Source organism: Aedes albopictus, chromosome 2 (genome assembly GCF_035046485.1).
Source record: "Aedes albopictus strain Foshan chromosome 2, AalbF5, whole genome shotgun sequence".
Classification (NCBI taxonomy): Eukaryota; Metazoa; Arthropoda; class Insecta; order Diptera; family Culicidae; genus Aedes; species Aedes albopictus.
The window spans coordinates 230,266,280-230,321,581 of NC_085137.1; the positions used below are offsets into that span (position 1 = coordinate 230,266,280).

Genomic DNA, 55,302 nt, shown 5'->3' on the forward strand with positions numbered 1-55,302 from the left:
CCAAATTTTGTTTCGTTGAAGGAAAAACAATCGTCGATTTGATCGCTCTAACCAACACGTAATGTAACCCGAATTATATTTCTTTAAAAATGAGATACTGTATCGTCTTATATGGTGGCGTATCAGAGAATAGAATTTATTTCATTATAATATCAACACGACATATAGCCGAGGCGGTAAACGCACGGGTATTCAGCATGACCATGCTGAGGGTGACGGGTTCGATTCCCGGTCGGTCCAGGATCTTTTCGTAAAGAAAATTTCCTTGACTTCCTTGGGCATATAGTATCTTCGTGCCTGCCACACGATATACACATGCAAAATGGTCATTGGCAGAGGAAGCTCTCAGTTAAAAACTGTGGAAGTGCTCATTGAACACTAAGCTGAGAAGCAGGCTTTAACCCAGTGAGGACGTTACGCCAAGAAGAAGAAGAAGATCAACACAACATTAATTACATCTGTGTACTGTAAATCTATTTATTAAAAACAAACATACATTCCACTGTTCTATATTAGTGCAGATCATTAATAGTATAACCTCAGTTTGTTATCGCTTACACCTTCAAACGCTACTGAAGTGAAATATACAATCAAATCAATGGCATCCTAGTTCAATGTTCCCATTCGCTCATAATTTCGCCGCTAGAATACATCAACAGAACCTCGTCAATAGAAATGTGATGAATGTTAATCTCCCTGGTAGAAACAAAAAAACTCATCAGACATCACTGGCAGAAAGAATAATTTATTTAGCTCGTGACAACATAATTTAATCACACTCATACAAATATATTTACAAAGCAACACCATTATGTCAGTAACAATCAGTATGCCCTGTAGAAAATATTAGCTCATACGCAATAGTTTATGGTTCTGTATTATCACCATTAGGACGAACGGAACTTTTCGTTTCATGTAACAATTGTTGACCATATTCATACCAGAGTAATAGCCAAATTGCATTTACAATAGAGAACAAAAAAAATCAACTTTAAGATTAGGTTCACGTACTACGCTATCGTCCAAGGCTTCCACAAACACTTACAAACAAGAATACAGCCACATACGAACATCGTCGTATGCGGACTAGTGTATCAGTTGACCTTGGTCGGGGGCAAGGCAATCGAATGAATTTAAAGCCCCCGGAAAGCAGAATATTACACAGAGATCTTAGTCCAAGGTTTAGTTTAGTCAGTCACCGTTCTAGCGTTAAGGGACAACCATCAGCGGTATTATTACTTACAAAAGCATGTAGGAAAGTTGAGGAGCAAACAATAATGGTTCACCTCGGCAGAATAAGTCGGACTTCACGAAGACAACTGCGATCACTTATGAAAGCACAGGCAAACCAAACAGTCACAAATTTTTGCAGGAAAGATTGTTTATTTATGTTCATTTCAGATACAACATCAATTCTGTTTTATTTTTACTCTTTTTGTAGAACTTTTTTTTAATTAAACTCTTTTTTGCAGAAAAATACAAATGTTTCTCAATTACCGTAGATTATGTTTTTATCACATTTAGTTCCTTAAGTTTTGGTAAGTATGTTTTTTTTTACATTTTACTCATAAAAAAACTTCTGCTGCTAACATCCAGATATCCTGACTTCTCGAGCCTTTTGGACATTGCTATTCAATCCAAATTGCACAAACTGCATTAAACCGGCACAATCCACTTATTTTGTGTTATTTTGTTCAGTTTTTATCAATATACACTCCAACCAAAATCCGAAAATGACCAAAAATCGTACGGGAAAGAAAGACTCCTAGATAAAAACTAACGAGAATGAATTTTGTGGCTTGATGAAATGAAACAGCGGTTTAGATGGTATTCAGTGGTGAGTGACGACATTTAAATTGCCTATACTTACATAAAAGTTCGAAACAGTTGTTTTACATTCTGGCAACCCTGTTCTTTAGTGTTGGTGTGCAAGCAGCTCTCGCAAAATCGTCTCTGCGATCCATTTTCATTTCATTTATTTAGTTCAACGTTCTTTTTTCTTTATCTTCGAGGTACGCCCGTTAGGGATGACTTTGAGAAGGAGGGCCATACTTAAAATGTGAGTTCGTCGGTAACGGAGCGACCTCGCTTTGGCTGATTTGGCCATAGGGAACGGGGGCCCATGGTCTAATATCGTGGTGTGGAAACAACGTTTCCACAATCTTCTACAGCATCCGGGGGGAACGTTCTGGGGATCCCGACACGCCCTTTGTTTTGGCCATGATTACTCTGCGTTATGGCCACGGTCCCAAGGGTCCCACGCCCGCTTCCGCGCCTAACCCTTTGTTCAGTGCCAGTTCTGCCGCCCATTCTATCCTCATCGGTGTGAGTTCTTTGCATCCTCCTCATAGCTCTTAGGCAGAATTCACGGAGCTCAGAGACTTCTGGACACCACCAGTAAACTGGTTTGCGTTCATTCCTGGGTAGGGATCGCGTTGGCATGGCGGCGTAACGTGCACGGCTTAGGGTTCCGACTAGATCGTCGCTGGATAGACCGTCGGTGTCAGCCTCCATAAGCAATCGCAACACAAATCCCAGCTTATCAAAGCGCGAGGTCAGCCATCCCCGATGACAGTCGATGACCTTCGACTGTGACCATCTTCCTCCGTGTCCCAGCCTGTATCGAAAGGCTAGATGGTCACTGTGCGACGTGTGTGTATCCATCGTCGACTTGGGTTTGGACCCGGGCTCCTAAGGTCACATCAATGGTGGACTCTGTATCGTTTCTGCTGTAGGTTTTTTGTCGCCATAGCTTCGAGTCTAGCCATAGCTTGTGAAGCCTTCGTGCGACGGGAAAATTATTTCCAGGACCGGAAAGCGACCAGTTATACAGATCGCCGCTAGCTTGGCCTTATCCGCTACCCAGTTCCCGTTATCGGAACTCGGAATACGCTTTCCTATTAGTCTGAGAGTAGGGCGATGTCTGTACTTGGCTCCGAGCCGGACTGCCGCAGCAACTGATGTGCAGCTTCACAGTGGTTTCGGTTTAGCTGTATAATCTGCTTTGTCGTCGGTTGATTCGATCATCTCGTGTGCCTGAACATCAGAATAGACGGATCCATGTCGCCCAGTACCTCTTGAGCTAGTGCCTTGTACCTTTCTTAGCACCTCCTCCCTTAGCGCTAGCATTATCTCTCTAGACCTGGTGCGCCGGATGCTTTCAACATCCGCGCCCAGCGGTGAGAGATGATATTCGCCTCGCATGGCCCTCAGCACCTGGGCGTACGTATTCTTCTCAGTTTTGAATACCAGCTCGTTACTCCGCTCGCACTTGCGGACTGCTTTCACCGTGGGTTTCGCGTTTCTCAATGCTTTTTTTCCCAACCGTTACCCAAGGATTCTCTTTCACTTGGTTTCCGTTTCTCTGCTCGCGTCAGCTGCACTCTTTGACCAGGAGATCGTACTCCTTCCTAAGTAACACACTTGTCACAGAAGAGTCACGGCGGTGCAGGTTTTTGTTACGCAGAAGTCACTGTGACTTACTTCTAGCAAAAAGGTTTTTTTTGTTAGAAGTAAGTCACGGCAGCGCAGGTTCTTGTTAGAAGTAAATCTCTAACAAAAACCTGCGCTGCCGTGACTCTTCCGTGACAAGTGTGTTACTTGGATTCTTGGCCAGAGCCAGCGATTTGCAGAGCTTCGGCAAACCTTGTTTCAGGTCCTTGCTGATGGTAATCCGCCCGCTCGTAGAGCCGATCAGTTGCTTGCTCGCTGGTGTATACACCAGCCCCTCATATTGGCGATCTCGCCAATCTTACTCGCCCCATTTTCGTTCACTTACATGCATACATTTATTTGTTCAACATCATTAAGACAAGACATAATCAACAATAGTACGCCACAATACTCGGTTTGTGGCTGACGCTCTCCATCCTCGGTCGCGCTCCAAGCTCGCCAAGTCACGCTCCACCTGGTCCGCCCATCGTGCTCCCTCCGCTCCATGCCTTCTTGAGCCAACCGGATCAGTTGCAAACACCAGCTTTGCATGATTGTTGTCCGGCATTCTTGCAACATGCCCTGCCCACCGAATCCTTCCGGCTTTGGCCACCTTCTGGATGCTGGGTTCGCCGTAAAGTGCAGCGAGCTCAGCTCGTGGTTCATCCTTCTCCGCCACACGCCGCTCTCCTGCACACCGCCGAAGATCGTCCTTAGCACGCGTCGCTCGAAAACTCCGAGTGCTTGCAGGTCCTCCTCGAGCATGGTCCATGTCTCGTGTCCGTAGAAGACCACCGGTCTTATTAGCGTTTTGTACATGGTGCATTTGGTGCGTGGGTGAATCTTTTTCGACCGCAGTTTCTTCTGGAGCCCGTGGTAGGCCCGACTTCCGCTGATGATGCGCTTCCGAATTTCACGGCTCACGTTGTTGTCAGCCGTCAGTAAGGATCGGAGGTAGACGAATTCCTCCACCACCTCGAAAGTATCCCCATCTATCGCAACACTACTACCGCGACGGATCCGGTCGTGTTCGGTTCCGCCTACCAGCATGTACTTTGTTTTTGAGGCATTCACCACCAGTCCGACCTGTGCTGCTTCGCGTTTCAGGCGGGTGTACAGCTCTGCCACCGTTCCAAATGTTCTGGCAATGATGTCCATGTCGTCCGCAAAGCACACAAATTGACCGGATTTTGTGAAAATCGTTCCCCGGCTGTTGAGCCCGGCTCGTCGCAGCACACCTTCCACATCGATATTGAAGAGTAGGCACCTTGTCGCAGTCCCCGGCGAGATTCGAATGAACTGGATAGTTCACCCGAAACCCTTACGCAGTTTTGCACACCGACTGTCCATAGTTGCTTTAATCAGTCTAGTCAGCTTCCCAGGAAAGTCGTTTTCGTCCATGATTCTCCATAGCTCTGCGCGGTCGATACTGTCGTATGCCGCTTTGAAGTCGATGAACAGGTGATGCGTTGGGATCTGGTATTCACGGCATTTCTGGAGCATTTGCCGTACGGTAAAGATCTGGTCCGTTGTCGACCGGCCGTCGATGAAGCCGGCTTAATAACTTCCCACGAACTCATTCGTTTTAGGTGACAGACGACGTAAGATGATCTGGGATAGCACTTTGTAGGCAGCATTCGAAATAGTGATCGCCCTGAAGTTCTCACATTCCAAATGGTCGCCTTCCTTGTGAATGGGGCAGATTACCTCTTCCTTCCACTTCTCCGGTAGCTGTTCGGTTTCCCAGATCCTGACAATCAGCCGATGCAGACAGGAAGGCAGCTTTTCTGGGCCCATCTTGATGAGTTCAGCTGCACTGCCATCCTTAACAGCTGCTTTGTTGGTTTTGAGCTGGTGAATGGCATCCTTAACTTCCCTCAGCGTGGGAGTTGGTTCATTTCCGTCCTCCGCTGCACTGGCGTTGTCGTTTCGTCCGTTGCCGTGGGCTCCCGTGCCTACGTTCTCCGCCGTTCAGGTGCTGATCGAAGTGCTGCTTCCACCTTTCGATCACCTCTCGTCCGTCCGTCCGTCAAGAGGCCTCCGTCTTTATCCCTGCATATTTCGGCTCGCGGCTTGAAGCCTTTGCGGGATGTGTTGAGCTTCTGATAGAACTTCCGTGTTTCTTGGGAACGGGACAGCAGTTCCATTTCTTCACACTCCGCTTTTTCCAGGCGGCGCTTTTTCTCCCGAAAGAGGCGGATCTGCTGTTTCCGCTTCTGTTGGTAACGTTCCACGTTCTGTCGAGTCCCTTGCTGCAGCATTACCGCCCTCGCTGCGTTCTTTTTCTCCAAAACCATTCTGCACTCTTCGTCGAATCATTCGTTCCGTCGATTCCGTTCCACGTACCCGATAGTGCTCTCGGCTGCATCGTTGATGGCTGCCTTCACTGTACTCCGGCAGTCCTCAAGAGGGGCCTCATCGAGCTCGCCCTCGTCTGGCAACGCGGCCTCGAGATTCTGCGCGTATGCTGAGGCGACATCCGATCGTTTCAGTCGCTCTAGGTTGTACCGTGGCGGTCGCCGGTACCGTACATTGTTGATGACGGAGAGTTTTGGGCGCAGTTTGACCATCACCAGATAGTGGTCGGAGGCGATGTTGGCGCCACGATAGGTCCTGACGTCGATAATGTCGGGAAGTGCCATCCGTCAATCAGAACGTGGTCGATTTGAGATTCTGTCTGCTGTGGTGATCACCAGGTGTAACGATAAGGGAGGCTGTGTTGGAAAAAGGTGCTACGTATGGCCATATTTTTGGAGGCGGCGAAATCAATGAGTCATAGGCAAGGTATGAAAAACGGATCACGCTGAAAAACAAACGCTTTGTCCTAATTGGTGCATGTTGGTAACAAAGGCGCTCCGCAACAAACGCATGTCAGGCGATGAGAGCAATAAAACAAACATCACTTGCCGAGCGTGTGCCGATATTCCGGATTTTCTGCTGAAATTTTCCACCTACATCATCGAACTCATAAGCATTTGAACAAATTAAGACTCTTGCAAACCTCAGAGTCGAGTTTCAGTTGTAAAACAATGCGAAAATCACGATATGAATAAAAAGAGACAAACATTCCTACCGTTTTTGTTGTGAACAAACTCGGGAGCGATTTTGTCATTATCTGCTAACGAAAAAACAAAGCGTTGTTGCCGTGCCGTCTATGTTGCCTATTTTTCGCTTGCGGTGGCATATTCTGCGTACACTGGAGGCCGTTTTCGTTCGTCTGCTGGTGGGCGCAGAACTTACCAATCGTCGGTCTGAATTCCTCCTCCTGGCCTACCTGAGCGTTCAAATCACCTATGATAACACTAGTTTACAGCATTTTTGAACTCGGTAAGCTGATGATCATTTTTGGTGTAGAATCATGCCCTGAGTTCGAAAACGCGAAGGAAAAAAAAATACAGTAGAGCGGAAATTTTTTCGACTTTCCATACAAGGTTTATGATTTGAAATCGATTTTTGTTCTATTTTTAAGCAAAGTCGCTCACTTCACACACCTCATTCTCCGTAATCAATGTTCCGATTGAGCTGAATTTTTTAGTGTATCTCGCCTACATATTATATGTCAAGAAAACGTTGAGAAAGAATTTTTAAATTATTTTTTTTCTATTGAAAAAAATACATTTCTTCATATATTTTTGGAAATTTTGCTAAAATTTAAGGAGATCGTTCCCAAAACTCGTCAATATCTTAAACTTTTTTAATCTGACGCAAAACCTGCATTCAGATGATCGAATAGTATTATATTTAGCTTTTAATTTATGGAAAAAGATTTAAAATTGGTTGAACAAAACGCAAGATATTTGAATTTTATTAAATTATATATTTTAAAAAGTTGTAAAACTCGATATTGAGCTGAAACTCAAAAACTGTTCTACTTTAAATTTTTTGAAGCACGGTTTCGAAATCAGCGCTAAATTATGCTTCAAAAATTTTGGTCGTTGACAGAAGTTCACGACTTTCGTTTTATTTTGTAAACTAGTGTAATCTTGACGTCGTGGCTTGGGCAGCAATCGTACTCGCGTTCGAGCTGCGCGTAAAATGCGTCCTTGTCATCATCAGTACTTCCGGAGTGTGGGCTGTGCACGTTTATTATGCTGAAGTTGGAAAATCGGCCCTAGTAGATGGTATGATTACCTATAAACGTTCGCACCATGGATCCTGTCCAACACACCTCCTGCAGCGCTACGATGCCGAACCCGCGGTCCTTCAGTAGATCGACGAGTATGCGGGTGCTCCCAATGAAGTTGAGAGATCGGCAGTTCCACATACCGAGTTTCCAATCGCAAGTCCTTTTTGTTCGCTGGGGTCGTTGCCGTTGGTCTCGGTTCGTATTATTCTGTTGCTGATTTTCCGTTACAATGGTTTTTTACGGCTGGCTCGTAGGGCCTGACACCAACCCCCTACTTTCCGGAGGACCATAGTGCACAGTTGAGCTTAGAGTCCTTCCCTGGCACTCGGACGTAGATCAGCCGCCCCTAGCATGGGGATCAGACGCTGTTGTGAGCCGCTCCTCCTGGAGAACAGACGCTCAGGTTTGCCGAAGCAAACCCCCCCCTTCCCTGTCAGCCTACGACCAAAGTTCCCACCGGGGTTGGTTACCCGACCTTCCCTGAGGTTGCTCATAGTTTCCGGCCGGTACCGCGAGGAGGTAGGGATAGGAGTTGCTGGGCAGAGGCTAGTGGATCACAATGGGATCTGAATTGCGCAGCATACCCAGCCTTTACCGTTTCGTTCACTTGTTGGGTTTGGATTTTAGTACTTATTGCCGTTGGCTCCCCCTTAGAGCTGCAATCCCTCACTGCCAATAAAGTAGTCGCCAATGATTCTGGTTGTTATCTATGCAAACATGGAGGCCACCCGAGGGTTGGTACAGGTATAGACAGTTATTTGTCTAAACTGGATACAGGTCAGGAATGTACTTAAAGGCCACACCACGGCTATATGGGACGAAAGACAGCGTCGACATTGATCCATTCGTCGTTTCCAAGTCAGTGACACCCGAACTTACTGAGAGGATAGAACGCCGTCCCTACCAGCTCGCTTGAACATAGTTATCTAAAAGTGTTCCATCTCAGTTAGCAAGACCAGTATACCGTAATGAGAAACTTACTGGCGTCGTTCCTGATGCGCCCGCGACGCTCCTAGCTGTGCTGTGATACTTTGGAAGCGGTTCCATACAGAGTTCACTGCTGAGCCCCCGTCCGCAATGGCGTTGGTTCGCTTTAGGAAAAAAAAATCCTAGGCTCCCACGTGACCCGTATGAGATCGTTGTGCAGTACTATGCACGAACATACCTCGTAATTGGGCCGGTGATTTTCTCAGGGACACCCTTGCACCTAAGGGCTCCCCACATATTTTCGTGATTGAAACGGTCGAAAGCTTTTTCGTAATCAATGAACACTAGACAGAGAGACTCTTGGAATTCATTTATTTGCTCCAAGATGATACGGAGCGTGACAATATGGTCTACAAAGGATCGCCCGGCATGGAATCCTGCTTGCCTTCGTCAGAGAGTTGCGCTAATTTTCTCCTGTATCCGGTTGACAATCACTTTGCAGAGGACTCTGGAGCCGATCTACTGATAGCCAAAGAAACATGTCCAATTTCGAATGTCTTAATTTTTCAAACCAAGTCGATGTTCACCACTGAACTCCATCTAAAGCCAAGCTAGATAAAAACTTAAGCCGATGCCACCAACCGTAATCGAGTACCATGCGGGCTCTCGTCCTTTGCCTCGAGCGATGATACACAAACCACAAACCAGTGTGCCAGCTGGTGTAAAAGATTTCACCTCTCCCAATTGCCTTACAACGAAACGATACTCTCTCGCCAGCTAAGCAAACGCCCCCGCTAAATATTCCTCGTCGGTGGCAAAGGACCAGGGCTCGCCAACTGGAGTACACTCGAACCGCTACGCCAAATGTGGTTTTGTCCACTGTGAAACAACACATATTGAAACAGCAAATTAAAACTTGTAAATACTAACAATAAGCGCAAATGAAAATGAACAAAAAAGATATAAAAACAACAAGAAACTGACTGCTAGCAAGTAAGTGAGCAAACTAAGCGAAGAAACTAACTATGACTAAAAAAAAGAATACCAAACACTAACTGTAACTCATAAGTTTTTCAACCAATTGGAGCTAAACTATGACTTTCGAAAAATTCGAACGGGCACAAAGGCAAATCACCCGCACCCGGCGCGGCCCGTTCACACAAACTTCCGTTTTTTCTACTGTAGTCTATCGAAAAAAAAATCGGCTAGTTACGTTCAACAAAATTTTCAAATTTAAATCGTTTTTTGTAGCAAGGTGAAAAAACTATTTAGGATGTTTAACAAGTTCGACCACACATGTGATTACTAATGAAATAAAACAAACAATGCGAAATAAAGTGGAGTTCCTCCGAAGAGGAGGAAGGCCGAGTGGTGTGCAGACGACAAAAGAAAATGGAGCGAGCATGAGTGAAACTAGGTACGTGTTAACTTTAGGAGTTTTATGAAAGAGTTTGATAGATATGAAGAAACATGATGATAACTGACTAAAACACTGTTGATGCATGATGATGAGAGAGAAGATATATAACGTGAAGAACTGTTATTTTTTTAAATAAAGTTTTAAAAATACCAAACGGGATTATCACTGCTTTATCCGAACTTCCGGTTACATAGCCCGAGCATAGCCAATACAAATTTAAAGCCCCAAATGCAGCTGCACCACTCTTCACCACGTAGTATTCAATAGAAGTTAAATAGGGTTCTTCTGGGTAATGAATCCTCACCCATAAATAGAATATTTATGAAACGGCATTCCAGCCAAACTCACCCCTATACATCCTGTGGACAAGATTGTTCGGAGTTGTGTCCTCCCCACATGTGGCAAGCATGTTGTCACGCATTGTGCGGAAACGTGAGCACGCGAACAAAACGTGTTCCGCAGTTTCCTCTAAGGGGCTGTCCATAAACCACGTGGTCATTTTTTTGGGACTACTCAACCCCCCCCCCCCCCCCGCGTGGTCATTAGTCCATACAAATTTTTTTATTCGTCCATACAAAATGGTCATTGGCCAACCCCCCCCCCCCCCCCCCTCATGACCACGTGGTTTATGGACAGCCCCTAAACCTCTAATGACCAAAACGATGTAGTAACTGTCAGAAGCAAGCATGGTCTGAAAGGGCCTGAGTCAGGTGGAATGTTACTTCTCCATGGCGCTTGTGGGCGCGATCGAGTGGGCAGTAGTCAATTCCACTTCTTCGATCGATAGACCTCCAGCGTAATGTCGTCAGCAAAGCAGACGATCATCACTTCCACCGGGAACTCTAACCTCATGAACACCTCATCGTACATGACATTCCATAACACCGGAATCAGGATGGAACCTTGCAGGACTCCTGAAGTAATGTGAAAGCACTAGTCACTACTGCACAGTAGCAAATCACCTTCCTGTTATGCTGGAGCGCTATCTCGGCGGTTTTTGTAACCGACAGGATAGCATCTACGATCGACTCCCTCTTCCAGAAGCCTGGCTACCCGAGATACCATTTACACTCTCGGTTTGCCTCAACATTCTGTTCGTTCGAACACCTTCCCCGCCGTGTCGATCAAGCATATTGGTCTATATGCCGACGGGTCTCCGGGTGGTTTCCCCACCTCTGGCAATAGAACCAGGCTCTGCCGCTTCCAAACCTCTGGGAAAACTCCCTCATCCAGGCATTTCTGCATAGCAGACCTGAACATCTCGGGAGCCTCTGCAATAGCTACTTTTAAGGCCATGTTCAGAACTCCGTCCGGACCGTTGAGTGATCCCCAGGTGGCTTTATGTGTATCTTTGCGGGGTAAGAAAGTGTTTCGGACTACCATATCACTAGAGGCTGCAAAGTTTACGCATTATTATTCGATATGCCGTGCAGGCTGTTTCGCCCGATTACTGGTCTGTACATTTCCTCCCTTGCTACCTGCGCGTTCATGTCGCCGACAACGATTTTCTAATCCCGTGGCGAGCAAGCATCGTATGTGTGCTCTAACTGCGCGTAGAACGCTTCTTTCAGGACTCCCTTAGTGTAGACAGTGCACGTTGATGAAGCTGTAGTTGAAGAAATGGCATTTAAGGTGAATATTAGTATGGGACAAATCTCAAATCCTCGCTCCAGTCGACTTTTTTGATTCCATTTAGGTCCCATATGAACTGTGCAAAATTTCAGCGCAATCGGTGTAGCTATAATTTAGCGAAAGCGGTTCAAAGTTTTCATAGGATTTACTATGGGAAAAGTTACACTTTCAAATAAAAAATCCCAGAGGTCGCCCCTTGTCTCCTTAATTCAAACCGATCAACGCTTCTTGTAGAAATATCATTTATGAAACTTTCCTTCGAAGACCGTAAAACGATTGGATTCTTGTGGAAAAAGTTATTGATTTATTACCGATTAGTGATCCAACGAACGGCTTTTTGTTTTGTTTTATTAGCAGCACTGTAGCTGCTGCCTTGGCTGCTGCTGTTACTGGGGGTGGTGATGCCTCCCGCCACCCCATGCAACAACGGCAGCAGCAGTGCTGCTGATAAAACAAAACAAAAAGCCGTTCGTTGGGTCACTAATCGGTAATAAATCAATAACTTTTTCCACAAGCATCCAATCATTTTACGGTCTTCGAAGGAAAGTTTCATAAATGATTTTTCTACAAGAAGCGTTGATCGATTTGAATTAAGGAGACAAGGGGCGACCTCTGGAATTTTTTGTTTGAAAGTGTAACTTTCCCCATAGTAAATCCCATGAAAACTTTGAATCACTTGCGCTAAATTATAGTTCCACCGATTGCGCTGAAATTTTGTACAGTTCATATGGGACCTAAATGGGATCTAAAAAGTCGACTGGAGTGAGGATTTATGTTTTTCATACAGCCGTGTCCCATACTAGTGAATATATGACGAAGCCACACCTCAAATTTTCAAGAGCACAAATCTGAAGAACCGAATATCGATTTGAGCTGAAAAGTTGGTCAATTGGTTACCCACTGGTGGTGACCAATCGATCAACTTTCCAGCGCAACCCGACGTTCGGTTCTTCAGATTTGTGCTCTTGAAAGTTCGAGGTGTGGCTTTGTCATGTATTCACCTTAACGTTCAACTTGCACATCCTTGATGCGTTTATCGGCTGCCACCCGATAATACGTTACCTGCTGTCCAGTCCTGCAGCGCCACGATGCCGAAGTTGCGGAGATTAAAGCGTCTGGAGTATACCAAAGTGGCGAATCCTGGTCGTTTTGACAGGTCTCCTGCTCGATTGGAACTATGGGGATGACAGCAAATCAGCTGTTCCAATTTTGACGTTTTTCCTCTTTGTTATTCCAGGCTCGTTAGTGGAGATGTTAATCGTCGTAGATTATCCCGTCAAATCCTGCGAAACCAAATGACTTGCAATTCGACACTGATTCTTCATTAGGGCCTAACTGACATTTTCGATTTCTCTTCATCGATCCTCTCTTTGTGTTATTACGGAAAGTGTATTAAGTTTTCCCAAGATTTTTTGGTTGAAATTCGAAGACGACGACAACATCTTGCTCTAGAAACAAAAAGAATAATGATTTTGTTTGTTTTGATCAAGTTATTAGCGCAAGAGAGAGTCGACGAAGAGAATTCGATCAAGTCAATTAGGCCCTTAAGAAAAATCATTGTCGAATTCCATGTATCCAATCGTAGTCCTTTTTTTCGTCGCATATCTTCTTTGTTGCCTATTTTTCGCTTGCGGAGCCATATTCTGCGTATACTTCTCCTACGTTATTGGTAATAGGGGAACCTGGGGTAATATGCACCCCTGGGGCAAAACGCCTTATATAAATGAAGTTAGCAACTACGATGTGCGGTCACCAATGCTAATGCTTATGCTCATGCTCATTACAAGTGAGCAAGAACAGAATTATAAAATTCACTGTTGTTTTGGAGATGAACCAGCCTCGGGCTGAAAATCTCCCTAATAAAGCTAATAATAATAACTGTTGTTTTGAGCTTGCTTCTTAAAATTTGTGCATCTGAAGTTCTGTTGCACTGTTGAAGCGGGATTTCAAGACGCTTGTACTTAATATAAAATTTAATTATTTATCCTTTAACATCTTTTAGTACATCTAAATTGCACAGTTCCCTTTTTTCAGTATTTCAACTGACGCCGACAAGAGTTTTTCATCACAGTTTTGTGACTCTAGGGTGCATCCGAGAATTTAAAGAAACGGAAAGTCATATAGGGGCTGTCCATTTATTACGTAAGGCAATTTTTACGATTTTTCGACACCCCCACCATAGACTAATTTCAAGACCTCGATGTACCAAAGAAAACCATTAAATTTTCAGTGTCCAGTCCGGTACCCAATAAATATTCATTACCGTGTATTTTTTTCCGTGTAAATTGCCTTTTGTGTAAATTATATTTAGCGTGTTACACCGATCTGACAGCTCTGACAGTAAGGGACTATACATAAATTACGTAAAGTGGGTACCGAGGATTGTTCACAATCTGCGAACTTGACTGCGGAAAAAATCGGGACCATGACGCCGCTGCCCCCACCCCCTTGTAAGATTTTTTGTATGAAAGTCCAAATATTTTTGTATGGCGCGTAAGATTTCTCATATTTGTAAATCTCCAGGAACGCGGTTCAACAAAGATGGATATTTTTCTTCCTTCCGGATGGCGCTTCTCAATAAGTATCTTCTGAGATTCTTCTACGAATTTCTAGAGAAGTTTCTACTGGGATACCTACTTTTAGGAAATCCCAAGGACTACTCTCCAGAACTACTTTTAAGTTTCCCTAAAATTTCCTTCTGGATTCCTCTATTCTTCTCGAATACACCCAGATGTCTCTTTTTAAATTCTATCTGGGGATTCCTTCAAGAATTTCACCAGGAATCGGAATTAATTAACCCACCTTTGGCGTTAGGGTCATCTTTTACCCAAACCGTACACTACGCCAGAGAGTTGCTGCTTTCGAGATTCACGATTCGCCAAGATGATCCTTACGAAATTCCTACTTGAACTCCTACAATTATTCAGAATTTCCAAGCGCTGTTCCAGTGACATAATCATTGGTCTCTTTGATTCACAGTACGCGGCATTCTGATACAGTGTACTGCATAATGGTGACTTGTCCGAGCCCATCCGGTACGTCACTGTAGTTGGACAGAGATGTACTATCACCGCTGCTGTTATGTACTCATCGTAATCGACGAAAGGTAGGATCGATTGATCGCGAATCAAACCGTTGCACACAGGCGTAAATGGGCCAAATTCCTGGCCATAAGTCGAATTTTTTTTCAGGGTTTTCCAGAGTCTAATATTTCTTAAAGATAAATGAAGTAATGCTTCATCATGTGGCAATCAATAAAATACTTTGGGATGCACATTTTTTTAAGAATAAATGCCGAAATTTGACGATTTTCTCTACTGTTTTTTTTTTTTCATTTGCATCATAACTCATCGGAAGAACGTCAATTATCGAAATATTGACAATTTGAAAAAATAACTGAGTATGTAACACAGTTCTCCTGATAAGGGTGTATCATTTAAACAAAAAAACTTCACCTGGTTTCATTTATTTTGCTCTCTTACAGAAGAGTTTTTATAATCATGTTTTTTGTCAATTTTGAACCATTTTCAGCATTCAAAAAGTTTTCAGATTCTGCAGCATTCCGCGATCTGGATATAATTACAATAAAATATAAGGCATATCCTTTGTGAATCGTAAGAGAACGGGTACCAGAAAGTACCAGACGAAAAAATAAATCATTTTGAAATTTACACCTTTTTGACTAGTTTTTAGTTACAATTCATGTTTAATTTTGATATAACAACTTCGTTTCAACTACTTTTTCAATGAACGGCCCCATATTCTCGGTAGATAGATCATAGCAGAATACAAATCTGGTCTTCTATCTCTTAACAAAATGTGTCAAATGAAATTAATTTAGTAAATTTGGGCAGAAATCTCCATACACCGATAAACGCTTAAATGTATGCAATGCAGTAGTAATCTAATGTAGCTAGAACTGTTGTGTTCAAAATTTGTTATAAAAAATCAAAAACAACTCAAATAAAGAGCTCACTATTTGTAGCATGTAATCATATGTTGATGCACCGTTAAGAAAATATTTTCAGATAAATATTGTTTTTTATAGCTAAACTCATTGAGTTTTTCACTCAGTACTCCACGAACTTACTTTTATGTATAAAGTTGTGTTAAAATGCCATGTTTTAATAGAACAATTCAAACTGATATATTCCACACGGCTTCTATCATCATGTTCAAACTCCTAAAATTTCAATCCATGATTAATTTTTGAGTTTTGATGTGTTTTCCAGGGCACTATAAAAGTTAACCCAAAATGAAAATGTGATTCCCAAAATATCTAGAAAAAGGTACAACATTTAAACTGAGTTTAAGGAACCGTTCAAAAATAACGGCCCATATTCCCCAAAATTGTGAAGATAGAGCAATTGTTCAACAAGTTTCCCAATTATGACACTCCTTACAACTTTGCTGAAGACATAAACATGTTATCTACACTTATAAATTATGAAATTATGAATTTCTCTCACACTTCTAGGAGAATTTCTATGAAACGAGGTGGCCCTTGTTTCCAGACAATATTTTTCATGGAAATATAATTATTTTCCAGTTTTCTGTTGTCAAATAAAAATGTTCGACGCCTCAAGCGATTTTTGGGGGTAAAAATAAACGTTGTCCTTGGAGAGGTTATAAGAAATCATTTCTAGCCTTTAAGAGGATTAATATGGCTATTTATAATCCAAAATGCTTCCTCAATATCTAAATTCACAATTTTATCGCTAGTATATACATAATACACCATAAAAACGTGTTAAAACTTTTTGGCCATGAATTGGACCCTGTTACTCCAGTGTGCGTTGGTTGCTGTGGCAGTCCATTACAATGGAGCACCTAAATGATTTCGAGCTTGCTGCTGACGTTCTGATATGCAGATTAAGCTCAATGATCTTGCTGATAGCTCCTCTGGGGCAGGTTTTACCATCTACGACAACTAGGCCAAACCATTAGATTTAACCGTTTAACCGTTGTAAAAAGTATAACACTACATACTAAAAAAAAACGTGCTCGTCGTATACAGCGCGAGTGCGGGGCAGTTTTAGGATCAAACAGGCGCGTGTCCTGAAAGGTTAAATAGAGACAAGGTCAACCCTACCTTCCAGTTTTAAGGAAGCTGGGTAAGGAGTGGAGAATGTTGAAAGCTTGAAATGTCGGCCGATGGTGGCACCAAGATAGATAAAGATATGTAAACAGATCAAGAAAGCGAAGGCACCTTTTCTAAGAATGATTGACGTCAATAAATACAGGGGGTGGCCAAAATGTTTGGGATAGGCAACTTTTTTTTTCTCTCACATAAAAGTTCAGCATGCTGTAACTTTTCATAGAGTGCATAAAAAAATATCAAATTTTGACTGTTTATCAACCTATTATATGTGCATCCTTGGTACATATTTGAGCTCGATTGGTTAATCTTTTGCGAAGTTAGAACCGTTCTCGTAAAACACTATTTTTGAGACTACCAATTTTCGAACTATAATATCTCGGAAACCAGTAAACCAAATTGAATGAAATTATTAACGGTTATCAACCACATATTGATACTTGATACGACGTTATAAAATGTAGTATTTTCTTACGTCGAATAAAGTTATACCTGTTTGATATTTTTACCCATATAGAGGAAAATAGGTCAAATTTACAATACCACACAAAACTTACTGAATGTATTCTTCCTTTGTTCCAAATATGCTCTAATATATGTTATTAGAGATATCTTGGGAACAGAAGTAGAAAATCTCTGGATATCAAAATTAAAATTTAATGACAATGATGTAAAAAAAATTGTTTTTCAAAAAAGTTGCAAAAATGTCAATCCATGATCATTTTTTTACGTTTTAAAAGTATGGATGTTTTAATCATTTGAGAAGCTTTGATATATTGTTGATAAACGTTCAAAATTTCATTCAATTCGGTTCACTGATTTCCGAGATATGATAGTTCAAAAATTGGTTGTCTAAAAAAAGTGTTTTACGAGAACGGTTCTAACTTCGCGAAAGATGAACCAATCTAGCTCAAATTTGTACCAAAAATGCACATATAATATAGATTGACATACAGTCAAAATTTGAGAATTTTTGATGCACTCTATGAAAAGTTACAGCATGTTCAACTTTTTTATAAGAGAAAACAAAGTTGCCTATCCCAAACATTTTGGCCACCCTTTGTATGTAAATAGACCTAATAAATTTCAGAACTGTATAGTCAGATTAGTCGACGCCAAATAACAGAATTTTCAATCCAAACGTGCAATCTGTGCTGCTGTACGCCAGCGAAACATGGTGTGTATCAGTGAAGTACACTCAACGGCTGCAGGACTTCATCAATAGATGTTATTCGCGCACGGTGGCCTCAAAAATTGATCTCCAGCGCGGAGCCTCATCGTCGATGTCATCAAAAGCCAATAGCGACAGATATTCAGGAGCGAAAGTGGAGATTGATCGGTCGCACTCTACGCAAGGGCGGAAACGAAATCAGCTAGCAAGCGTTAGAGCGGAACCCAGGAGGACATCGCAGCACAGGCAGGCCCAGATGCTCGGAATCGTACTGAGATTCTGCAAAAACTCAATGAATTTGGGAGCGTAGGATTACTAATCGCACTGTGATCCTAGTAAAAAAGAGTTCATAATTTTCTTTCATCGAATAAAACTCATCGCCGTCCTGCTGTGGAGAATTAACTTGATTTTATTTCCATAGTGTCAATTATTATCCCATTTTGTTAAACATAGCTTTTCCATAATTCCTGTACGTTATTTTGTTTATACATGTCACCGTAATTGATTCGATTCCAGAATACAACTTGACCTATTGTTGTAGTTGGTAGCCTTAATATGTTCGCTACCTTACTTTTAAGCTTTCTAGAACTCATACATGGAATGTAGGTTTTTCTGTTTTTTTTTAATGTATATGCCTCTAATATATGTTCACACATTAACGTAATACTCAGTAATACTCTAAAAACTACTCCGGTAGAGCACTGTTCCTTGTTTTGCGGTGGCATCAGCATTGAATTGTATTGTATGTTGTTAGATTTATAAAATCAATACTTGTTTGTACTTAAGTGTTGTAATTTGTCAAAAATATAATAATTTGCAAAGTAGATGTAGTAGAAAATGAATCACGTGTTCAGCAACAAAATGAATGAGACTTAATATGTACAAGTTTTGAGCGTAATCATACATTAGCACTTCACGAATGGATACGATAGAGATTCTCGAGATTTTAGGGAACGTAACAATAATAAAATTTGAAGCTACCAAACACTTATCGCATTAATATTACTTATGATCCTTTGTTGGAGAACTGCAAGCTTCGATAAAGCTGATTGATTAGTTTACTTTCTTGAGTGCATAATCTTACCGATCGATTGATGATTTTCTTCCAACATTAGGTTGCTTTCAACATGTTCGAACATAGTCAAAGGGATCCTCTAATGGTTTGTTATAATATAGATACGATTGGAAACGAGCTACACTTTTTTCATAATAAATACATAACATTTCAAGAGTAACAATGAACAAGTGAATTATCAGTACGCTTGCAGTCGATATGATAGCTAATAGAGAAATAGTTACAGACTATCAAAAGCAACCCTTTGGTCGTTCTTCCACCACAAATTCCGCCGATTAGACGAAGCTCAACACAAGAACCGGTAAAATTTACCTGCGTAGCGTAAACGAATCAGTAATAGAAGACATGGTTGCTTTCAAATTGCTTACTACAAACAGCGTATTTGGGTTACATTGATATCGCGCCGTACCTCCGAGTTCTAAGAAACATCTGGCCAAGGGTGTAGAATTTCTGTATTTAAATACATGCTATTTTCGTGGGTGATAATAATACACATTCATATACATACTTTTATGATCTGTATTTTTGTTTTCTTTTCTCAATTTCGTGACCACACTTTAGTCAATAACATCGGCTGATTATTGTTGTTGTCGCTATTGTAGTAGTTATCATTATTATTGATGCTGTCTCCTCCTGTCGGAAGGTTGCGGCAAATGCTTCACAACCCATACGATACGGTAGATATCCTCGATTCTCGTTATACATTGCCTGTTGGGTCAGGATTTGAATAGTTATGGCATCTAATGGATTTCTTAATTATTCCACTAAAAACTAAATTAAGCTAAAAACACTTAACCAAAATATTTCAAAAATATTGCAGCTAAGAAAACTAGTGTAACTAAAATACTATTTAAACAAAACTAAAGCAAAAAGTGAAGTAATATGATCCATCTCAACGACATTTTCTTCATTTGTAGATCCTTGTAGCATCCTTGTAGCATCTACTAACTACCACCACTAGTAGACTTTGTCTTAACACCTGGTGATCACCTCAGAAGACGGAATCGCACATTCCCGACATTGATGACAATAGAAACATGGCACTAACACCAACTCTGACTACTACTCAGTGATGGTTGGTTGCAGTACTCCAAAAACTCTCCACCAGTAACAAACACCACGAAAAATGAAAGCTTGTGGTACACTGGTACCCAGCGTAAGCGTGGTGTCGCTGTAGATGGTCGAAGATGCGACTGCTCGAGGATTAACCCTTTCCTTCCCACGACTTTGAACGACTATATCTATGCCAAAAAAGCGTTTCCGAAAAAAGTGGTAGAACAAAAGTTATTGCAAATTGGCTAAATTTTTCGAAATCAATGAAAAAAATTTTGGTTGTGAATCAATAGGTTTTTCATTGTTTATCAATAGTTGAACTATTGAAACAAGTAGTTAGTAGTTGGGTTAACCTTATGAGGTTATAACCATATTCTAAAAATTATTGCATCATATTCATCTAATTCCGTTTGTCCGGAGTTCGTCGAAAATCGATGGTGCTCTAGAGCAACCATGGGAAGTAGAGGGTTAAAATATCTATAAACCCTCTGAAACGTGTCTCGCAACGCGTTGAACCCCTCTGGAACCTCCTTGTGAGCATCGTGAAACAACCGGAAACAACGTCCAAGTTTCCTTGAAACCACCCGAAACGCCCCGATATCCTTCTGAAAACCACTTGATATTATCTTGAAACGTTTGGAAACCCCTTTGAAATATTCCTGAAACCTCCTTAAAAGCATTCTAAAGCCCACAGAAACCACTTTCAAACCCCCTGAAACCTTAAAACTATTTATTCTAAAAGCACTTAGAGACGGTCGCATAATTTCATTATAAATGCACGCTCAATATCAGATCAGTCATGATATCCTAAACTGTTCTTGAGTTTAGATTCTTAGGTATATGGGTATAACGGTAATCTCTTTCATTATACAAAGTTACGATTTGCAATCTATCATGTCCAGTAAGTCTTCTGAAAGTTTAATAGATAGCATCAGATCAGTCGGGTTATCCAACGCCATCCAAACTGTTCTTGAGTTTAGATCCTAAAGTCTACGGGTGTAACGGTACCTTCTTTCATTAAAAGCTACGGTTTGTAATCTATCATGTCAGAGATGAACCAGCCACGGGCTGAAAGTCTCTTTAATAAAGATAATAATTATAAAAAAAAATCTATCATGTCCACTTAGTCTTCTGAAAGTTACAGTGGTTGTTTTTATCAACTAAGTTTCTTAACAGTAAGGAAGCCCATAATATGTATCCCAAAAATATATAACAACGCATATTGTACCTCTAACTGCTTTGGTAAGTACATTGGATTATGTAACACTACTTAACGTCATGGCAAAAGTTATTATCACAAGTGTAGACCTGAAGCTATGGTCTCCGGAGTTGATATGACTCATGATATGCCATGGGGATTATAGATTACACAGCGTAACAAAAATCAACTTTTGGTTTGTCTCAAGAGCAAACTTATGTGTCTCTGACAGATTTTGGGTCGCTGAATCCGAATCCGGGCTCAGATTTGCTCCAGCACGTCAAAATTTTGAGCTATACCCCAATTTATAGGGCAAAATATGCGATTTTGGGCTTTTTCGACTGCCAGCCATTAAGCATGGACATATTTTTTAAAGCAATTCAAGAAATTCGCGATTCCCAGCTATTATTTATGGCGAAAACACTAAAAATATTCTTGTGGATTTGAACATTACAAAACAATTTGGACGACCCTCAATGTCCCAAAGATTTTAGGTCCCAGCAGATTATGCAATATTATTATTTATGGCGAAAACACAAAAAGTTTTTCTTGTAGATTTGAAGGACTTCATTAACTTCATTAATAGTTTGGACGACCCTGAATGCCCCAAAGGTTTATAATAAGCTAGTAGACTTCAAGATGCTCCAGTAACTGCGGTTGATTATGAAACGTTACTCAGTATAACAGATATGGCTACTGTTACGAGTGTAGACCTGAAGTTCTTAACACCAAGGTAGTTTGGCTGACCTGGAATATCCCTATAGTGTCTATAAATAACATTCTAGATTTCAAATGCTTCACGTATCCCAGTAGGTTATACAATGCTATTATTTGTGGCGAAAATACATAAAATTATTCTTGTAGATTTGAAGGACTTCACTACAGGACAGTTTGGAACACCTAGAACATCCCAGAATATAAAACACCTTTTGATATTCTTGACGAAGGCTAAATGAATACATATAAACGTAGCCCATATCCAAGTTCAGCTTTTAGAACAACTGGTAAGCCAATTATTTAGTTTTCCCAAAATTCATGGTGTTCAGGATGTTCTAGGTTTTCAATGAAGTCCCAAATACAAATGTTGCCATTTTTCCCTAAAAGAGGACCCAATTTGCAACAACTTTGCCGAAGACAGTATTCGGTTTTATCGAATAGGTGAATTTATACAGCCGTTTCTATGTTGGGGTCATATATGACCCCTCCGGCTCCAAAGGGTTAAAGCATGTAACCAGTGCTGGAAAAGTACCCGGGCAGAAAAGAATTATAAAACGATTGCAAGTTTTACCATTCAAAAAGAATTACTGAATAGTAAAATTTGCCATTGGTTTGTTTGAAATAAGTGACAAAAAGGCAAACTGACATTGTTCTATGAAATAACTAAAGAATGTCAAATTTTGACATTACTATGGTAAACCAAGAATAAAAAAAATAAGGTTGAGAATTGCAAAATATACCATTATTGAGTTACTGAAAACAGAACAATATTAAAATTAGTTATTTGTCTGTCAACCAAAAAAAAATATATTAAAAGTTACCATTAGAATAACCAAATTTAAAATTTTGGCATTATGTTGTTCTTAATAAGTGCCAAAATTGCGATGGTTCATCAAACTCGTAAGAGGTCAAGAATATCTCACCAATTGCAAGATTTGTTATGATAGCAAAATAAGATAATCAGTAGTTATTCTTCCAAATTTGATAAATGACAAGCGAATGGCATATTTTGATGTATCATATTATGCTATTGGCATGTTGTTTCAAACTCTTCATGAAGAACTCATGAATAACAAAATAAGTTATGATAATAAAATTGTTATTCTTTTGTTTTTGGTTTGCCATTCACCTCTACCCGGGTTATTTCGACACATCTAAATTTAATCACCTACAGCTCATTTCAGAAGCTGTACCTCAGAATAGAATATATGAAAAACTTGTGCGGCTAGACCAATTCAATAAGAAGTGGTAAATTTCATCGACTACATAATGAATATTAATTGGCATTTTTTCGAAGATAGTCGATGACATTGACCTTAAGTCCTAAAATATTGAAATGAAAGCACACGTTTTTCATATACGGCATCCGCTCAATGACTGACTGCTGTTTAACTGGGCGCTTGTTAACTGGGCCAAGGTCCAGTTAAAAAGCATTTGGCCGTCAAACATAAACGATACACAACCTCACATTTGAAAGACGCGGAAACTGTCTTTAGCCAGAGGCTGTACAGACTGAACGAAACTTAACACTAGACCAGGAAGACGGAGAAGAAACTATTGTCACGAAAATTGTCATCGCCCGAAGGCGGGAATCAAACTCTCACCAGTCTCTTCCACCCCACAGCATAGTGCGATTAGAAGCTTGGTGACCCTAACCGCACGGCTAAGAGGCTCCATTTTGCAAATCGATAAACAAATCACAATATAACAATAGCGTCCGACTTCGGAAGGTCAGCCCAGTTATCGAGCGGAAGCTGCACCATATTTTCAGGTTAACCTTCTGAAGCTGTAGGTGATTGCATCTAGATGTGCCAAAATGACATTCAGTACTGCATGTGAAAAAAAAAACACAAAACTTAACAGAAACAAGAGCAACAGAGTTACTCTTCTCGAGAATCTTTCAAAACCTACTCCTGGTGCTTTAATATAAATGTGTCCACATATTGCAGGTAATATTTCTACATATTACTCCTATCGGAATACTCGTAACGAATTTTTATCGGTCTAATCATCTTAGATTAAGACAAGCACATTTGCCAAAATAACTTTTTAGGTCGTGAAAGTTTCCTTCAATTCTATTCTATGTAGGTATAACAAAACTCAAAAACAACTTTAAATAAAGACGCATTTTTAATAAATTTACAGACTTTTGCTACATATACAAATACAGAAAAAATAATAAATCATACATTTACGCCGAGTAAAAATACATATACATCCAATAAAGATACGGTATATTACAATAAAAAATATTCCAGTCATTTTAATTTGATCGACTCAAATCATAAACAATATAGCACTGCGCACGTATAACATAGATAGCAAGCATAAACAGAATAAATATGCACATCTACAATCTCCATGCACCACTCATCATCGGTGGGTCCAATCTCAGAAGAACACTGTCCTTCGTTAACTAGCCGCCGTGGCGGGCGTCCGCTTACCTGACGTCACGAATGGACCAACGTAGTTGCTGGGGAAGAGCCCGGTCGTGCCGTTCAGTTCGCCGCGCCACCACTCGGGCTCGTCTCGTCCCAGCACGCTAATGATGTCGTCCTTCTCGAACGACAGTTCATCGTCGTTCAGCGCTTTGTACGGGTACAGGGCTATTACTTTATCTGGATGGGACAGCAACGGGCGAAAGAAATAATTTGGGATGACAATAATGGTTGAATTTGAGTGGATTTGCTTTGTATGACAATTACCGAGAATCGTTTCCGTAAGTTCCACTTTGCTGGCAGACACCGGTGTGTTGCGGCCGCTGTTTCGTCCACCCTGTAGGATCTTTACGTAAGTCGCCGGGAACCAGCCGATTTGTCTTCGCCGTCCTTTGGCCTGAATTGAACATTTTGTTGTTATTATTAATCTTGTTAGTTGAATTGTATTGCAATGGTACTCTAACAGTTATAATTATAAAAGTTTTCACCCACATTTAAGCATTTAAATGAAAGTTCTTAAATCTACATCAATATGTGTAAAATGATTGAGTATTTTCTATGCACTTTCCATTGTTTAATAATAAAATAGCTAGAGTACAGTGCACACCATCAACAAGGGCGTAGCCAGTTTTTCGGTCAGGGGGGGCAAGCACCCTTAGGAAATTTGTACCTACTAGCTTTTATAACTAAACGCAGCACGATGAAATTGAGTATATTAACATTAATATACTCAAAACACGTTAATAAAAAGCTCGCCTGATCTACACAAATACACGTGATGCTGGTAGCGATGAACAATTTCTGGAAGATTAGGGATTTTTATTCACTCGTACATTATTTTGCTCTGATTTGCAGGATTCCTCCACAAATTCTTGAAATATTAAAAAAAAAAAAAGATCACGTAAACCTGAAAAAGTTCTTGGGTACATCCCTGAAGAGCTGTTTGTGGGATATCTGAAATTTCCGAAGGAACTTCTTAATTAATTTTAGAAGAGAACCCGAGATATCTCATGAGGAAATCCTAAAAGAAATCCTACGTAAATTTCTGGAGGATTCCTTGGGGATTCTTGATGAAATTCCAGAAGGGATTCCTGGAAGAATCCTTGAAGCAATTCCTGGGAAAATCTCTACCGAGAATCCTGGAGCAATGCCTGGAGAATTTTCTGAACAAATTCCGGGCATAATACCTGGAGGAATACTAGGACAAGATTCAGCCGGAATTCATGGATAAATTTCTTATATGAATTCTTGGAGCAATTCCAGGAAGAATTCCTGAAGAAATCTCCAAAAGAATTCTGGGAGGAATCGCTGGAGAAATTTCTGAAAAAAATCCCTCGAGAAATTCCAGGAGGATTTCGTGGAAGAACCCTTATAGGAATTTCTGGAGAAATCCCTGGCAGAATGCCTGAAGGAATCTCTGGGAATATCCCTGAAGATATTCGTGGGAGAATCCCTGGAGAAATCGCTGAAGTAAATCCTGGAGGAATCCCTGAAAAATTCCTGAAAGTATTCATGGAGAATTTCCTGGAAGAATCCCTAGAGGATTTCCTGGAGAAATTCCTGAAAGAATTGCTGATATAATTTCTGAAGTATGTCCAGAAGCAATTCCTGGGGTATTTCCTGGAGGAATTCCTGGCTAAAATCCTGGATGAATGCATGGAAGAATTCCTAGAGGTATTGATGTGGAAATTGCTTGAGGAATCTCTAGAGGAAATTTTGAAAGAATTACTGGATGAATTTCTAGAGAAATCTCCAGAGGAATTCTGAGAGACTATCTATATCTATTATTGTTCTATTTCTGAAAAAAAAAAATCCCTTGAGAAATCCTCGAATCAATTCCTGAAAAATCCCTCTGAATAAATTTGTGGAGAAATCTCTGGAGGAATACCTGGAAAATTCCTTAAGGTATTCCTGTAGAATTTCCTGGAACAATTTCCGAAGGTATTCCTGGAGGATTTCCTGGAAGAATCCTTGGAAGAACTTCTGAAGGAATCTTTGAAGGATTTCCTGGAGGAATCCCTGGGAAAGTTCTGGAGAAATTTCAGGAGGAATCCCTCATTCCTGATGGAATCTCAGAAGAAATTCCTGGAGAAATACTTGAACAAATCCCTAGAGGAATTGCTGACAACATTTCTGAAAGATGTCCAGGAGCAATTTCTGAAGAAATATTTGAAGAAATTCCTGAAAAAAATTTTTTGAAGAATTTTTTGATAAAATCCTGGAGGAATGCTTGGAGGAATTCCTAGAGGTATTCCTGTGGTAATTGCTGGCATTCCTGGTGGAATATCTAGAGGAAGTTTTGAAAGAATTACTAGATGAATTTCTAGAGGAATCTCCAGGGAAATTACCTAAAAAAAATCCTGAAGGTATTCCTGGAGAATTTCTTGAAATATTTTCCGAAGAAATCCCTCGAGGATTTCCTGGAAAAAAATCGTGAAGAAATTTCTAGAGGAAAACCTGAAGCAATTTACTAAGGAATTTCTGGAGAATCCCTGAAAAAATCCTGAAGAAAATCCTGGAGAAATTACTGACATAATTTCTGAAGGATGTCCAGGAGTAATTCCTGGATAAATTCTTAGAGAAATTCCTGGAGGAATTCCCGAAGAAATTCTTGGGGTGATTCCTCGAGAATTTCCCGGAGGAAATTCTGGAGAAATTCCTAAATAAAGTCTTGGAGGAATGGCTGGAGGAATTCTTGGAGGTTTTTTTTTTTGAATTGCTTGAGGAATCCTTAAAGGAATTCCTGGAGGAATTCTTACAACAATTACTGAATAAGTTTCATGAGAATCTCTAGAGGAACCCTGGGAGAAATTTCTGAAAAAATCCCCTGAGAAATTCCTGGAAGAATTTCTAGAGAAACTTCTGGAGGAATTCCTGGAGAAATCTTTGTAGGAATTTCTAAAGAAACCCCTGGGAAACCATTGGAGAAGTTCGTGGAGAAATCTCTGGAAAAATCCCTAAAGATGTTCCAGGAAGTGTTTTTAGTGGAATTCCTGGAGGAATCCTTGCAGCAATTCCTGGAGGAAGATCTTGAAGAATTCTTGGAGGAATTCCTGAAAAAATCCAAAAGGTATTCCTAGAGAAAAATCCTGAAAGAATTTCTGAAGGATTTCCTGAAGAAATTCCTGGATGAACTTCTGACATAATTTATGTGAGAATTCCTTGATTAATTCCTGGAGGAATGCCTGCATGGATTTCTGGAGGAATCCCAAAAAAATTTCTTAAGCAATCCTAGGAGTCGCTGAAGCAATTCCTGGAGGAATATTTGGTGGAATTTTTGGAAGAATCGCTGAAAAAAGTCCTAGAGAAATCTCTGCAAGAATCCAAGGAAGAATTCCTGGAAGATTACTCGGGAGAACGCCTAGGAGAATTCCTGATGGAATTCTTGGATGATTCTCTGAAGTAATTCCTGGAGAAATTGCTGACATAATTTCTGAAGGATGTCCAGGAGCAATTCCTGGAAGAATTTCTGAAGAAATTCTTGGGGTAATTACTCGAGAATTTTCCGGAGGAAATCCTGGAGAAATTCCTGAATAAAGTCTTGGAGGAATGCCTGGATAAATTCCAGGAGGTTTTCTTTTCGATATTGATGGAGGAATCCTTGAAGGAATTCCTGGAGGAATTCTTACAACAATTACTGAATAAATTTCTGGGGGAATCTGTAGAGGAATCCAGGGAGAAATTTTTGAAAAAAAAAACCCTGAGAAATTCCTGGAAGAATTTTTAAATAAATTTCTGGAGGAATTCCTCGAGAAATCCTCGAAGGAATTTCTGAAGAAATCCCTGGGAAATCATTGGAGAAATTCGTGGAGAAATTCCTGGAAAAATCTCTAAAGATGATCCAGGAGGTACTTTTAGTGAAATTCCTGGAGGAATCCTTGCAGCAATTCCTGAAGGAAGATCTGGAGAATTCTTGGAGGAATTCCTGAAAAGAATCCAATGCCTGCTTGGATTTCTGGAGGAATATCAGAAAGAATTCTTGAAGCAATCCCAGGAGTCCCTGAAGCAATTCCTGGAAAAATATCTGGTGGAATTCCTGGAAGAAACGCTGAAAAAAATCCTAGAGGAATCTCTGCAAGATTCCAAGGAAGAATCCCTGGAAGATTGCCTGGAAAATTTCTCTGAAGAATGTCTAGGAGGGCCCATATAGCCGAGGCGGTAAACGCACGGGTATTCAGCATGACCATGCTGAGGGTGACGGGTTCGATTCCCGGTCGGTCCAGGATCTTTTCGTAAAGGAAATTTCCTTGACTTTCTTGGGCATAGAGTATCTTCGTGCCTGCCACACGATATACGCATGCAACATGGTCATTGGCAAAGGAAGCTCTCAGTTGATAACTGTGGAAGTGCTCATAGAACACTAAGCTGAGAAGCAGGCTTTGTCCCAATGAGGACGTTACGCCAAGAAGAGAGAGAGAGAGAGTCTAGGAGAAGTCCTGATAGAATGCTTGGATGATTCTCTGAAGTAATTCCTGGATAAATCTTTAGAGGAATTCTTGTACGAGTCTCTGCAAAAAAAAAATCCTTGAAGAATCTATTGAAGAATCCCTGGATAAATTTCTGTAGGAATTCCAGGTGGAATTCTAGGAACAATCCCGGAAGCAATTTCTGGAGGAATCTCTGGAGGAATTCATGCAGGAATGCATTGAGGAAACCTTGGAGTGTTTCTTGGAGGAATCTCTGAAAAAAAATTGCAGGAATTCTTGGAGGGATTGGAGAAATCTCTAGAAGAACTTCTGGCGGAATTTCTGGAGGAATCTCTAGATGAACTTCTGGAGGAATTTTTAGAGAAATTCCTGCAGGAATTTCCAGAGGAATCCCTGGAAAAACTCCTAGAGGAATTCCTGAAAAAAAAGTGGATATTTTTTTAAGGAATTCTTAGAAGGATACCAGGAATAATTCCTGGAGAAATCGCAGATGGAGTTTTTGGAGAAATTTTGGAGGAATCCTTAGAAGAGTTCCTGAAGAAACTCCAGAAGAAACCCCGGAAGCAATTGCAAGAGGAATTAGTAAGGAAATCCCTAAACAGTTCCTGGAGAAAGTAATGAATTAATTCCTGGAGAAAATCCTTAAAGAATATAAGGAGAAATTCCTGAAGAAATCTTAGAAAGAGTTCCTGGGAGAATCTTTGAAGAAATTTTTAAAATAAATTGTTCCAGAAGGAATCACAAAAGTAATTCACGAGTTAAGCTCTGCAGAAATTCTTGGAGGAATCCTTGGAGGATATCCTAGAAGAATGCCTGTAGGGATTAACAAAGGAATCTCTAGAAACACTCCTGGAGAACAGTGGCGCAGCCACAAATTTGGTTTGGGAGGGATTTTTGACGATCAATGATATTTTTTCATATGACTCTCACATTTCGTAAACAACAATGAACAATGAGGTCAAATACAGTATATGTATATGAGTCGCAATTTGCAAATAGCGGTGCAGCCCATTTTTTTTTTGTCAGAAAGTGTTTTATACTGAAAATTTATTCCAAACATTTTGGCTCTGAGGGGAAGGGGTTAATCTACGGCCACGCCCCCCCCTGCCCTCCATCTGGCTACGCCCATGCCATCAACCAATCTCCAACTTACCTGCAGTTCACCTTCCCACCAGCCCGAGTCAGTCTTCTTCCTAATCATGATGAGCTGACCACGCGTCAGCGACAGCTGTTCCGAGCTGGTAGCCTCGTACGGAGCAATGACTTGTGCGACTTCGCCCTTTTTCCTCAGGCTGGGAGTGGCCGAAGACATCGACGAGTAGCGGATGTTCTCTTCGTTTGCGGCGGGTGCTGGCGGAGGTTGAGTATTGATTTGCGATACTTCCGAGTCGGCTTCGGCCTGATTTCGAGCATCCTCTGCGTCCTGTGTCGATTGTTTGCGATTCGTTTCCGTCTCCTGCTGGGTGATCTGCTGCTGTTGATTGCCGTTGATGTTTTCCTGGAAATGACCGGACAAAGACAGGTTAATACTAGACGTTCAAAGTACCGCTTAACACACATAATTACTTGTTTTTCGGGTTCTATAACACTAGGCTCACTACCAGTCTCTATGGCAGTACTTACAGTTTCCTGCTTTTGTACATAATTGGAAGGAAAGATTCCAGTGCGATTGCCAATGTTACCAGTCCACCAGTCGCCTTCTTTCTTGGTAACGGCTACAATTTCACCCGCGTCGAACACCAGATCGCCAGCTTCGGCCGACTGATACGCATAGCAAGCTACGTAGTACTCAACGTCGCCATTGTAGGTCGCTGCAAATTGTTCATCAACAACATTATTATTATAACTTGTGTTATCTTCGGTACTAGCTATTCTTGTCGCTTCTAATGATGTACCTCTGAAAAGACAAAAAGAGGAATTATTCATAAATCACGAATTCAACCGTCTTCCGCATAACTAAAACTTACTGTACTTCATTGCTGTCGGTGGTGGCAGTATAGGTAATCGCCTCTGGTTCCGTGTAGGCAATAGCTTCCGGTTCCGGTGCTGCCACCACCGTGTTCAAATTACTATCGACCTTTTCCACGTACGTTTCTGGAAACCAACCGGTGTGACCGTGTATTTCTCCCGCCAACCAACCTGGTTCGGCATTCTGCTCCAATGGCACCTAGAACGATGGAAAGATATTTTCGGTTATATTCGGATATTATCTGAATTGTTCAAAGCATCCACAAAAATGATGATTCAATATGGTATGCTGACTTGAATAAAGTATCTACAAGAAGACTGAGTATACTCACCATCACAATATCACCCGGTTGGAATGTAATCTCGTCCGCATTTCGCGCACTGAATTCGTAGATGGCACGATACTTGACGTAGCCCGGTGGCGTCTTGATATCCTCGCTCGGGACCACGGTTCCCACGACGGCAGCCGCACTGGTGTCGTGCACCGGCCACGAGTTCGCCGTATCCCACGCGCTAGTGTACGATTCGTTTTTGCGATTGTTCTTCATCTCCAAAATCTGCAATGGTAGAAGTTTGGATTTAAGTCCGTAGTTTACTTTAAAGAGCAAAGTTATGCTTACCTGAATCCTCTGCATGTCATATTCCATGTACAACTTTTCACACGAATCAATTAAATCGGTCAGTTGAGACTTCAGTTCTGTCAATTGTTTACTATTGATATCTATGTCCGTTGTTTTGTTCTCAATTTGTTGCTTAGTATTCTCTAGTTTGTCCTTCAACTGCTGAATGATAATCTGTGAATGAATATTTATTCAATAAAACTTCGAAATGTCAAGGCGTAGATTTATTTCACAATTACCTGTTTATTCGAGAATTGCAGCTGACTTTCCGTCTCGCCGGTCTTGTTCTTAGCATCCAGTTTGGCCTTCTCCTGACTAAGTTGCACCAACCGCTGATTTTGATCCTTAACCTTTGCCTTCAACTGAGCCATTTCACTCATCTGAGTATCCCGGGTAGTGCGCATTCCGTCGATAGTGCTCTTCACATTAGTCACACCTACACGGGTGTCGCATATTTTTTGAGACAACTCTTTGATCTTTTCGTTGAATGTACTCAGCTCGACGCTCAAGGATTGATTTTGTGCTTTAAGCTTTAACACGTTCTCTTGCTCGCGTTGACGCTGCAGCTGCATTTCAGAAATCTTTTGAGTCTCCCACTCGAGTTGACGTTGCTTCTCCAGCTCTCTGAAAAAACAAATTCGATAAGTGATAAAATTCCGAAAAAAATAACGTTGGTGAACGTACTTTCTAGCCAACTCCTTCTTCTCCAGTTCACGCTTTCTTTGCTCTTCGCGTTCTTGTTCGAGCTCTCGCTGACGTTGCAATTCTTTTTCAAGTTCCTGCTGTTTCTTGAGCTCTGCTTCCATTTTTGCCTTTCGTATCTTCTCTTGCTCTTCGCGTTCCTTCCGCTCTCGTTCCTCCTAGTGGGTAAAACGAAATGTACACAGATATCATAAATGTAGTGATTCTCTCGAAATTATGAAGAATAATACGTCGCATGACTTGTTTTAGTTGACAAATAAAAAGTGCCCCCAAAAAGACCCTGGCGGACCCTGCGCTAGATGTTCCGGAGTGGACATATCAGTTGATACAAGCTTTTGTCTACATTTTCTGGTTCTTTTTTTCGAAATCATGATGATTGACACGTTTCACGACATGATTTGATTAAAAACCAGAAGTGTCCCCAAAGAGGCCCAGGCATAACCTGTCACGGTAATCTGAATGGGTCAACTAATTCAAATCTGTTTATACTAGTTTTATGTGATGGTTTGAGAATAAATCTGACAAAAACTCAATGGTACCTATACAAAACACAGAAAAAAGAAAACATTTTTGTCTATTTAGACACTCCCCTAACCCCAGTACAACCCGGAATATCTCCGGAACGGTTCCGGGTAATTCATGGCCACTTGGGTGTGCTTGCACCAATTTAAGATCGATTGAGGACTGTCACAAAAAAATAGACGAAAATCCCCCTGAAACGTCCCCGACACCTTCTGAAAATCCCTGGAATTCCTCTGAAATCCCTTGAAACCCCGTGGTACGCTCGTGAAGCCCCTGGAACGCCAATGACATCCACTGGGACTCCCTAGAAAGCCATAAGCCATTTTACGAGACGTTTCAGAACAGCTGATCGCAGCAGCGGCGTCAACTGACAGAAGTCCACGCACATTTGTTTTGCTGGAATCTCGTGTAATTTTCGAAAAGGTACTAGTTCGACAAATTGGAGATAAGAGAAATTTGTGCAAAAAAGGCTCAAAATCAGTCGAAGAAGCAATACACAACTCAATAATTTATCAGGTATTTTTTTTTTCGTTGCGATTGACTCGTTTAGAGCTGAAAAAAATCAATAAAAATTTCTCATTTTTGTTTGAAAAACTACGCTTGACTTGCGCGCAGTCATTAACCATCATCAACCGGATGATGATTGAAAACGTAAACATCAGAGCGCGGACTTCTGTCGTTTAACTAGAATCATAAAATAGACTATTGAAACCTTTGAACGCCCCTGAAAACTCCTGAAATTCCTTGAAATCTCCTAGAACGCTTATGCAACCCTCCGAAACCCCTAGAACACTTTGAAACGCCTCTGGAGCTTCTCTGAAACCCTCTGGAACGTCCCGAACATTTCCTGAAAATCCCTGAGACCCCCTGCAACACCCCTGGAACGCTTCTGAGACTTCCTGGATCGCCTCTGAAACCCCCTAAAACCTCCTGGAACATTCCTGAAAAGCCCTTTAAACCCATTTAAAGTTCCCTAGACACTTCTAAAAACCCCCTGTAGCAACGTGACATGGTTGGAAAACTCCTGGAACTCTTCTGAAACCACCCAAAACCGCTTGAAACACTGTGGAACGCCTTTGAAACCTCCTGGAAAGGTCTACCTCGTTTGGTATAATGCCATTTGGCGTAATTCCATTTAGCATAAAGTTAATTGGCATAAAGACAAACGAAGTTGAATATGGCTGACCCAAGTAATTTGCACTTATTTTACTGTTGAAGATCACATATTATGTCAAATTTGTTCGCGTGGAAAGTGGTTCTATGAACATTAGTATGGGACAAACTTTAAATTCTCGCTCCAGTCGACTTTTTTGGTTCCATTTAGGTCCCATATGAACTGTACAAAATTTCAGCACAATCGGTGAAACTATAATTTAGCGCAAGCGGTTCAAAGTTTTCATAGGATTTACTATGGGAAAAGTTACACTTTCAGATAAAAAATCCCAGAGGTCGCCCCTTGTCCCCTTAATTCAAATCGATCAATGCTTCTTGTAGAAAAATCATTTATGAAACTTTCCTTCGAAGACGGCAAAACGATTGGATGCTTGTGGAAAAAGTTATTGATTTATTACCGATTAGTGATCCAACGAACGGCTGTTTGTTTTGTTTTATTAGCAGCACTGTAGCTGCTGCCTTGGCTGCTGCTGTATTTGGGGGTGGTGATGCCTCCCGCCACCCCATGCAACAACGGCAGCAGCAGTGCTGCTGATAAAACAAAACAAAAAGCCGTTCGTTGGATCACTAATCGGTAATAAATCAATAACTTTTTCCACAAGCATCCAATCGTTTTGTGGTTTTCGAAGGAAAGTTTCGTAAATGTTATTTCTACAAGAAACATTGATCGATTTGAATTAAGGAGACAAAGGGCGACCTCTGGGATTTTTTGTTTGAAAGTGTAACTTTTCCCATAGTAAATCCTATGAAAACTTTGAACCGCTTGCGCTAAATTATAGTTTCACCGATTGCGCTGAAATTGCGTACAGTTCATATGGGGCCTAAATGGGATCTAAAAAGTCGACTGGAGCGAGGATTTATTTTTTTCATACAAGCGTGTCCCACACTAATGAACATGCTTTTTTTACATCGTTGCCAAAATGGCCAATCGTGTGATATATAACCCTAGTAGGATGTTGAAGTCAATATGACCCAGACAGGCACGCTGAACGTGGTTCGAAAAACCTAACATCTTAGGAGGCTTAATACAATTTTCAAAAAAAAAACAGATATTTATGTGGACAATTTCTCATGACAATTATAAATGCTACTTAACTTATTGCTATGCCAAATGGCCATTATGCCAAACGACTATTATGCCAAATGACATTATGCCCAATTGGATTTTGGCAAAAACGGGTAGACCAACTAGAACGCTTATGCATTCCCCTGAATGCCCTTGAGAGTGCTCCTGGAACTCCCTGAGACCCCTAGACCACTTCTGGAAAAACCTTTAAACCCTTTTAGAACACCCATAAACCTTCTGAAGCCACTGAGATCCGTAGAACACTTCTAGAACACCTTTTAAATCTCCTAAAACTGCCTGAAGCCCTTGAACTCCCCCGGGAACGCCACTGCAACCCCCCTCAAAACTCCCAAGAGCCCTCCTAAAATCCCCTGGGACCCCTAGAAAAAATTCAGAAACCCCCGAAGCCGCTTGAACGAAATCTGAAACCTCCTGAAATCCCCTGGAACGTCCCTGTAACCACGGGAACAATCCTGAAACCCATTGTGACTCCCTTGAAACCCCCTGAGATCCCCAGTAATGCTCCTGATATGCCCCCGAAATCTATAACACCCCTGGCAACCACCCTTTCATGTAGACCTCTAATAAGATCTGCTTTAAATACAATTAAATTCCATTAAGGTAACATTGCCTAAAAGAATTCTACCTAAATGGTAGATTGAGTGTATATTTTTCGTTGTAATTAGGTAAATTGCATAACGAAAGTGTGATAGAATACTAATTTATTTAAAAAATAGCGATGAAAAAGTAATTTTAAACAATGCAAAAATGTAAGGAAAATCCTCCCAGTTCTTGTAACTATGGTGTGACTTAGACATTCATTTACTTGTTAAGTAAGTGAATAAATGATAATAATGGCTAAACAAAAGCATGTAGAACAATTATCGTGTCCAATTGTTATTATGACATTCGTCATTAAGCCTAACAGGGGAGAATCGTGAGAATATCGTAAATAAATTAAGCTAATTTTTACCTGTTCCTTTTTCTGGATATCCATCAAAGCCTTCCGTCTTCTATCAAGCTCTGCCTGTCCTTTGTCGAAGTTTTCTTTACGTTTGTCCTCGAAGGATGCTATAAAGGTTAACAGATTCATCAATACAATCCCACCACAATCCGAAATAAAAACCAACACCACTTACACTGCGGCAGTCCAGACATGGGGTCGGCATCCACCACTGCCGGATGGACCGGCGCTCCCTGCGACGAAACCGAACCGTGCCGCGAGCTAACGACCGATCCATGGCGAGATGTTGTCTTACGGAAGGAAGGCGGAATCATCTCCGGTGGCAACGTGGTCGGTATCTTCTCCCCTTGCAGGGCAAGATCGCACAGGTACATGGCTAGAACAAACTCTTCACAGCCCAGGCGGCCATCGGAATCCATATCGGCCAGAGCCCAAATCTGTGCCAACGTCGCCTGGGGAAGCTTTGTTTGGACCATGATGTTGCGAGCTTGCGGCCCGGTCAGATGGCCACTTCGGTTGCGATCGGTCGTGTTGAACAGTTGGGTGTATTTGAGTTTCGCTGGCCCCTTGATGGCCCATTCGACTTGCCTGTAGAATTAAGATACCATGTAGAAAACTTATGGATTTCCTGAATTTAAGACTCAGTATGTTACTCACGGAGATTCAATGGATGGTGCACGTTCGGAAATGGACATGGACCGTTGAGGAGTTCCTCCGCCCGATTGTGGCGGAGTAGGCGGAGCAGGAACGGTAGCCGGGACTGACTGAGGAATCACACCAGCTGCGGCAGTTATACCACTCATGGCCTGTTGCATTGGCATAACCGGTTGCATACCGGCCACCAGAGGTGGACTAGTCATACCGCCAATAGGATCGATCAAAGGCTTGACGATACCGACGCCAGCCGTTGGAGCAGCAGCCTGTTGATAGGCTGGCATACCACCGAGGCCAGCGATAAGTGGTTGCTGTGGTTGCGGTGGCATCATTGGTGGAATAGATCCGGCTCCTCCCTGTGGGATCATTGGTTGCATGGGAATCAGAGGTGGTTGAGCAGCAGCTATCAGTGGTTGCGGCGGTATGGCGGGTTTAACGGGTACACCGGAAATCAACGGTTGCTGGACCATGCCGGACATTTGGTTGTTCATCATAGGGGGCACGATGGCATGTGGAACAGTGTGGGGAACCATGGCCGGTTGGGGTGGAACGGCAGGTGGCATGTTGGGTTGGATTGAATTGGAAAGAGATTTCAACGGGTCCAGAGGGCTGAGGCCGGAGGTTGGCGTCAGGGTCGGGGTACCTCCTACCGCGGTCAGAGAAGCTACTAATGTTGGTGGAAGAGTTTTCGGTATCTCAAAACCTCGCAGCTTCAAGTTGATCAACTTGCATGCGATACTGAACTCCCCTAGAGTCATCTTTCCATCGGAATCTGTGTCGGCTAGGGCCCTGAAAATAAAGTAAGACGAGAAAATTATAATGAACAGTTTTTGTGAAAAATATGGATGCAAGTTGCGTTTGTTGAAGACTAGAAAAAAACAGACCATTGGTACATCACGTACTTTTAGGAAAAAAGACCCCATTGAGAGTTGCAGTGTATCCTAACAACAATCTGGCGATGGTGAAATGCAAAAGAATTCCTAGGGAAACCTCTTAAAAATACCTAGGCGAATCACTAGAGAAATGCTGACATTTCTAAAAAAAACCGAAGAACAACGGAACGAACCCCTATAGGATTTTCTTGAGGAATCCCGTAATTTATTTCTATAGAAGCAACTAGAGCAGCGTTTCTCAAACTATGGGTCGCGACCCACTGGTGGGTCGCGGGCTGATTTTGGGTGGGTCGCGAAGGCTTGGGTAATATTGTAATAAATGAAACTGCCAGCTATTTTTTAATTGACAAATATTCCCTTGGAGAATCGGCAGACTTATTTCTACAAATTTTGGTTCTCCATAATTTTATTCAAAATATTGCATTATAAGTCTTAGCTTGGGGTATATTCAACATTGCAACTACTGTCCGCGTTCTGAAGTCGATACTGAAACTATGTGTTTTCAATCTAAAGGTTGAAGATTTTGGTAAAATTTTGGATTTTTCTTGTGTTTCCGAAAATAGTTTAAGTTGTTGCTTACAATTTGCATTTTCAGTTAAATTTACACACCAGGTTCAGCAGTTAAATTAAGTAAAATCTTGAAATACCAATAATCAGCAAAAAAAAAAAACACTTAACTTTGACAAGAAACCTTACCTTTACCGAACTTCAGTAAAGCTAAACTTTGGTAATTTTTTTCTGAATGTCGATCATCTGAACTTTTACAGAACACAGAACAACTGGAAAAAGATTTCAAGAAAAATATAAATGAAATAAGTGTACATGAAGCCTATTACCATCCAGCAGTACTAAAATTCTAAAAACTCTACTTGATGTTCACCCACTCGCTGTTCATATTTCCAGCATTTTAACCCAATCTTTCATTTTAAAGTAAATTTTGAAGTTTAACAGAAGCATACATTTGTCACTAATTTTCAAAAACTTTGTAAAACTTGTTTTTTTTTTTATTTCAGGGGTGTGTGAGAGAAAGTGGCAAAAGTGATGAAATGTATTCAATTAAAAAGTCAGTCCAAATTTGCAAAACATTACGTATTTTATGAAAATACGTGCTGGTGGGTCGCCAAATCCTATAAAAATCGAAAGTGGGTCGCAAGTTCAAAAAGTTTGAGAACCCCTGAACTAGAGGAATATCTCGATAAATTCCTTGAGTAATTTCTGAAGAATCCCAATTGAAATCTCCGAAGAAATCCCTAGAAGAATTGCTGAATAAATTCTTGGAGTAATTCTTAGAAAAATTACTGGAGGAATTCCTTTTGAAATGAAGGATGAAGGAACTCCCTAATTCTTATTTCCCACAACTTTGAACGACTATTTCTATACCAAGAAAGCGTTTACAAAAAAAAAAACGCTTGAACAAAAAAATATTGTAAATCTCCCACATTTTTCGAAATGAACAAACAAAATTGTAGTTGTAAATCAATAGTACATAAAGCCTGTATCCGCAATAATCGGGACACAGAAATACAGCTGTAACTCTGTAATAGATACATTAAAATTGCTCAATTTTGGCCTAATAAAATCTTGAGATGTTTTCATCTCATCTACAAAATTTCATGTGAATCGGTGCAATACTTTTTGTTGTAGCAATGAAAGAGTAGAATGTGCGCCATTGCATTTTGTACAGCCCCTAGTTTTGCTTGTCAGCGCTGCAACTTTTGAATTCGTCAAAGGAAATGGCTGAAATTTTCAACACAAACCTCTCAATCTACATTTGTTGCATGGGCAAAATTTCAAAAAAAAATCGATGTAGTATCAACTATTTTATAATCGAAACATGTATTGGGACTGAACGTGATTTTAGCCCCTCGCACAGCAATTAGTCAGCACCCTTTATTGTAGCTAAACTGTAGCATAAAAGAACCATTTACTATGCGAATGAAATTTGGTCATGATTGTACAAAATGCTTAAAACCACATCGGTTTGTTTTTCATCCACAGTTAAAAGTAATGAATCGATTTTTATGAAATTTGGCACAAATAATAAACATACAACAAAGAGTTCTCAGTCAATTATTTGGCCAATTTTACAGATTCATTACAGAGCTACAGCCGTACTTCTGTGTCCCGATTATTGCGGATACAGGCTTTAGCTCCACTATTCCGGGGTCTCCAGTTAGCAGAGTGGTCAAGGCTATGAATCGCCAATCCGGAGACGGCGGGTTCGATTCCCGTTCCGTTCGGGAAAATTTTCTCGACTCCCTGGGCATAGTGTATCATTGTGCTTGCCTCACAATATACTAATTCATGCAATGGCTGGCAAAGAAAGCCCTCCAATTAATAACTGTGGAAGTGCCAAGTCTCTGTGGGGACGTAGAGCCATAAAGAAGAAGAAGAAGTGTACGATCCAACCCCTGGAGGAATATTTAAGGATCTTCTAGGAAGTCCTCTGGAGGAACTTCCAGAATATCTCTTGAGAATTGTCTGCAGGAATTCCTGAAGAAACGCCTGTGAGAATCCCTGGAGGAACAAGTGGAGGAATTAAAAAAAATAACCCTAAAGGAATACATAGAGAAAATCATTATGGAACCTCTCGAGGAAATCCAACAAAAATTTTAGAAAGTATTTCAGCAAAAAAATCTAAATCGAAGAAATTACGAAAAATCATCCAAATAATGTAAACAAGGTTCAATATCAAAGTAATTTTCTTGAAGGCGAACTGGTATATAGGGCGCTAGAATTTGGAACACTTGAGTAACCTGCTCTGATTTAACTCAGCACTGGACTAAAATAAGTTTTAGAAAAAAAATATCCATGAAAGAGACGTGCGAACTAGTGAATTTCTATCTAGGTAAATCTAGAGGAATCCTTTATAAATTTCCTGGTGAACATCCTCATCGATTCTCTCTTAAATCTATAGCATAATTCTTGTGAGGATAGTTTTTCATTGAAACCTCTGATTTTCATACGTTTAAATCTTTCACACAAGATAGACGAGAATTGTACTTTGTAATAGCTAACCTAACTGACATTGTCGATTTCTCTTCATCGATCCACTCTTTGTGTTGTTACGGAATCTGTATTGACTATTGAGTTTTCCAAATAAGTTTCGTTTAAATCACGTCGGAGACGACATTTTTGTTTTTGGACTAGAAAAACAATGATATTCAATTTGTTTTGAATAATTTATTAGCAAAAGAGAGAATCGACGAAAAGAAATCGATCAAGTCAGTTAGGGCCCAATAAAAATCATTGTCGGTTTTTATAGAATCTTGGCACAAATTTCCCAAATGGCACAAATTTCCCAAATGGAGGAGAACGTGCCTCTGGAGCCGACCTACTGATAGAATCTTCTTAAGGTTAATTTGTTTTATGTCAATTTTGTATGTTTAGAATTTTTTACCGGAACTTTAAGGAGAAACTTCAGAGAATACAAACGAGGCTGCCACAATGGCCGACTTGGTCCCTGTTGGGAAGAATTTCGGACCTTCTATTAGAATCGCACGGTTGATGTTTTGGTGCCGAGTTCTTAAGCTGGGAGTAAGATTTATTATGTAAAAATGACCTGAGTATAAGAAATGCATAATTACTTACAAAGTGGTATCCTCAGTTAGCTCTATCCCAACAATCTTAGAAGTGATAATCCAATTTATCGTCCACAGGACTAAATGTATGCCTATATAGGGTAATAATTCATTTTTCCTAATTTTGGACCCCAATAAATGCTCATAAACTTACAAAGGAAATTTAGAGATCACACGCAGACACAATCCTAGCAATATCCGAAATCAGATCACGGTAACCTGTACGGGAACAATACTAGGGTAATTTGGGATTTATGTGTATTTAACAGACTACAAACAACTTACAGTGCAACAAACTGAGCAATCTCGTTAAATTAACTAAATATAATCTACGAATTCAACTTTAACTCAAAGTAATAAATTTGGATCAAAACGACTATTGCTTCACACATGACTTGCAAGTTCACATCACATCTACCTATTCTATCCGTCATCCTGACATTCGTTACGCTTCGGGTCTTACGCCTTGTCGCTGTCAATTTGTACGCATACGTAATATTTGAACGAACCCCAATCTTGAAAATTTGTAAACAAATGCTCTCGATTTGTAAAAGCTGCCTTTTTTTGGAAGTGAGCAAAGCCAGGAAAAAGTGTGGCTTGGCTCGATGCTTTGTTCGTCAGATTTGTGCCTCTAAAGTTTGTATGAAAAATTGCAATGGGATTTCTTGATGTTTCACCTTAACAAAAACACACGCAGAAAAATAAATTGCAAACACAATTAAATTCTAGCTCAAATCAACCAATTTTTCAGTTTACTATAGCGATAAACTGATTTCTAGTTTGAACTTTTCTATTGTTTGATAATACAAATATTTTCATTTGTCGAAATTTTTGACAGTTTGTTAAAACAAACAGAGATATGGTATTTTCAACATGAAATAATGGATTGATTCAAACGACTGCACTTTTGCCACTAACAAATCCGTAATGTGATTGTGTTGGTGACGGCAGACACTGCGGCTGCTCGAGAATCTATTTTTAGACCGTCGGTAAGCGGATGGAGAGGAGAACGACTAAAAAAAGACACAAAAGGCGAAACCGATCAACTTTTTGTGGATGCTGTAGTGAGTACCTGCGCGTTATCCATCACGGCCAAAGCTGCACTTGGAAGTTGGCGTGATGGATTTGCTACACCTTCTTTGTTGTGACGATGTTGGGGTAAGCATTTTATAGATGTGTGAGTGCTTTCGAACCATGTTTATGGTTTTTATTTTGTTAAAGCAAATTAAATTTTTGGTATTATATGAAATGATGGTAATCGGTTGTTTTTATCGATAAACTCTAAATGAAAACAATTAAATATAACTTTGGAATAAGTAAATTCTTAGTTTGAAAATCAACCATGCGTTTTATTGTTTTAAACAAGCGCCATTTTTCTGCGTGCAGCTCCTTCTGTGAATCTTCTAGTGATTCCTACCGAATTTTTTAACCTTTCAGGACGCGCGCCACCAAGCAACCGAAACTGCAGCGCGTCCGCGCTGTATACGGAAAGCGAGGTTTTTTGGTAGTTTTGTACTTTTTACAACAGCGCGCGTCCTGAAGGTTTAAGTAATAGGAGGAAAACAGTCTCCTACAGGATCTCCAGTTAGCCTAGTGGCAAGGCTTTGGATCGACAATCCGGAGACGCTAGGTTCAATTCCCGTTCCGGTCGGGGAAATTTCCTCGACTTCCTGGGCATAGTGTATTATTATACTTGCCTCACAATATTCAAATTCATGCAATGGCAGGCAAAGAAAGGCTTTCAATTAATAACTGTGAAAGTGCTCAAAGAACACTAAATTGATGAGATTCAGGCCCAGCAGTTCTAAGCAGCTTCGCTTATGCTAGAGTGTCGGTAGAGGCGGTTTTCTGATGCGGTAAATAAATATGATGACAGTGTCAAGCAACAGCGAAGGTTGCGCTACGGGATCGTAGATGGCGCTCGTGTTTTTCACATATACAGCGGGGATTCCTGGCACGTATCTACTCGAAACATCATGCCCAACACGGGTAGAAAATGCCAGACTGAAAAAATGACCTTGAAAAAAACAGCTAGAAATTTATATTGTGGTGCAATAAATTCCCTTTCACTGCAATGAATCCGGAAGAAACGCATAGGGGTGATTTTGTTTCTAATGGATCACTAAAATAACTAAAACGACCGCTATGAAATTAATAGATAGCGCCACCGTAGCCTTGTGTGTTTGATGTAACTCGACTGCTGTCACTGTGTTATCGTCCATATACAGTGGCGCTTTTGTTTTGATGAGGTGAGTAGTGGAAAAGTCGGCTTCAGTGATCCATTTGCAACTGTTTGCTCCAGAAAACAACTTGCTGCGATGCGGAACAAGTGCAAGCCAACGATTTGCCCATACAAGAAAAATGATTTTACCTCAAATGTGGTGGTGCCATCTCTGAGAAAAAACAAGCTTTGTTTTCCTCCTATTGACTTCCAATTTTAGTACATGGCTAGATGCTGTAGGTATCTCACCGAGTCCCATAAAGCAAGTCAATTGGTTGAAAGTTGACTGAGTTATAGCAGCAAGTCCACAAAACAAGACCCACTGCCCAAATGGTTCCAGATCCTACCTTCGGAAGTTCTTTCAAATATATCTCCAGGAATTTCTTGATAAATTCCTCCAAGGGTTGGTTTAGTGTTTTTCTTAAAAGATACTTGCTTGCTGGAACTCTACCCATATATTCTGAATTCCTTGAAACTCCCTCCTTTCATGAAAGTTTTGAATAAATGATTCTGATTTTTTTCTGATTCTTTTGTGTTAATTATATGAATTTTATTTAGGAATTTTGGACAGAAAATCATACTAGTTTTAACAAAAGTTTCCCATTTTTTGTGAACCGATGATGTAGTGTCCAAGAAAACACTGTTGCAAACAGACCCGGAAGGTTACGGTACAAAGTTTGAGAAATTTGATTTTGTCGTAAGGCTTGTGTATTGTCTGAAACTTAGAGTAAAGTTTTTGTCACAGACAAACAGACGTAACACTATCAACTCCCATCGTACACCGATTTAACGGTCTATTTAAAAATTGGATAGTTCAAGCATAACTTTTCAATCCGACGTAACTCGCAAATGTAAACAAATCCGGGTTTTCAGCTGCATGTATGATTCATAAAGCAAATAAAAGAATCCACATCAATGTTTGATGATTTATTGCTTAATTTGTTGTACTATTCCCATTTTTCGAGACGACGTATCTAACTATTTTGATGTTTACAACTTTACTGATAGATATACCGTTTTGATATATGAGAAAACCAAACGACGTATCAAGCCAAAATCCAAAGTTACAGATACCGTGCGAGCACCATATTATAGACAGCTCCATATTCTGAACAGTCGGCTAACGCAAAATAGATTTTCCTTTTATGAAGCATACCGTGAGGTCGCCATTCACCGCTCATTTAACGGCATTTTCGTAAAGTATATGACATTAAAAATCGACGTTTGCGAATATTGCACTTTAATTTACGTTAACAACTCAACAATTATGTTGTTATTATAGAAAAATTATAAAACGATTGTAAAATATGTTTACAGCCGAAAAAATAAAAATTCAAATGTGTAATCTCTTGGCTCCTATTACCGCTCATGCATCCATTCACCGCTCATAATGGATCCATTTACCGCTCACTGGATTATTTTTTCATGGAATCTCAGAAACTATTCATTTATAAAAACAAAATAACTTTTATTTACCAATGTATTGATGATTCATGACGTTCAGTTCATCCTGTTTTGTCAAAATGGAATCTTTAACGGGTTTTACATGTTGGATATTTTTTCCGCTGTTTGCCTTGAACAGTTCCCATGTTGTCCTGCAGCGTTGTGTGAGAAATATTTTTTGAGAACGTGATTTCAGGTACACCCATATAACAACTTGGTGAAATGAAAGTTTTTTAATGTGGCAGCATGTTACATTCACTTTTGTTACGATACTTCACTAACATTTGATCATTTTTGAATGATTGACCCAAAATGAGCGGTGAATGGGGCATGAGCGGTGAATGGCGACCTCACGGTATATTGAATCGAGAGCTGAGGTGTTAATTTTATTAAGCCCCTCTATTATCCAATCGTTACAAAACATATCGTTTTTGATTGAACTGCGAACGTAGAGAATGTGTTTGTACATAGTAAGTAACACTATGTGTTCAGAATTAGGACCACGGCTTCTTATGGTGTCCATAATTAGGAACACGTCGTCCACAAACAAAAATATGTCTAGATCAGAGACTGGAAGTTATTATGAGACTTAATTTATTTTATACATTTAGCTAGACAACAAACACACTTGATGGTAATGTGAAGCATTATCTCTAGCAACAAGATCTTCCATTTATTTTAGTGTTTGTTGTGAGATTCCCTTAACCGTTCAGAATATGGGTACCGCACGGTACACCAAACTGGCACCATACAAAAGTGACCTATCTGGCATGACGTATCTGTAACTAACCCGGTGTAAGTGTGTTTTTGTCAAAATTAATTGTGAAAATGATATGGAATGAGTAGATTTTGTTTCTTACCTAGTGCATGCTATATCCCTGGTCGTTTTGAAAAAATATGCTTGAGTTGCCCAACTAGCCATCCCACTATGGGGCGGCTCCATACAAACCAAACTGGTCAAACATATTTTCACGTCAATTTTATAATGTCTTGCTCCTATTTGTAGTGTTTATGCCTTAAATATATGAAAATGAGGGGGTTATGTCGGCCAAATTGCTTGAAAATTGGTCGTATAATTCAGCCTGGTTGGGAAAGATTTGAGGCCAATTTTGAGTTCAATAGGTTTCAAAAAGCCCCCCATGACGAAGAGAACAAAACGGCCGAAAATAAGTAAGTTCCCCTATGCATAAGTTTTAGCTTTGAATAAAAAAAAAACAATTTTTTACCCAGATATGATGGCGATGATTTTGATGACAAATCGTTCAACACTTAAAGGAGAAAAACATTGACGATTGTAGGATACATGCTTTCATGTGCAGTGCACCATGATCGATGATTGTCTTTTGTACGTTTACTGATAAGAATCAGAAAAAAACGCCAGGACAACATTGTGCTGATTCAAGTTTTGTTTTTTTTTTTATAATTTGCTTCCTGACATTGTAAAACTTTAAGGCGATACTAGGAAAATCTTGACATTAAATACATCTACAATTGACATGCTAAATACTACCCTCACACTAAGAAGCAAATCTTGTCATATTTCGCACTGAAATTATAATGAAAATTCAACCCCAGATTTCAATAAATATGTAGGTGCCTATCTCGTTTTTTTTTCATTCATCTTCTCTCCCAAGAAATCTAAACACTTCCAAATCTTACCAAATCTGTCCCAGGATCAATGGCGGCAGTTGGCTCTGCAGGAAGAAGCCCTTGGCCTGCGCCCCAGTCACTACTCCATTGACCGGCTGTAGCGACTTGAACTGCTCCCCGTACTTGGCCCTCTCGCGGGACGTAATCACGAACGGATCCGCAGCATTCATGACGCCTCGTCTGCGATTTGCTTCCTGCTGGCGACTACTTCTTCCACTCTACAACACCAGTCAAGCGAAACTCGATAAGAGACGGGGCACTTGTTATCAAGAAAGCAGTATGATTTCACTCTCCGCTTGGATCCACACGAAGTGGGTGTTTTCCTTTAGTTTCACTTTCTTCTGGTGGCGATCTGCTGATCGCCGGCTGACGGATCTTCGATTTGATCTTCTGTTTTCCGGAGCTGGATAAGGATTTTTCACAATTTTTCACTCGCACAATCCCCTTACTTGGCTGCTAGATGTGCTAATAGGTCACACACAGTAAAATTATCGATTATTTTTCCAGCAAGGAGTGCAAATTTGCCTTCTATCCTGGCTCGTTTAGTTTCTTCGATTTTCTTGCTCCATCACATTGCGATACACAAATTCATCGATATTTCACGCGCTTGCAAATACCCCCTTCCTTTATATCACTTTATCCTGCAACGGAATATCCAGAAGACAGTCACTTTCTTCAAATTAACACTGCACATAAAGGATTTTTCAGGAAATCGACCGAATTGATCGTCTTTACGCGAGAAATTTTTCCTACTGAATCTTCTGACTCTCCTCCTGTCAATCACAAAAACTGTTGGAAAGTCCAAAATGTCACCTCGAGCCTCGAGGGAAACGACTGGAAGGTGACGGGTTGCAAAAATAAGCAATGTGAACGTCGCTGGTCGTTCCATCCTACACTCATGTCGTTTTCGTTTTTGCGGTGGTGCTACACCGGTGTAGCACTTTTGCACCGAAAACGTTCGTTTTTGATTTTCGTGCTACACCGGTGCAGTACTTTTTCTGTACCGCGCATGATAGTGTAGCACTCAAAAAATCGGGAGTGTAGCTGGTGCACACCGTGTCCACCAATCAGTGTTTGCAAAGTTGTCAATATTTTGGTGTTTATACACGCACACCAATGCAACTGCACCGAAAATGTTCGTTTATTCAGCGAAAAGTGTAGCGCGAAGCGGTGTAGCACTGCCGCAAAAACGAAAACGACATAAAACAATCTCGAAAGGGACCATAATGAGTAAACTTACCATTCCACGCAAGTTATCAACAACAACAATCAGCCGGTGGGCGAGCGTCGATGTATGTTTTGGTCGCAGACAATAGAAACGTGCTGCGAGTAGCTTTGGCGCGCAACGACGTCGTCTGCTTCCTTGCTCCTGATTGGCTGCGCGCAACTGGAGTGGAGCTGCGCTTAACTGATTGGCGCGCAAATTGCGCAACGAAAGAAAAACTATACAAAATATTCGCAATATTGACAACTTCGCAAACGCTGATTGGTGGACACGGTGTGCACCTGCTACACTCCCGATTTTTTGAGTGCTACACTATCATGCGCGGTGCAGAAAAAGTGCTGCACCGGTGTAGCACGAAAATCAAAAACGAACACTTTCGGTGCAAAAGTGCTACACCGGTGTAGCACCACCGCAAAAACGAAAACGACATTAATCTGAGAGAGAGGAGACAGCTGGCTTCGATTGCGTGCTACTTAATGTCAAGGAGGACCTGTCACAAACTGTCACCGCGAACCGAGCTGAAAATCGCACATTGATGATGTGGAGTGGCCAAATATCCAAAAGATCTTATTAAAGTTTTGCTCCGTTTGTTGTATTTAAAAAAAAGATAAAATATTAATGTTCAGTTTTTCACGACCAGCGCAACGAATCCATTTATTTTCCATACTCTATCGTAACGAACTCAATATGCAAATAATTTTTGACGAATAATATATTTTGAAACCATTGTGCGGCGCACAAAGTTGTAAAAAGAAGTAAGAAGAAGACATGTAAACATCGTGGCTGTCAGTGAGCTGTCTCCTCTCTCTCTGGTTTTAATGAAATGGAAATAAAACAATATTTTCTGGAATTGTTACTGATTCGATTGGATGTGCCATAATTTGTTGCATTCAGTCTTGTACTGATCGAACGCGGTTGATACCGGTTGGGTATGTTTTAAGTAATGCAAATATGGATACTGCCCATGATAAGAGCACCTTTAACGGTGCGCTTCTATACCCCGTTTGGCAGCCCTCCATCATTGCAGCAAACTTTACCGGTCGCTGCTGGATGCGCTCGCAAAATAGTAGCGCTATGGGTGGGTGACCAAATATAGTAGCGGGACAGTTGCGCTGCTAAAAATTCTATGGGAATATGACAGCCCTCCCGATACGAATCAGGGTGACTAATTTGATTGCTACCGGTGTGGAAAAGGGTGGTTAAGTCAAAATGGTAGCGCTGCGCGGGTTGCTCGAATAGTAACCGCCGTTAATGTTGCTCTAAGAGAATCACCCTTGCACACAACTGACTGACAGATCGGTAAAAGTGTGAAACCGAGGGGCGGATCACTTCCAAAACAACTGAATCGAAAATGTGTTTTGATGGAAATCCCGGATAAAAAATCACCATTCATTACATGGTAAATATTATTAACATATGACTGGTTTTATTGTTCACAATAAAACACATAGTAGATTTTTTGTTACTTTTTACAATAGAAATCAAGCCCATATAGTTCGTACAATAAGTTAACATTAGCTTTATTAGTGACTAATTGATTCGATTGTTTTTCAATAGTTCTATAATAATTTAAAGTTACTATCAGTAAAAATTAATTTAAGTTGTTTTTATATAGTTGCAAAAGTGCCTGCAAAGTTCTCATGGACTTTTTATTTAAAAAGAGTTTATTTCTCAATTACACTTAAAAACAATTCATAACAAATAAATAACAATAAACATTATTGTTGCTTGGATCATGTTTGTATAATCAAATACAAAATCACTTGACATATTTTTTTATAGTTTTCGTTTTAAATATGAGTACAGTAGATGTTTCGGTTATCGAATGTTATTCGCTAAAACTTCAACGACTGACAGATGTCAAGCCGTGTTGGCAGAGGAAGCTCTCAATGAATAACTGAGGAAGTAGTTATAGAAAACTAGCTGAAAAGCAGGTTTTAGCCAAGCGAGGACGTTACGACAAGAAAAAGATGAACAATGATTTTTCTAATGTTTTCCAATAAATTAAAGGAATCTAGAAAATAGTAAACTACCATTGATAACAATACAAATACAATTTGTTTAATGGGGTCAATTGAACCGATGTTAAAATAAACATGCAATAATATTTGTTGTTATGTAAACAGATTTCGCCTTTGAAAAACCAAAGAATTCATATTTCTCGGTAACATTTTTCTTCAGCATTTACAGATTCTAATGGCCACATGAATTGTAAACGATTTATGGTATGAATCATACGACCTGAGGTCTGACTTGTGATATTTGGCAGTTATTTGAAAAGATTGATGATAGATCTTATCAACAGCTGCCAAGCAACACATACCAGACAGACATCAGAGTGTTTGACTCTTATCATAAAATGTGCATATCATTCTGGCGGCTGTTAGTGCTCGTAAATGCTGGATATAAATGTTAGCGGGAAATATAAATTCTATGAATTTTCAAAAGCGAAAATTGCTTACAAATAACAACAAATATTATTGTATTTTTATTGCAACAAGGATTTATTTGACGCCATTCAATTAATTGTATTTGTATTGTAAGAACAATGAAAAACATTAAGATATATGGTTTTCTTTTGAAAATTGCCCTAAAAATGTCTCATAAAAACACAATACATTCTATTGTTTTTCGCGAAAAAGTGTATGAAAATTTTCTCAAAATTGTATGGTTAAGATACATAACGACCACCATTTTTTATTGTAAAAGTGCCATTTACCATTCGCCGGATGGTATAGAACAATAGGGGTGATGGTGAGTGTGCTGTTTTAATTACAATACGTTTAATGGTGAATATTTTTCGAAAAAATGGTGTTGTAACAATAAAATTTATCGTATTTTTATGATATTTTTTATCAGGGATGCGTTACAAAATGCTCCAATGCGTTGATACAGTAGACGTTCGGTCGGTGCAAACGGTTTAACTGCAATGCTTTTTAACTGCAAGTCCGGTAAGTGCAACAAATTTGCAGTTATCGCACCGCCAAACGTCAAAATGGTGCGCCATGTTAGCCCTAATGAACAGTCGAATGAATTTCTCGTTCATTTTACGTCAATTGATGGCTTGTTGGCACTGTCAGGCGTTGCAATTATCGGATTTTCGTTCGCTAAAGGCCCGTTTAGACTATCTGATTTGTCGGTCTGATTTGAGTGACTGCTTGAAAAAAATGTATGAAATCGTAAACAAAGGTCACTCAAAAAGCTCGAATCAGACCGAAAAATCAGATAGTCTAAACGGGCCTTAAGTGAAACGTAAACATGTTGCAGTTACCGAACGTCTACTGTAAATGCATTTGAAAATGTAATGCGTTGAAAAATGCACCAAAATATCCAATGCGTTGAAAAATGCACAGGAATGCATGACGAATTTTTGGGGTTTTTGTTGGAGTGGAGTAGTGGCAGCCCCCTGGTAATATATGGAATAATTGAGTAGTGACAACCCCCTGTAAGAGGTCAGCATAACTGTCAAATGAAGTAGCCGTATAAGTGTATTTGTGTGATTGACAAGATGAGCGACGAAGCATACACTCAGAAATAAAAGTATACACGGAATTACTATTATTTATGCATTTTGTATCCGCATCTCTCTCACTCTCTTTTTGTTTTCATGCTATCCGCTGCTTCGTCTGGGTTGACGAATTACTTCACTTCAACCCAGGCCAAACGGCAGATAGCATGAAAACAGAAAGAGAATGAGAGAGATGCAGATACTAAATGCATAAATAATAGTAATTCCGTGTGTTGGCATCACTGACATCACTGACATCACTGATATCTGCACCAGTCTATACAGGGCCGGATTTACAAATGTGGGGGCCCGGGGCCACTGTGTTGTGGGGGCCCTCTTTTTAGAGGATATTTTTTTTCATTATAGAAAAAATCAGAAAATATGAAAAATTCTTCCAAAAATTAGGGATGTTATTGGGAATATTAATCTAGCTTAATTAGCGTAGCGTAACTAGAAAAAAAACAAGGTTGCAACCATTCATTTGCAAAGATTTACATTCATTTGCTATTATCTCGGTTCAGAAGCATGCTATCGAAACACAATGTATGTATGAATTTAACCTAGTAGTTTTATCTGAAAGTTTGCCGAATAACATTGGGGTCACACGCATACCAAAGCTGTGAGCGAGCTGTGAAGGCAACTTTCCACAGTATGAATGAAATTTACATTCACCGCGTGGAGAGTTTCCTTCACAGCTCGCTCACGACTTTGGTATACGTTTGCGACCCCAATGTTATTCGGCAAACTTTCAGATAAAACTACTAGGTTAAATTCATACATACATTGTTTTTCGATAACATGCTTCTGAACTGAGATAATAGCAAATGAATGTAAATCTTTGCAAATGAATGGTCGCAACCTTGGAAAAAAGCTATCTAAGCATAACAGAGATCCTGTTATGAAAATCTAATCTGAAGACGATTGCAAAAGAAATTTTATCAAGTAAATAACGCTTTATCTGAGAGTGTTCAAAGTATTAGATGCTACTGATCAAGTCAAAATTTAAGAGAAAGTCCTTTAAGAAATTTAAAAATAGATTTTAAAGGAGACATTTTTGATAAATTTCAAATAAAATTCATAGTGCTATCTTTGGGGCCGTTTTATTTTTTATTTTTTTTATCTGTATTAACGAAATTTTTAGCCCTAGGCTAGTTCATCTCGGGACCCACACTTTACTTCCCTCCCGAAGGAAGAACTCACATTTTGCGAGTTTGTCGGGAGTGGGATTCGTTCCCAGGTCCTCGGCGTTATAGTCAAGTGTTCTAACCATCACACCAGGTCCTCTCCTTGGGGCCGTTATTGCAAGTTCAAATAGAATTTCTTGCGGAATCATTGATGAAATCTATAGAGTGGCAAACCGATTACAAGGTTTCTTTTTTTGTGGAACTTAAGCATTATCATTTCTAACGCGACTTCGAGGATTTTCTTATGAACGCGCAAAATAATTGTTCAGAACTTTTTGTGAAACTTCAGGAGGCAAAAAACCCATAGTGGTATTTTTAGCGGAAATTCAACTAAAAGCTGCTGAAGAAATTTCATCGGAAATCCGTATTGAGTTCCTGATGGCAATTCTGTTTTATTTTGAATAGAATTATAAGTAAAATTTCATAATTATCTTTGGCGGACGATTTTTTTGCCAATTTAAACAAAAATGGTTTGCTTAACTTTAAACATCTCAGGATCTTTCAAGAATTTCTCCACCAATATCTACTGAAATTTTTAAAAGGAACCTATGGATTTGTTAAGAGATCGCCTTAAATAACACATTCACGCCAGGGAAGAAAAATTCGTCATGAATTTAATCAAATTAAAGAAAATCAGACCAGATCTTTGCAAAAAAAATCCGCCAAAAAATTTTGCTAGTTCCTTTAAAGAAATGTTTCAACAATTTTGGGATTCGATTTGAATAATTTATATGTTTGGTAAGCGGAATCAAACTCTAGAACTTTAAAACCTTTTTTTTATTCTGATAGAAACACTTGCAAATCTTCAAAGAACTATGTAGGAAATGTTTAAAAATAATACCAATAATTTTCGATTAGCAAACACGAATTTTCAGCAGAAACTGTTCGACTCTCTATTTCATGGAGTTTAAGATATCATCCAGAATTCAGGTGAAAATGATCATTCCGAACCATGAAAATCTTAACAACTTTCAGAGAAAGTTTGAAATTTTATAAAAAAAAGGCAGATATCTGCTTCTTTCTAATTTGAAGCACAATATTTCACACACATCTTGAGAGTAGAAGTACTTGTGATAAAAATTAAATAACGATGTTTTCAGCACTACTTTTTTTCGGTTCCCATTTGAAGTTAGATTTTGTGGGGGCCCCTAAAATGTGGGGGCCCGGGGCCATGGCCCCCCTGGCCCCCCCTTAAATCCGGCCCTGAGTCTATAAAAAGGAAAGAGTGATGACATGTGGTGACCGGGCCGTATATAGAAGCTCATTCATTCACGTAGGGATAAAGCAATTTATAAACAAAAACAAATCCGATAGAAAAGAAGGAGAAATCTAAAATTTATATTCTTATTTCACTGTAGTTTAAATCTAGTAGTAATATCTAAATCAATATTTGAAGTAAGTATTAAGATAGTCTGTATATGCTCTATCTAAATTTCATTATTATTAGGTTTAAGCAAACAAAGATTTGAACGTCAAAAGGATATCGAAGTGCGGTTGAGTTAAAACTAAATATTGTAAGTAAGTGTAAATTGGTTAAGATATTTATAATAAAAATGAACTATTTTCAGTTTGAGCCGATCTTCAAAGGCTGCTCCAAAAAATTAGTTTTTCTCCACAACAAACTCAAAAATATTTAATCTGACCATACCTACGAAGATATGCCAGACACTCCAAGTATTGCTGCTACGACTTGTGGGGCCTGCAGTTTAGCTATACAAGACGGAAAAGTGGAATGTGCATCCTGTGGTAGCGGATACCACTGTCAGTGCGTAGGCGTAGTGGAAGAGGAGCTAGAATGGTATTGTCCACAGGAAGACTGCCAAAATCAAAAGGATCTTTTTGGTCAAGCATCGAAGACAGGTACGAGGAAGAAAAAGAAGAAACCTGTAGATAATGCGTTCAGTGTAAAATCTGACGGCAAACTCTGTCCGGCTTTGGACATTCAAGCGAGGTCTTCGTCGAGGGAGAAACAGCTTCGGTTAGAGGAAATACAGCAAGAACGTATTTTGATGGAGAAGCGTCTGGAAGTGGAACAAATTCTCCAACAGCGAAGGATGGAAATGGAAAGCGAATTGCAAGAAAAGGAATTGCGGCAAGAAAAACAGCTGTTAGAACAAATCTTGAATGAGAGGCGGAATCATTTGAAGCGAATGAAGAATATGCATCAATCGTACCAAGCACAGTTCGATGTAATCCAGCTCGAGCTGGATAAGATGAAGCAGCTTAATCGACACCGATCGAGAGGAATTTCCATTGACGATGGGACTGTCGATTTCGATGGAAACGCTACTCTGAAGGAAGACAGCTCGGATGAAGAAGATGGTGAAGTGTTCGTGGAAAATCCAAGTGAAGAAACCGATATGGAGTCAGGAAATCGGAAGAAGAGGAAGCGGAACAAAAAGAAGTTTGGCAGAAACGCAGTGGAGCGACTTTCGACCATCCCAACGAAGGCGCAATTGGCAGCGCGAAATTGCATTTCTCAGAAACTGCCGACATTTTCCGGAAAACTTGAAGAATGGCCGTTGTTCATCGGCAGTTACCGAGCATCTAACGAAGCCTGCGGGTATTCTAACGTTGAAAACTTGATTCGTTTGCAGGAAAGTTTGAAAGGCCAGGCATTAGAGAGCGTCAGAGGACAGCTTCTGTTTCCAAAAACAGTTCCAAATGTTATCAGTAAGCTTCAACAGCTCTATGGGCGGCCAGAACTTCTATTACAATGGCACCTTGAGCAGTTACAAAATTTGAGGCCGCCAAAGTCAGACAAGTTGGCAAGCTATATTCCATTCGGCAACGCTGTTGATCAACTCTGTCAGCATTTAGAAGCGGCGGACCTGCAGCAGCATTTAATGAATCCCCTCCTCGTTCAACAGTTGGTTGATAAGCTCCCTGCCAACGATAAGCGAGAATGGATTCGTTTCAAAAAGCAGCAAAAGAGGGTAACGCTTCAAACATTCAACGAATTTGTATCAGGAATCGTATCTGAAGCGTGTGAGGCAAATGTATGCATTGAGTATGAAATGGAGCATTTTGAGTACAAAACGAGACATGATGAGCAATCCGCATCAAATTATACCGAAAAGGAATCGGTTTACACGCATTTCACTCCAGAAGATAAGTACGATGAAAATCACTATCGAAGATTTTGTAAAATGTGTGGACGAAATGACCACCGTCTTCGATTCTGTCGGCATTTTAGGGAAATGCCGCTTGAACA

The 55,302-nt window shown here is 40.2% G+C and overlaps 1 protein-coding gene across 4 annotated transcripts; it reads right to left on the reverse strand.

Moving 5' to 3' along the window:
- Positions 1-18,189: 18,189 nt before the first annotated feature.
- LOC109412366 (intersectin-1) lies at positions 18,190-46,947 on the reverse strand. Of its 4 annotated transcripts, XR_009997663.1 has the most exons (15): positions 46,181-46,947; positions 36,387-37,172; positions 35,905-36,317; positions 35,739-35,836; positions 31,987-32,162; positions 31,542-31,926; positions 31,303-31,476; positions 31,015-31,239; positions 30,682-30,881; positions 30,281-30,611; positions 29,868-30,212; positions 24,555-24,684; positions 24,294-24,467; positions 19,390-19,589; positions 18,190-19,310 (listed from the first exon to the last, which is right to left on the reverse strand). XR_009997663.1 is itself a non-coding variant. In XM_029856767.2 (14 exons), exons 1-14 carry the CDS (start codon positions 46,339-46,341, stop codon positions 19,579-19,581), a joined length of 3,609 nt encoding a protein of 1,202 aa, XP_029712627.2. In that variant the 5' UTR covers positions 46,342-46,947; the 3' UTR covers positions 18,190-19,578. The 4 variants fall into 4 exon arrangements, 3 of the variants coding, with proteins under 3 accessions (XP_029712627.2, XP_062707297.1, XP_062707296.1); XM_029856767.2 differs by having other exon boundaries at positions 18,190-19,589; XM_062851313.1 differs by lacking the exons at positions 18,190-19,310; positions 19,390-19,589 and having other exon boundaries at positions 23,961-24,467; positions 30,338-30,611.
- Between the last annotated feature and the right edge of the window lie 8,355 nt (positions 46,948-55,302).

Bases quoted from the DNA above. Each gene is read 5' to 3' on its own strand.
- LOC109412366 (XM_062851312.1), bottom strand. From the start codon at position 46,341: ATGAATGCTGCGGATCCGTTCGTGATTACGTCCCGCGAGAGGGCCAAG. The intron at 31,477-31,541 runs GTAATTGTGAAA...ATTCATTCACAG, and splicing joins TGCAATTCTCGAATAAACAG to ATTATCATTCAGCAGTTGAA. The intron at 30,213-30,280 runs GTAATTATGTGT...GGTCATTTCCAG, and splicing joins TTATAGAACCCGAAAAACAA to GAAAACATCAACGGCAATCA.